The sequence below is a fragment of the Teleopsis dalmanni genome, chromosome 1 (genome assembly GCF_002237135.1).
Source record: "Teleopsis dalmanni isolate 2A chromosome 1, ASM223713v2, whole genome shotgun sequence".
NCBI lineage: Eukaryota > Metazoa > Arthropoda > Insecta > Diptera > Diopsidae > Teleopsis > Teleopsis dalmanni.
In genome coordinates, this window is record NC_051846.1 from 68,589,815 (window position 1) to 68,650,867 (window position 61,053).

Here is a 61,053-nt window from a genome sequence, read left to right on the forward strand (position 1 = left end):
TAATTTATACTATATCAGTTATAGTATAAATATATTTATTCTGCATTTAAATATACATTTTCATTATATTTTTTGTATTAAAGTTGAACTGTTAGAAATTTTCTGAATAAATTTAAGTTGAAATGTTTGGAAGTAAGTCTACTAATGAAATTAATCTCATCCAGCATTTCGATTTTACAAATACTACTGCGGCCATTATTAAATTAAAGCGCTATTAGCATTATTTCAAATTGAATAAATTACAAATTAATATTGAATATTTTTAAGATATATACTCAATACATGCATGTGTATATTGTGTTTAATGTAAGTGATTTTAATGTCTACTTAATTAATTAAAAAACATTTCTACCCTAATTAGTTAATTTATAAATGATTTATAATAATTTGATTTATTTAAATATATTCCGCGCTTCTACAATATTAGTATTAATAATATAATTACTCAGACGTATATATTAGCTTAAAAAAATGCTTTTTCCGACTTTTATTCAAAGTGAATGATTTTGTAATATGACTTATATGTATATAAAATTTTTTTTTGTAAAATTAACAGTAAATTTTAATTTTTTGTTATTTAATGTCAAAATTACTTTATCAATTAGAATAAAATGTAAAGTTAGTAACTTTTACAATTGAATTGTACGGTGTCTTAGCACTAATGTGCTCCCACTTATATTCTATCAAATATCAGACATCTATCATGTAAATAGCCCCTTTAAAGATGATCAAAATTCTTTTTGTTCTTAAGTTGGCAATAATAGTATTATATTATATTAGTGAAATAATAGTATTTTTTTTACTCACGTGAGATTTGAATATTACTTGTCATTGTTTGACTTTCACATTGCTAAGTTCTAGAGTGACAGCTGCTATAATTTCTTTGTCTAATGAATCAATGAATTCATCATTTTAAATGATTGTTTGGACATGAAACGTCAACTAGTTACGGAATACCTACATTTTTTTCAAAATCACGATCATGTGAAGTTCACTAAAGATGTGATATTCCAATCTTTCACTTATAAAACGCATTGTAATTGGTGATGAGACATGGGTGTACATGTTTAAATTATAAATCAGTCAAGAAACTTCGAAATGACGCCACCGAAACCGAAAATGAACTCCAAAATCTTTTAAAAGTAAAAATGATAAGGAAAGTCCCTCGGGTTCTTACTTTCCGGGGTGCCGGATCGTAGTCAGTGCGTAGGCATTCCCCTGCACGCAGCCAAAAAAAAGAAACAAAAAAAAAATCCTTGCCATAAGATAAGACAATAAATAAAAGATATTATTTGAGATATTAAATTTGTCGGAAAAATCCAGATTTTTGGAAATAATAAATGACGACTTACCACTAAGACAACGTATCAACTTATAATCATAATAAATGTTACCAAACAGCTATCGGACTCCTCTGATACGGCTCCGACTGACTTTTTTATCTAAAATTAAAATTACCACATTAAGACACCAATTTTCAGTTAATAAATGAAATAAAAGGGAATACACGACAAGTACTCAACTCTACTCAAAAAAATGCGTTTAAATGAAAATTTTGGTTATAGGATTATTCGTTTGAGAACGTGAATTATATTGGAAGTGTGATATTTTAAAGGCGAATACATTTTAGTGAGTAATACATATTTTGGGTTACATTTATTGATTGCCGATACTTTCTAGACATTGTAGTATGTGCTATAGTATATTAATTACAATGAGAAATTACATGTATTAAAGCTTATATATTTACAAATTTATCTGTCTGCTTACATATGTATTTATACATACAATGTATTTATGTTAATAATTAGTCGATGTAAATTAAAAGGACCACTATATGTTATAGAAGAATAGAGCAATATACTTGCGTGCATATACTTAAACTGAACGCACTGTCTAAAATTCGAGACTACGAATGGCTGTTTGAAGTAATTATTCATCTCAAGTAATGGTATTGGCAGCTGTGACCGTCTGTCGTCGCTCTCCAATGGTTTTATCGAACCTGGTGTGAAAGTGAGTGCGACTTATTATCGAGAAAATATTTTGGATGTAGATTTGGAGTCGTGGGCACGCAAATATTTCGATCATACACCATGGACGTGCCTACAAGATTCGGCACCGTTTTATAAAGCTCATGTGAACCAAGAATGGTTAAAACATTATGTTTCACACTTCATTTCGTCCACATAATGGCTTTTGAATTCGCTAGATGTAAATCCAATGAACTATTCCATTTGGGCCATTTTGGAGAGCAGGTTGAGGACTTAAAAATATGCCAATATGGATATGCTAAAGAAAGCTATCGTCCAGGAATGGGGCAAAATACCGGAAGATCACATTCGCGAAGCATGCAATTAATTTTTTTAACCGTTTCAAGGTCATATTCAAGGCAAAAAGGAGCTAATTTGGCCTAATTCATTTATTATTTCTACAAATTTTTGTGCTTTGAATCAATAAAAAATAATTTCACACAAAAAAGATATGGTCGCTTGAATAGGTAACACTTCAATCGCCTAAACCTGTATATGTATATTAATAGGTGGCTGAGTTTTTAAAACAATATCATTAATATAATTTACTTAATTAATATTTTCAATATTAAAAAATCTTATATGATCGCCAATACTAGTAGTCGATTTGGCAAATAAAGGAGCAGTATTATATTAGTTTACACATATAATTAAATTTGAATAAATTAAATTTAAATAAATATTCATTATATGAATAATTTAACAGTTTCTAATGTATGGTTAATTGAATAAAAATGCAACTATGTACCTAAGCAAATAAGGATGAAGAAGCACAACCGGCTTTCTTTTTTTTTTTTTTATTTGTAAAAGCCGTTATTGATTGCATTATTTTGACAAATCGAGCAGAATTTGAAGCTTTTATTGCGTTTCGTCATTAGTTTTGTGATCTTTGGCATCGTGTTTGCATTGCTAAAATTCTTGTGTAATTTTATGATTTATATTTAAAATAATTAATTTATTCATCATTTAATATAATAAATAAATTAAATAAATAGCAAATAAATGAGTCAATAAAATATAATTCTAATTAAAAAAATGGTTGAGATAAAGTTAAATAAATTGCAAAGTTTTTAACGTGTTTAGCAATTATGTTCTCCTATGTTGTGCTCTCACCAAGGGAGGTGAAGGGTGGTGCTTAATGAATAAAGTGTTTTGTTTTTAAGAGTTTTCAGAGTTGTTTTCATTGAATTGCTGGTTTTAATTAAATTTCAATATTTGCCTTAAAAAAGTATTAACAACATACATATGTGTCTATGTGCGTATATATAAATAGATATATAAATACATATAAATATGTTGTATATTTATATAAATATATATATTTATATATCAATTATACCAAATGTGTTTTTTTCTACTCTTATATTTTTATTATTTAATTTGTGTACTCATGCTCATATCAACAGAATATAATTTTCACATTGTGATTTAAGGAAAGTTCCATTGTAAAGGTAAGTTTTTTTTATTAAGTGTATTCGGCCGTTGCAAAGTGCGGCAAAAAACAACAAGTCTCTCGCTAAAGTCTTTTGCTAAAGTCTCTTGCTAAAGTCTCTTGCTAAAGTCTGTTGCTAAAGTCTCTTGCTAAAGTCTCTTGCTGAAGTCTCTTATTGAAATCTTTAGCTAAAGTTTCTTACTGACCTATTGACATCACTGTTGTAATCTGTTAATAATTTCATCTTCATAATTAACAAGTTTAAAGTATTTGAATACTTTATAGTAAATTTTAAAGAAATTTAAGTAATTATTAAAAAAAACATTAAAAATAAAAGCGAATTATAAGCAATGGAAACAATGTAGTAAATTTTAAAATTTCTGTTAATAACAAAACTGGTTATAGTTAAAAACATTTATACCTTAAAAAGCATAAACTGGTTTAAAAAAATTTTTATACATATAAAATAAATAAATGTTTATTTATTTTTCTTAATTTTTGCGTTTTTAAAAATATCTTTACCATAGTTTACTGATTTGGTACATTTTATCTGTAGCCTCTTAGATGATTTTATACATTCTAAATAGTCTCTTATAGCGTACAAATTAGAGACTTTAGCAAGAAACTTCTGGTTTTTTTGCCGCATTTCGAAATGACCGAAGGGACCTATTATCATATTTTTAAAATTGCTTTAATAAGTATATTGCAATATATTTAATTTTAAATATGTATGTTATATTAATTATTATGATTTATTAAATTTTGTCAATAATTATTTCTTGTTTTGGCCTTTGACATAATGTTTGTATTTCAAAAGTTATGCTTTTGTAATTTTATTACTTGTATTTAAAATAATAAATGATCAATAATTATAACAAATAAATTATTTATCATTAAACTAAACGATTTATTTATTTTCAATTTGAACAATTAAATCACTGATAATTTCTAAAAACAAATTAATTACATCTGATTTTTATATACGATGTTCTTATGTATTTAATCTATTAAAATTGCATATGCAATGCAATAAATTATATTTTTTGTTACATTATTTCGGTATTTCCAATTTCAATTTTTATTTAAATTTTCTGATTATTTATAGTTTAAATGTTTATAAAATCAGTTAAATAATTAATAAAAAAATTCCAATAAAAAGCATTAGTTTATTAGAGACAAGATGAATGGTTTTGTAAAAGTTTCTTGTCCGCATGAATTGATAAGAAGGTTTCTTCGGTTATCAATAAAAACGCGATAATTAGATTAACCAGCAATGTGTTCAGAGGTTAATTAGTTTGTTATATTACACATATATGTAAATGTATATTTTTAGTATAATTTAATGTATTAAAAATACACAAAAATTACAGATTTTTCGCTCTATTCTTAGCTACATTAAAACAAATTGTTTTTATATTTACATATAAATGTATAATGTATTTCCATTAATATAAACATTGGTTAATGAGACAATTGTTTCAAAACCGCTATGGGTATTTCAATAAAAATATATTTTATTTCATTAAGAAATCATATGTATATATATACGCATATATAAGAAAAATATTAAAATTTTTCTTTAACAAGTTTTTGATATTCGTTATATCTTAAGAAATTTTTTTTGCACGATCTAAGAATACATCTTATATTGCTTTTTATTTAAATCTTTTCCAGTCTACACTTTTGAAAAGTTAAATACATACTGTGGATTTAATTTTTATGTAACGTTTCACGATTTTTTTTTATAATAGGTTTTATGTTTAGCTACAGTAAAATATATACATATGGTACATACTATGGAAGATCCTCATGAACGAATCTGCAGGAATCTTATATGTGTTATACTAAACTTTACAGTTACTTATTCTTTTTTAAGTGAATTTTTTTTGGCTATTCTAATAAAGCTTAAAATAATAATCACCTAGTTGTTTAGTTACTAAACGAACTAAGTTTAAAATAGATTAGTCTTTTTGTTTATTGCTTATCTTTACATGGCTTTCCAGTAGTCAGTAGGGCTATTTTGCTTCAGTTCATTAATTTAGTTACTTTAAAAACTGTTGATAATTTCTCCAAATGGTTCAGAATCCATAAAAGGATCATTTTCAAATAAACACTTTTATTTCTGTTAGACCAGGAAATTTCATTAAAAGGTAAAAGTATTAAAAAAACTGTTTTCATAGCAGAATTCCATTTCTGAGCTATCCTGATTTGAAAATGAGTTCAAGTAAAGTCAATATCTCGCGAACTAAGCTAAACTTAAATTCCTTGTCAAATTAGGACGTCCCCGTGACATTTCATCAAAAATATTTTATGTGTTTTAAGTAAAATATTGGTTAATTGAATTAAAAATTTTAATAGACAACGGTTTGTACGGTGCATATAATTTTATCTCAAAAGTTTGTTTAAATGTTTTTCATTAAGAAATTAAAAATTATAATAGTATAAATTTTCTCAAACCAAGGGAAGTCTTTAAAGTTATTTACTTCTGGAAATACAGCTGATACTATTGGGATACCACTTCACATCCTCAACTATCACTGTTAAACTATCTTGATTTTCAACTATATGGGGCCGAATATATTTGAAATCTTTGAAAATTGAAAATAAATTTCCGATTATTAAGACGCGAGTATGACAGATCAAATAATATTTTGTATATAGTATATAGTAACAAAAAGATTGAGTCGTTTAATATCTTATTTGTGATAACAACAAGACATGTATCGATTTTTTTAATATTATATGAATTGTTTTTGTATAATTTCTTTTATATAAAAATATTTCTTATATAAAAAAAAATTAATTAAAAAAGGTATTAATTCTTCTCTATAGATATAAATTCGTATGAAGAAGGAGATTAAGGTACTAATTCCTTTATGAGAAGTGTGTTTGAACCAAGCTTAAGCAATTTGTGAGGTTACTCAAAATATTGAAACTTTCGAGGTATTGGAACATCTTGACGTATATTTATTACTTTATGTCTGAACTGTTGCCAGTTATGTGGCAACGATTTACCTTACCTTTAAAAGATTCCGTACTATGAAATGTCTCACGATCGCCATTTATTTTATTTTATTTTATATCTAATAGTAATATAGATTGAAACAAAAATTTTATCGAAATCTCAGTTACAAGTGCGATCGATTCATATTGACTTTAAGAACCACAAATTAGATATCCTTGTATTTATAAGTCTTTCCGCCGAGTTTAATATTAAAATTAATGTTTATTATGATGTTTGAACAACTTGGGTATATTTCAGTTCAAATCTTATCTTCTCGCAGTTTCATTTTATTTCCTTTTTGTTTTGTACAAATGTATATAAGAACGGATGCGCAAAGAGGTAATGATGTTCAAACATTTTCGATTTATTCTGTGTCTTCGAGTATACTTGAACATCGCAGTTTCAATCAGCTCGATTAATAATTAAGGATCTAATTTCATTATTTAATCGATTTATTTATCGATGATAAATCACCTATTAATACTTATTGATGATAATAAAATATGCAGTTTTTTAATTTTATGAAGGTAAAAGTAGTTCGTATTGTTGTTAATAATAAATTATTTTGGTTTTACCCAGTCTCAAATTTGAATAATTATAAAATTAAACTTACAGCTTAAAATACATTTTATTATAATTAACATTATTTTATTTTAATTTTTTTTATTAAATTACACTGCGCAGCAGATTTGACCAGTCATAAATTCGTGAGCAGCTGGTTTAGGTCATCTTAATTAAAATTATAAAAATATAAATTAACTTAATATAATAAGAAAACAAAGCAAATTACATCACGAATAAGATCACTGGTTTATTTTATTAACATATATAATGAAAATTATTTTAAAAAAATTTTTTACGTAATATTTCAAACGAAAGTTCATAAATAAAATAAATTTCAGTTAAAAAGACAAAAATTTTTTTCGAAATATTGCCAAAAAGTTGAATTTTTATGTGAATTATTCGAGAACATCAACTCGTCTGGGTGCTGCGAATTGAAGTGATAATACTTGAATAAAAATTTATGCAAGTACACATTATCAATATTTACACTAAGTGTAATACATACAGTCTACTCATATGTACTTAAATAAACATAGCCCAAGTACGAGGACAAAGTCTTGATTGCAAATAATGACAATTATATTATCCTGCGAATTTTCAATTCGATTTTAAGTTGCTTCTTATCGCTGTTTGCCAGTTCACTGAACTGAATTTCCGCACCAAAAATACACGAAAATCCACAAACGCATAGGTTGGCTCCGTTTTAGCTTACTTGCTCCATGTGCAGTACCCGCTTGTGCAAATCGAATCTTATACGTCGACATACAAATAAATACTCACTAATGTAGTGCACTAATATTCGAAGAAAGGTCAAGTGCGTGCCGGTTCATGGGAGAAATTCGGGGTTCTTACAAGCAGTGGTAGTATATACAAATCTCTCATAGAATATAAGAGACATAATCTTATTTCTGATAAATTAATTATTGATCGAGCAATTATTAGTTAATGTGTGTAATTTATAGTTGAATAAATGGAGGGATAGTGCGGGGAATAACAAATTTTAATTAAACAATAAATAAATTAAATAATCAATGAAATAATAATTAGATTAGATTAGGTTTAGATTAGATTAGATTTAGAAAAGGGGTGTGATCTGTGCCACTAAGTCACTGCATCTTTTAAGAATTATTGTGACAAAAATTAAATAAATAATTGTTCTTATTAATATTTTTCCATTACAAAATCAATTTTTAGTAAATTTTTGATACAGTTAAAAATATATATAAAGAGAATAGAAAGATATAGTATGTTATATATGTATATTCTATATAAATAGAATGATAAATAGTATATAGTGTGTGCTTATGATATAAAAACGATATTACCGTGTTAAATACATAAGAATAGATGTCATTATTTATTTTATTAATTGGAAATATACTCAAATATATGATTAGATAAATAAACATATGAAATGGACGAAAGTTTTTCACAGTCTGATGACTTAGATTTTTTCAACTAGTTTCTAGGGTCATCTCATGCTGCAGCTGTCGATATTTCACACCTACTGTACAAAAAAAAATGAAATATCAATCAAATATATGATTAGATAAATAAACATATAAAATGGACGAAAGTTTTTCACAGTCTGATGACTTAGATTTTCTCAACTAGTTTCTAGGGTCATCTCATACTGCAGCTGTCGATATTTCACACCTACTGTACAAAAAAAAATGAAATCGCTATTTTTAAAAAAAAAATACTTTTAAAGATATTCTATTACCCACTTTTATACTTTTATAATAGAATAATATCTATGAAAATAAAAATGCTATTGCTTCCATTCATATTCTTGAGGCGACGTAAGCACACTAACATATAATATAGAATTATTATAATATAAACATAAAATATAAATTTTATAGACTGTTCTACATTAAATATTAAATCTATGATATTGATTTAACAACAGATTTAGTAATTTTCAAAATTCTGAGCAATTTGTTCTATTACACTACATTACGGTATAGCCATGTTGCGTCTTCTTATAATTTGAAATATTCAGCCTAAAACTTGCTTATAATAGTTGCCCCTGGATGGCTTATGTAGTTCACATTAATGTAAGCAAAAAGTTCACACCTTTAAAATTCTATCTGAAAAATCAAGTTGCTTAGGTATATAGCATATAGTGTAGTGAAATATATTGCTCAGAATATTGAAATTTAATAAAATATTTTTATAGCCAAATCGTAGCTCTCTGGATATTGACATCTAAGTGGAAAATCCATTTAATCTCATCATAGAATAAAATTTTCATAGAATTGAACTTTTATTAAACAAACTTTAATTAATTTAAATATTTTCTTTTATATTGTGCACAACAGTTTATAAAAAAACATAATATTTAAATAATTTAATTATTATTTTATTTTAAAAGTATTTTCAGCTTAATTGTGGTTAGTCATATCCCGCTTTAGCTTTACTTACAAGTTAATTGTTGACTACATTGTGGTAATTGGAGTTATTTTTGTACTTTAAATAATATTTTATAATTAAATGAATGTACATGACATCAGCAACCTTTAGGTTATATTGTTGAAGTGGTTAGTGGTTGATAATGTAATTTCCCTTGTAACATTTGACGCATTAAAGATCTAACAGAAGTGTTTATGGTAGCTGACTGTATAATGTTAGATCTATTGGCAGTGTGTGGATTGTTCCTGTTTGATCTCAAATTTAAACAGTTATTTCGATATTTTTGAATAAATACTTTGATTTCCTTTAATAAATAGTTATTCTGAGCTACCTACTTGCTTGTACATATACAAGGTGAGATGAAAAAACTGCAACAAAGTAAAACGCCATAATTTTTTCATTTTTTTTAAATTTTATTGAATGAAAGCAAAAAATGTCGGAAATAACATCAAATTTGAGAATCGGTTTAGATTTGTTCGAATTGGCCACCTTTGGCACGAACTATGGCCTTCAAACGGCCAATGAAACCATCACACGCTGCCCGAAAGTGGCTCTGCGGTATTTTGTCCCATTCTCGGCGAAGCGCTTGCTTGAGATGATCGACACTTTGGTATTTTTTAGTGCCAACCTTGCTTTCCAAAATACCCCAGGCACAATAGTCCAACGGATTGGCATCCGGAGATTTTGGTGGCCATTGTGCGGTGGAAATGAAGCGAGGAACCTCATTTCTTAACCATTCTTGGATGGCGCGTGCTGAGTGCGATGGTGCTGAGTCCTGTTGGAATGTCCAAGGTCTGCGGCCGAAATGTTTGCGTGCCCAGGGCTTCAGAACTCCCTCCAAAATATTTTCGCGATAGATTTGCGCATTTAATTTGACACCACGGTCGATGAATACGAGCGGCGAGCGACCATCGGCTGTTATGGCGGCCCACACCATCACCATGGCCGGCTTTTGAGTTGTGATGGCCAACCGAAGTTGCAAATTTTCAGCTGACCTCTCTGGCAAGTAAACACGATCATTTTGTTTGTTTACAAACTGCTGGATAACGAATGGTTTCTCATCGGAGAAAACCAAATTCGGCAGTTCACCACTTTCGGCCAAGCGAAACAACTCTTTAGCTTTTTCGAGTCTAACTTTTTTTTGCGCATCAGTAAGATCTTGCACTTTTTGGAACTTGAATGGCTTTAGTCCAAGCTCATTTTTCAATATTTGCCGAATGGCATATTGCGATATGTTCAGCTCACGAGCCATTTTTCGTCCACTGCGACGCGGATTTCGTTCAATTCGCTTTTTCACTTTTCGAACCATTTCTGCCGATGTTGCTGTTTTTTTTCGTCCACTTCCTTGACGTCGGGCTACGCTACCAGTATCATGGTAACGAGCGATGGTACGAGACACAAAACATTTATTCACTTCTAAATGCTGGAGGGCTCTAACGATAGCCACTTGTGGTTTTCCAGCCAAATGCAAAGCAATCACACTATCACGCTTGAATTCCATCACAAATAACTTTTTTTTTGAAAAATTCCCACCAAAATGCTTTTGTGCGCTTGTAAACAATATAATGAGCTGTCACTAGAATAAATCTGACAGCTGTGGGACGAGCGGTTTAGAAATGACAGCAGTCTGAAGTTGGTTGCAGTTTTTTCATCTCACCTTGTATAAGCCAGCTTTTTCTTCCTATCTTAAAAACACCTCTTAAAAATCCATTTTTGTAGTATTTTTTCGCTTTTTTAGAGTGCTTCTTTGTATAAAAATCGTCATCTCCAAATGCTATTCAAATTTTAAAAATAAAGGCTTTAGAACATAAGAAACATTTAAAGAATGCTGTGTGTGTTTTTCTTGATTTAATTATGTAGTATCCTTGAACCGCCCTTTCATATATACAGTGTTTGGGGGCTAGAAGTAGAAGAAGCTAGAAATAGTCAAACTTTTAAATCATGTCAATTATTTCCTGCTACTGCTAATGGAAAAAATAAATAAGTTTTAAAGATATATTTGATTTGGGTAACCAGTGGTACTTTTAGCAGTATTACCATTAGTACTATTAGTGGTAGCAAGTAGATCTAATCCTATATAGAGATCTTATAATAAGCATTTCAGTAATTCTTAATGGTGATACATGATTCGTTCTCAGCTGAATACAAAAAATCAATACATAAAAAAGGTCTTATTTTTAATTATTTATATGTAAGCTGTCTAATCAGTAGCCAAGTCTTGATAGCAATGTATACTAGTTTTGTTTTATTTTTTTTTTTTTTGGATAGAATATTACCATGGATCTGACATATTACCGGGATAGTGCAATCATAAGTTTTTAAAATTATAAAAGCGTGTTTTTGGTACAGAAACTTAATCTCTGACCCTGTGTACCATAGTTCTAGTACACGTGCACCTCGTTATATCAATTAAAATACTGATTTCGGCTATTGTTTGAGTAAAGTGCTATGAATTCAAATATAAATAATATAAATAATAATAAATAATATAACTAAATCATTGCTTATCCGCGCTACTAATGCATGCGAAATAATTTTTAAGTACTCTCAATTCCATGTCGTTAAAATTCCGATACTTTTTGACTAGAGTATAATGGTTATATGTCAATTATTTTGGAATATCAATTTTTGTATGATATCCGTTTTTCAAAAGTATATGTGCATTAAATGAAAATCATCCCATTGTGTACAATCTCATCCAATTACCGTTAATTAATATCAAGCGCAGAGAAATTACTACTTTGTAATAATAAATCTCTTAATCGATAGTTCGTATGTTTCGTTTGGTATAACAATTATCGTAATATCATTGATATGTAAGCTTAAAGTTCATTAAATCACAAAGAGTATTAAATTTCTTTTATAAAGTGCATACATAATAAAGGGTTCTGCGGATTGAACAACCCAAAATATCTGAAGCCGAATTCACACATAATTCAAAAAGGAAGTGCAAGGCGCGTATGTGATTTCTACGTGAGGGAGTGCACACAGTTGAACACTGCAGTTGAGTTGACAATCTATTGCAGTTTTAAAATGAATTTCTCACATTTTTTACTGTTTAGTTAAAGTAAGATTCCACAATAAAGATTCTTTTTATTTGCACTCTATCTTCAAAGTGAAATAGCATTTCATCTTTATGTGCGAGTATCGTTGACATACTTTTAGAAAATTTTATTTAGTATGACAACTTCACACTTTATAAGATCTATATAAAGTTGAAAATAAAATATTGTTGACATTTTTATTTATTAAAATTCTTGACTAAATAAGTTAAAATATATAACTTATTTGTTTAAATTTATTCATACAGTTTTCTTCAAGATTAGTATCTATTTACTCTCTAAATTTAATTATTAGATACATTTATGGGATACAAATGATTTTTAAGAAACTTTAGTTTAAAGTATGACATTTTCTTGTATACAAAATATCTCTGATTTATGGATTTTATTCGTAAATTCCATTTCCTGTTTAAAAATGTACGGCTGAAGTTAGTCGGTTTCTGCCTACCGAAAATCCTTATTTTCTTTAAATTAGTTTACCCGCGCTGGTTTGTGGTTTCGCAGGCACATGAAGAAATTGGTTTTTATTATCTGCAAACAATAGTTTTCTTTATTGAATTCCAGAGCACTTCATTCCTATGGACTTTCTGTATTCCTGCTTTATTGACTTAAATTCTTGTACTTGTTGATAAAATTCTCGCTCGTACAATCTTTTTGAAATATTTTTAACAAGATGTCAACTTTAGAAATTGTTCCTTAAGTCTATTTGCTAAGGTAAAAAAATGTTAATATTGAGCAAATATCGAAGTAGAGAAGAATGCACATATTTTCTTGATGCACACAAAGCCAATAATAATCAAACGAAATAAGTTCTTCGTGTACAAATAATCAAAGTGAAATTTTTTATCTTTTTCAAATAATAGAATAAAATTGTATTTGTTAAAGTTTACTCCATTTTTTATTATAAATGATTGGTTATTATTATTCTCTTATAAACATTGATCTTCTATGGCAATAATAAATGCTACTTTTTACGTGACGGCAATATTTGCTTTAAATAAAGGAGTGATACGAATTTATTTTTATATAAATTTAAACACTTAATTATTTAAAAAAAGTGGAAAAAGAAACTACAAAATATGGGAATAGGGTACTGACTATTTTAGACTTCATCACAGTAAAATAGCAGTATGTTTCCATTGGTTACTTAGTAAGTGTAACTTACTTTGTAACCAATACAAAGCGCTTTTTAGCTAATTGAAAAATTAAGTAAGAAAAATTGGACTAAAAATGTGGAATGCAACCCTCATAAATAAATTTCCCATAAGGGAAATTACTGAAGCTTGAAATATTTGTCACATGTTTTATAAGTAAAATGCAAAGAAACAACAGTTGAGCTGTAAATAAATGAATACCCAATAAAATTATAAAATATATATGTATATATATAAATGAAGTAACATATCAATCATATATTTAGTTTTTTGTATGATATATTATTGAGTGAAATTTTTTTAAAAATACGGAAGCTCTCTCAAGACTTTTAAAGAACTTTCTGATACTTAAAAGTTCTTTCCCATGCAATAAGTAACTTATGTCAATAGAAACCACAAAATCTGAAAGTTACTTTAGTAACTTGCTAAGTAAGCAGTGGAAACCTGTTATAACACTGGTAGCTACTTAAATTGTACTGTGGAAACCTGTTATAAAACTGGTACCAACTTAAACTGTACTTAACTAATCTGATTTAAGTAATATTCTATTGAAAAAACGAAAATTAGTTTACTAACTAGGTAACTAACTAAATATTTGTATAAATATTTGTATAAATATTGTACCAGACTTATTCCTTTGACACCACTTGAAGTCAAAGGCATATATCAATGATCTAAGGATGTTAGATAAACTTAAGCCCAACATCCGACAGGAAATAGTTGATATAGTGGTCGGAATATTGGTAAATATAATCGAAAACTTCAAAAAATTGACAAACTATGCCATTCGAGCTAAGGGTGGTCAATTGCGACGTATAATTTTCAGAAGGTGATATAATCAAATATTTTTGAAGTAATTAAAATGATTTTTAATTTTAACAACATAAAATATGTTCTTTCAAATAGTTTTTGTAAAACAGATAAGTCCATCTAACATAGTCAATCCTGTATATTGGACAGTTTGAAAATAAGTAGTCTTTAAATAGTATTTAATATATCTATAGCCCAATTATCAAACTGATTATAATGAGTATAAGCTTTTTCATCATATTACGAACTTTTACTGTAAGAGAATGTGTTTTGAAAAGTCACATTGATAGTTTTGTTGAGCCTTTTCCGAGTTAGTACATCTGGGCATTTTTGCTCTACGATGGCTGAGGGGTTCTTGCAGAGTCCCATCTATCTCACTGACTAATTTGAGTATTCCTCATAATCTGCGTGATTATTCAATGATTGATCTAAGATCTGCGTACCGCCCCGTACGGTTAGTGATTACTCTGAGATACTACACACTTTATTCATCAGTAGAATTATCGCCCTTAAAACTCAGATCACTACGGTGGTCGTATTATTTTCTGACCCATATACATAAATAATATATCAAAGTCTTTTAATCTACTACTCAATTTGCACTCTAAATAGATCACGGAACTGCATATTACTTGTCAATTATATATTTTGCGCAAAAACTAAGTTTGGCTATTATTATATCTGATCCTTATAGTTTTTATAAACATTTTTCTATTATTTTTCTTTAGTCCAGTTTCTTATTCTTAGTTAACTTTAATATTAATTTTATTGTTAACTCCCAAATAAATAAACAAATAAATTTTATTTTTCTATTGAAATTTAAAAATTTTTTGGAACTCCTTCTAACTAAGAAGCAAAAAAAGTAAGAAGAAAATCTTACTAACCACTTAGGAGCCCAGTTTTCATTAATGTCAAGGATTAAAAACTGTTTCATTTATAATAAAAAAAAGTGTCCTCGGTGCTAGTAAAAATATTCAACAATTTAAACATTATTAAATAAATTTTATTTTATTTTAATTTATTTTATCACTTATCGAAATAGAAATGTCACAAATGTAAGGATAATTTTAAAACTAACGCGGAAGTGTTCGGAGTGTGCAGCAGTGTCATTTTCTTAAGTTAGGAGTATTTTCATTTAAAATCAAATCAATATGGACAACATTTGAAGACTCTCACTTGGAGTCAGAGTATTCGTTGCCCACATTTCATTTGTAGCGAAATTTTATTTTTAAGCGGTACGTCTTACGGCAGCTTTCAATTTGGCAGGACGTGCTGCACGTGCAACATTGGCCTGACGGTAGGCAAGCTGACGTTGACGTAAGTTCGCACGACGAGCAGCAACTAAACGTGCTTGCTGTGGATCAAGTGGTGCTGGGAAATCTTCAGCTGCTGGATCTGCAGCGGGCAGACCATTATCACTTACTTCAGGTGGTCCATAAACTTCATCGGGGGCATTGTAAGTTGTTTCTGGTGGACCGTAAACCTCATCTGGTGTTTGCACTGCAGGTGGAGCTGCAGCTTCATCGAAAGGTACATCAGGCTTCAGTTCATCTGCAGAAGGATATGGTGTCACAGCGGCGGCATCGGCAGCTGCTTCTTGTCGTGCAAGATACCGTGTGCGAGGACGTGTTATGCGACTTGAACGTGCACGTTGTGGCTCAGCTTCATTTAACGCTACCGCAAATACTAAGGCAACAAAAAGTATACACAGAATCTTTGCCATTTTGTATCTACGAATTTGAATTTTATGTTCGATTCGGAAAGTGCTTGTGCGACGGTGGAGTGGATGCGAGTACTGATGCTCGATTGTGGCAATGAAACGCCTTTTATACTGCTTCTGCTTAGTTGGACTGTTTAATGTGCAAGAAGTATGCCGGATTGTATCCTTATTTGGTGCAACCATTAATGGATAAAGCGAATTTTTTTAGAAACGACAAACAAAATTCGTGCTGATTTAATGACGTGCCGTAACGTGACGAGACGAAAATTATGGAACCAACCGACTGTAGTGTAATAAATTTTGCCATTGCTCGATAGTCAGACAATGCGATTGACATAAACTCTAGAATTGAAATAAATTGAAAATAAAATATGCAAAGTATTAAGCAATTGTCAGACTAGTCATTCAATGAATTTTATTAGTTCCAGTGGTTCGATAGGATTTTAATTGCCGCCGAAATTTCTTTACTAAGAAATCTAAAATGAGGAAGTATTCACGTCAAGTTGTTAGGGTATGCGATGATTTTTAAGATCTTTTAAAATTTTTATAATTGCTTTTCAAATATTTTAAGTACACATTTATATGTTCGATGGCTAATTGTGCGATTAAAATATGTATGGTTAAAATATATATATGAAGCTTTTTTCTACTCGACTACAACGATTACATTTGGGAGCTATTAAAATTCATAAGGCAAACACTTTTAATAACAAGGTAATATGAAAGTGAAATTGAAATAGACTTCACTGTGTGGATATATTTAACTTGTCTGTAATTATATATTCAAGAACAATAATAATTAAAATTTTTTTCGCTTTTAATTTTTATTAAATAATTTAATTTTAAATTTGATAGCACTATTGAAAATGAAAATTCTATCTTCAATTTAATTAAATACACATATTTTTAATTTATTAAAAGTAGCTCATTACAAAATAAAGATACATCCACAAAGAACACGGCATAAAGAATATATAGGTCACTTCACTGTCGAGAATATTATTGAAAAAATTAAAGAATGGAAGTGGTAACGAGGTTATGTTTCAGTTGAAGTAACTCATTGGTACGTTTCTTGTTGAGATCAAGTTGATTTTGGGATTTGACACCAGAGTTTATTTGCTAAATGTGTCTAAACATAATGACACATTCTATTTCAAAGTTGTCAATTTCTTAAAACATATAAGTTTGTCAATGGTGGCGCTATTATCTACCATCTTTCTTAATGAAAACAGTTATAACTATACTTATATTAGTGAAAACAAATTTTAAACAAACAAAAGCGAAGCTGTCTTAATATATCTTTAATGAGGATTGATCCCGTTTTATGGTAGATAATATTCAAAAATGTTACTTTGATAGTTGAGAGCTGAATAATTTGAAATCCTTATTGAATTTCTTAATATTCGTGATTACGAGCTTTAGGCATTGTTAAATATTAAAAATAAGTCCTCGATAGTTGCTATTCACATTAAAGGATGAACTGATTACGGAAATTTTGTTAAGACTCAATTATAACCTTTAATAATTATTATAATTACTTATTGTAATTTAAAAAAAAAAAAATTTTTTAATTCCTGTATTCTCTTCAAGTATTTATTTATTCACGTATCCTTTGAATTTCGTTGTAATTAACCAACGCAGACAAGAGCTTTACTTGTTTTATTAACAATAAGTACTGAAATAGCCAGCAAAAATTCATGAACGCCAAAGAGTATGCAATGAAAAATTAAAATAAACAAACAAAAAAATATACGCGACTTATAAGCATGCATGGCTATGAGTAAACAACAACAATACAAACACACAAAAGCCAACAAAAGACAACACATGAATAGTCCGAAAGGGGACAAGTGGACATCTATGACTTTGTAGTTTTGTTTACATATGCTGTGGCAGTTAAGCTGTGAACGTTGGTTAACGTCACAGCTGCTGCAGTTGCCACTGTTACGGCTGCTGGGCATATTGCATTGCTGCTGCTAAGGGGTATAATAGTAAGAACTACTATGTTGGGCTTACGCCCTCATTAAATAGACGGGACAATGGTTAAGCATTTAGCATTATGTTAACAATAGCAATGACAACAACTACTACTCCACCAACAGCAATAACTTCACAAAAACAACAACAACAACAGCAGCATAGCATAAAAATGCGAAGCAAACGTAGTCGCAATTTTACAAAGCTGCATGGTTAAATTGCATGTATATGTGTTGGTTGATTGTGTATGTAGATATATATATAAATATGTCTATACACTGATAAGTATTCATATTTGTCGCTATTTGCACTTGCACTCGTTTCACCGTAAAAAGTTCATTGTTTAACTTTTCGTTCATCACTGCTGTTGCTGCTGCTGCTGGCGTTGTTTTTACTATCGTTGTTGTTGTTGTTGTTGATGATGCCATTTTTCTGGTTATTGTTTTGCTTCGTATGGGTATTTCACGCATAATGCATGTGTGCATTGTTTTATGTTTATTTTTAGTCACTGCGTAAATTTGCACGTCACTGTAAACTTTATGGTCAGTGCGTGGAATGAAGCACATACGCAATTATAGCTTACGTCTGTGAATACAAAAAAGTGTGCGAGTATATGTTGGGAGGGTTCCGTGATAGGCTAGCGACGTGGCTAAAATGTCATTTGTCTACTTGTCATGCCTATTGACATTTTATGTGCATTGTTTGTGCATTGCTTTTTGTATGATTTTGTTGTTGTGCTGCTTCTGCTGCTGCTGTTGTTGTTGTTGTTTGTTTATTCCAGACAAATGTGAGTGACTTAATTAAAACAATCATCCGATATTGTTCTTGTTGCTGATTTTATTGTTTTTGTCAATGAGGTTGTTCCAACGAATTTATGTGTTTTGCTTTGTCTGTCAAAAATGTACAGCAACATTCATTGTCTGTTCACCAATGCTTCAAGTGGGCGGGGTGAATTACTACATTTCAACGACAAATTGAAGTTTAAGCTGTGAGTGTCTGTTGAATCAGCAGTGAAGTATAGCAATTAAGGAGTGTTTCTTTATTGACTGGAGGGTATTTTTAAAATGCCATTTGGAACTGAATGATACTGAGATCAATAAATGGGTACTTGATTATAATACATTGGCTAATAAGTCCATAGGAAAACTAATAATAGAAAAGCTCTTGACAAAATTTGACTTCTTTCATCAAAATAGACTCCTTCAAGAGTAATACAAGTATTCGAACGTTTCTTTAACAATTCCATACCTCTCTTCATTGTTCAAAGTAGAACCCTTTAAGAGTAATAGAAGTATTCCAACGCCTCTGTTGCAATTGCACATCTCTCTTGTATATTTGTTTACTTTTACCCCTAAATGTCCCATCAGTTTCGGTGATAATTTTTCTTTGAACCTAAATCTCTTTCCCTGGAAATTTTCGAAATTAATACTATTGCCCAAACCTGACAAACACGGTGGGTGCGGAGGCTATAGAAAGTGTGATTCGTACAGTTTGGCCAATAATTTGTGATATGGCTCGTTGGTTTGTTGAAAAATGACTTTTTTTTTGCTTCATAGGATGCCATTGGTTCGTGATTTTCTTCTTCTTACATACTAGTTTAGCTATGTAGGCATCACCTTTAGCGGTTTGATCTTTTTCAAGGTAGTTAATGAACAAAATTCAACACCGCGTCTTGATATATGGACCCCATAAACTTGCTACCTGATTGCTGCATTTTTGGCTATTTAGGGTGAAGTTCGTTTTCTGCTATCCACTCAGCCGACTGTTTGATTCTGGAGTGAAAAGGTGTTTCCAAGTCTTATACATTATAAAATACTGAAAAGCCCTTTTTGCCTTACCTGAACAGTTTCAAACAGAATCAAAGGCACATTTTTTTTTTTTTGGTTAATTGTCTTGAAATGAGCTTTCACATAGACAAATGTTGATGCAAAGCAAAACTGATGCGTTCCTTTGAAATCAGTTTCTTTTAAGGTATTAACTATTTCCTATAACTTTAGTTCAAGGTTATGCAATACGATTTTGTGAACTTTTTCATTTATATTATCGATTTTTGCGTCTATAGGCAAAAAACCACTTCACTAGCATTTATCTTGATAGAGCAGAGTCCGGGTAGCACTAACCAAGCTAAGTTTTTGCTGTCACGTTACCTTTTCTCATTAAAAAGCAATGATAAATCAAGACACGTAGTTACTTTGAATCCATTATTCCGAAGATATCAAAAGTTTTAGTGACACTAAAACAGCTATAACTAAATGAGTAATCGTTCAAATGTCATGAGGGTCTCATTTGAAAGTTGACACTTTTTAAAATTTACGATACATTAATTCTTCATTAGTGGCGTTGTTAGTCTGTCATTCTACAGGCTTAGCAGTCGATTTGTTATAGTTTCTGGTAAGCACAATATTCAATTTTCAGTGATCATTAATTTATTTATAATGGACAATTTTTGATCATTTTTTGACACCGTCATTAAAGACCCAACAATTTTTGTGTTATAGAATATATATACTAGTAGTGGTTTCCAAAACTCTTTAGAGGCTTCAGCGATGCTTTTACTTCATAGGATAAAATAACTGTTGTACCATACACAACATATGCAAGAAAATGAAGAAGAGTTTTAGAAATTTTTGATTATTTTCTGCATTTAGTTCCATGTCTATAAGCGACATACATTCTTCAGTCCATTCAGTACACTATCTTAACAATAATACATTGTGACCGAAAAGTTTCCGGTCATAAATAAATAAAACGCAAAATTCTTAATCTTCATCAATATTTATTTTATCTCCTTCAAAATATGCTCCATTAGAAGCGATACACAAATGCCAACGTTTCTTCCAATCATCAAAACATTTTTTATAGGCGCTTTCCGGTATGGCTTTGAGTTCCCTCTGCGAATTCTGTTTTACGTCTTCTATGGATTCAAAACGCGTTCCTCTGAGTGGTAATTTGAGGTTGGGAAACAGGAAAAAGTCACACGGTGCAAGATCAGGTGAATACGGTGGCTGTTCGATGGTATTTATTGAATGTTTGGCCTTAAAATCGTTGATAATGTTGAACAAATTGAGGTGAATCGGAACAAGCCGGGCGTTGACACGTCGCATACACAAATTGTCCACCAAAATCAAACGAGCCATCTCACGACCGATGCCTAGCTCTCGTGCTATCTCTCTAACACTCACATGAGGATTTTTGAACACGATTTCCTTTGCCTTTTCAATGTTTTCGTCGGTGGTAGAGGTCGAAGGTCGTCCAGAACGCGGCATGTCTTCGACGGTCGTACGACAGTCCTGAAAGGCTTTGTACCACTCATAAACTTGAGTTTTCGATAAAACTGATTCCCCATAAGCCTTTTGTAGCATTCGCAACGATTCTGCACACGAAATTTCGTTCGAAAAACAAAATTTGATGCAAACTCTTTGTTCAATATTTTTTTCCATTGTTTTTTTCGCAACGCACTACTGAGGTGAACTGGTTTCAACAGCTGCCGTAAACGAACTGTCCGACAGATCGCGCTCATTTTTGGCATAGTAATTGTCCTTAATTGCTGCCAAACTACATAAACTTAAAATATCGAAAAATATACAGCGCGCGAATTTTAAATGAGAACCTCCGAAAACCTTTCGGTCACAATGTATGTCATTAATTATCTAATAATAGTAGATTAGATATGTAATATAACTAATCTAACTAACTAAGCATTTTGGTATTTGAGTAATCTAACTCGTAATCTAACTCGTAATCTAACTCAAGTGCCAAAGTCCTTATAAAATTTATAAGTGTAAACAAATAGGAAATTCAATAGTTACTTGAAGGGAAAGATGGAGAGAGTGTTGGAGTAACTCAAAGTATCATCAAACCTCCTTAAGATTATCATTGGTAATTATACAATATAGTTTTATTAAATTTATAAAAAATAGTTAAGAAGTTGATCATAGTACATATAGTCATATATCCCACTATATGTTTTTATATTTGAATTTTACGAAAGAAATTTTGAAACTTTTATCGAACTTGTTATTCTAAGATTTTTGTTAATTTGTGTTGTTTTCATTTGAATACATTAATTCTCCCATGGTATAAGTTAGCATAGATTTTTAATGCTATGTTCTAATGAATAAGTGGCTTGGTTAACCCATAGACTAGATTTTGAACTGCTCATTAATGACCATTTAAATGCAGTAATTAGTGAGAGTGTTGACCGAATTGCATGGAATGAATTGAATTACATTTAATAAATTGAACTGAAATAAATTAATTTGTAAAGTGATAAATTGTTTAAATATCGCACACTTCAACATTTGTGCATTGACGATAAATAGGTATTTGAAATCAAATGAATTTATATGGATATATATGAAAATATAATTCATTCTACAGATACATATCACATGCTTTACGAAAGTCATTTGTATGCGAATAATACGGTTAGTATCTGAGAGCTGCATTCCACATTTGGAATTGTACATAAGTATCTAAGCTTACGTGTTCGCAACGAAGCAGAAGAATTCTAAATTGTAAATAAAAATAAATTGTAAAGCAATTTGGAAAAATAATTAATTTTCAGACCACGTATAATAAATTTATTTCATATTGAATTGCACGACAATAAAGGAGTCGTTCGTTGGAGCAAATGCTTTGGATGTGCTGGAGACAATCGAGAACCGAATATCGAGAACCGAGAATAGCGATAAATAATATTGAACAAAATTAATAAAAATTAAATCGCCGTCATATGGCATTAAATTCGAATATTTGAATATTGCTGTGCTTAGTTTGGGTGACTTTCATTTTCATTGAAGAGTATTTGAGATTTTGTTGGAAATCATTTAGAAAAACTTTACATATGAGGAGAGAAAAATATTTAATAAAAATTTTTGTGATATAAAAATGTTCGCACGTCTCTGCAACGCAAACAGTCGGAATTGATAATTTGTGGTAACTGGAATCGATTGTTTGTTACGAAGATAAATTGGCAGGATTAAAATATTTCCATTCTCGAATTACATGTAAATAATTGAATTACGAAATGACTGGCGGTGTAAATAAATTAATAGCTATGCTATTAATTGCATTTATTTGTGGCGGGCATGCAAGACAAATACGCATAAATCGATATGAAACGCAAGTAGAAGATGATAATCCGATTACAGTGAATGCAACTGTACGCGAAATTAAGCCAACACCATATCCAGCAGCTGGTTATCGTCCAGGCCGTGCATTCGATTTACCCGGTGAAAATGCTGACTCTGCGGGAATAACAACAACAACTGCTGATGGCTTAGCAGATGATGATGGTTCTGGTTTAGCCACAACAACTACTGAAACAGCAATTGATCTGAGTACCACCACTTCTACTGTTGATTTGGAAACAGTAACTCTTTACAATGGAGTGCCACTGGAATTGAATAATGATGATGATAATGAAGTTATAGTTGCCAAAAAGGCACCTTATCCAGCTGCTGGTTTTAAACCAAAAATTGCCTTTAATTTACCAACAGAAAATCAAGTAGTTGAAGAAGAGGTTGTGATACCTGCTGAATTGCCTATACCTAAAAAAGCGCCTTATCCAGCTGCAGGTTATAGGCCAAGTCGTGCTTTTCTGCTACCCACAGAAGTAACAGCTGAGAGTCAAGTTGATGCAAGTAATAAGGGACATCCAGTATGTGGTGTTAGTACTAATCCTTTAGCACCAAAACCTGCTGAGGGAACTGAAGAGAATCCCGATTCAGAAACTGTTGTCGTAACAGCAGATGTGGGTCCTGTGGTAATAACTGCACCAGTTCCGCGTATTATACCAGTTAATGTTAATAATGCAGTGCAGATACGTTCACAACCAATAATGGCTCAACCATTGGTCATAGGTCGTCCTTTCGCCTACTCTGCACAATGGCAGACTTGGTAGTTTAATGGAGATATTAGTTGTGTTTAGAATTAAGTTTTTGGAAAACTATTTGTAATACAAATATATATGGTGATGTATGTGAAAAGTATTGATTGTTGTAATGTAAAAATATATATAATTTTATATATGAGGGTGTATTAATATATAATATAAATAAAATTTATGTAACGAAATAAATTTTCATACTAAATGTTTCTATTAACTATATACATATATATACATATATACATATGTATCGACATTTATAATACCATATTCATATTTCAATCTTATTCTTTTCCTGATCGAAAAAATTAGAAAAAAACGTTATTCAGATATGTGAGGACTTGTAAGTTTACTATATAGATAAATTCAAACTTGAAGCTGGTAATACTGTGACAGTCATACCAGGACAATCTTTCCTAAAAGCGTTGAGCAAACACTATGAGCAAATATATAACTATGTTTAAACCAGACAGAGTACTATTTCAAGAAGGTAGGCATTACAGAAAGCAGTTTTTCGCGCTTATGTGAAATAGATATTGATATGTCAAAACATATTCATTGTAAATGCTCTTTAATGAGGAGCAGAAGACTTTCTTAACAATAGACTTGCTCAAGTGTACTTCCGTTACAACTTTTGAAACGATCGAAAATCATTCAAGATTTCATTAATAATGAAGAATGATAATATAGAAACCATATGGTACATAAATTAAAATATATATTTTTGTAATGACATGTATACAGGGTGGTCTGAGGGTGGCCTCAGAAATTGTTTACTTGGTCAAGGGAAATGGAAATAAATTATTAAACTGAAAATGAATGAAATGTCTAAAGAAATAAGTTAAGTGATTTTGTACTACTACAAAAAAAATTAGAATTAGAATTGCTGCGAATATATTTGAGAGGTTTACTGTTGGGGTGATATGAGTGACCCATAGACCCGTTAGTGGTTTGCTCGAATTTATTCCGGAAAACTCAATGTCAAAAATGCACCCGATTTGGCTGTATAGGCATTAAAAAATTGATAAAATTTTGAAACTGGTGGTTATTGTTAGGAGTTGTCATGATGTTTGGTACTACATAAAGTAACTTACAGAAATTTGAATGATATGGCGAAACGCAACGAAATAAAAAACGAATTAAATTCATGAATATATAATGCAAGCAATCGTAGGCAAAGGTCGGTGAGTCTTAAAAATCGACTTTAAAACCACGATGAAAAGAAAAAAGATTAAGTTGAATGTTTTGTGGAATTGGAAGAGTATTGTTTATTACGCTGACTACCTAAGTATAACTCGAACACATGATTGAATGAAAAGTGACTGGAATTGGCCAACAGAAAAATAATTGTGTTCCATCATGATAAGTTGGAACAAATTGATGGAACTTGTATGATAAGTTTTGATGTATCCACCATATTCTTTGGATCTAACACCATCTGACTGTTATTAGTTTAGTTCTCTACAAAACTGTCTTATTGGTATAAAATTAGCTGGCCAAAGAGCCATTTAGAATAACTTGGGAAAGTTTTTTACTGATAAACCACAGACGTTGTACGCCGATGGAATTATGTAGTTCCACTAGAAAAATTGCTGAAGGTCATAGGTAATAATGACTAATATAAGCTTTATTAAAATTTATTTCCATTAAACAAAATGGATGCAAAATGGATCAGTGGGGTCACTTGTTGGACGGTGCGCTGTCCAAACGTCCTACCATATATATAACATTGATCCAGATGTGGTGAGCAGTTTTGGAAATATTACAACTTATATTTTTTAAAATTGCTTCTGAATGCCCAACTCTTTGACACTATATATCGCGATAAATATGTAGTATGTACCAACACCCTGTATTACCTACATATTTATTTTCATTTACATATATATGTTAGTTTTGTATATATGTGTTTACATATAACAAAATACCAGTTTCAAGAATATCTCTCTACATTATATTTGCCAAGAATTCTCTATAAACGCAGTATTTCAACAGAATTTTTAAGAATTACTTTAAAATTTTCAAATAGAAAACTTTTTTTTTTGTTAATTAAATCTTCTTTCAACTAAAATTGCACATGCAAGTCATTAGAAAAAACTTCTTGCTTCTTCTTCTTCTCTATGTTGTTGTTGTTATTGCATGAGTACATCAAAGTTTATAAATACTTTATTATGCGAAAATGTAGACTGAGATAACCACACACACGTATAGGCAAGTGGGCGATGAGGCAGTGAGGCAGTGAGACAAACATATTTCATACAAGGGCCTATGTGGATCTTTTTGTACTCTACTGGCTTCTTTAGTTGCAATTCAAGTTGATTATTCACTGGAAAACTTTTCCATGACAAAAGTTTGTGAGAAAATTCGAAACTCTTTCGATGAAGTGTAATAGTGTTGAATATGTGAACGAATGAGCAATATTTTTTACAATTTACTAAGTAAAATTGCAAACGACACTACATACACACACCCACTTACCCATACATAAGCACAAACAATCGCCCAGCGGGACTTTCAGCGCTGAGGGAATCGATTCCCTCAGCGCTGAATGGTAATGCCTAGCGCTGATTATTCAAATGAAACTCCTAATTACTTTAACACGTGCATGTCATTGCGGGCAAGCGCTGAATCGTTCGATTACCTTTTCAAATTTGTAATGCAACATTTCAGCGCTGACATGCTCGCTTACCTTTTCGAATTTGTAATGCAACATATCAGCGCTGACATGTTCGCTTACTTTTTCGAATTTGTAATGCAACATATCAGCGCTGACATGTTAGCTTACCTTTTCGAATTTGTAATGCAACATATCAGCGCTGACATGTTCGCTTACTTTTCAAATTTTACCTATGCTATTGATTTTTAAATAAAATACTATAAATTTTTTTGGATAAATTATATTTTATATTTATGTTTTATACAATTAAAATATTAATATTTACATAAAAAAATATAACATACTTATATAGATGAATATTTTTCTGGAAATTGTTACTAACACCTTGAAGAGATTTCCAGACTCGACTCGATCACTTGTTCCGGCTTACCATCTGTACTTAAAGCATCTGTAAATACAAAAGTATGTTATTGTATACGCTAAAGTTAATTATGTACAATATACCATACCAAAAAGTGCTGCTGTCACATTCTCTAACGCTCTTAAGGACTTCTTGCCTTGGGTACCATTCTCCAAAATTCCAGGAAATTTTTCGCGTAATTGGTTGTTTTTTAATAACGCGTCTCATTGATGCAGTCTATAAATAACGTAATAGATGAAAAGAAATGTATGAATTAGTAAAATTGTTACATGTGAATATATTAATAAGTTGAAATTGAAAGTAAGAAACATATATAATTTAACTTACAACTACTTCAACGGCAGTGATTTCTTCATTAAATTGAATTAAATCCTCCTCAGTTTGAATTGTAAAATTTTCCAATTGAAACAGCTGACTACATGACTACAGCTGATTACCCCTTGCTTTAGAATGACTGCATTCGCAGCACATTGGTCAATTAATCGTTCTTGACGCAGTAGCTTCTACATAATACAAAACAAAAATTACAATTATCATTTTAAATATATTTACTTAATTTTCCATATACTTACAGTGAGTTTATGTGAAATTACAAATTATATTTTATTTAAATTTTTGTTTTTTATTTGATTTTAAAAATTAAAAATTGTTCACTGTTCGCACTTCACTAAAATCAAAAGCAGACTAAATGTATACAATGTAGGCAAAACAAGAAATTCTTAACTCATATGCTTTTCTTCTTCATTCTTTTATAATTTCAACCCCGAAATTGCCTATGTCAAACACAAATGTCGAAAACAAAGAAAAATAAAAACGAAGAGCTATTACCTCCTCGCTTACTTTTTCAGCGCTGGCATAATGGTGCCGCTGGGCGCTTGCCAAGTTGCAACCATTACAGCAAGTGATGATGTTAACTTTTGCGGATTACGCAGCATCTTTGTATGATTTACCAAAACATTTTTCTTGGCTTCCAGTTTAGTTCCTGGTTCGGCATTTTTGGTTAAATGCCATTTTTTTGCCTTGTCATCACTTACATTACGACTCCAACTTTTGCATATGGATATACACATGCATACATGTACATTTACATATATAAGGTTTTTCTGCATATGTATGGGGTGTTTATGCTTACACCCCTTACGGATATGTTCAAGTATGTTTTCCGCTTCATTTTCCTGTCTGAAAATCTTCCACAAGCAATTTTACTTGGACAATTGCACTTTTGATGACTCCGTCGTCGTCGTCGTTGTCGTTCTCGTTGTACTCCTCGTCATCATATTCGTCGTCATAGTAGTTGTCAGCATTTGCACACTTCACCTCAACTCACTTTAGTTTACTTCACATTATTTTCAATTCATTTGTGGGTGGGGAGGGATATAGTATAGTAGGTTCATCAGATGTATGCAGGAGAGTGTTTGGGAGCTTTTCGCTAGTTTCATTTACACACTGTTTGTCAAAAATATGCAAATTGTGTTTTATTTGCGGAAATCATCACTTTCCAGATGACTTGGATTTTCATATATGTGAAGGTACCCAAATTTATTATAAATAGAAAACTTCTCTCTAAATTGTTTCCATAAATTGCTGTAGTTTTAATACAGATATGTGTGATAATAAAAGGTAGAGATAAGTTGCGAAATAAGTAATTAATTTTTAATGGAGATTTGTCCATTACTCATACGTATGGATCAGTAATATGTTATATGTAATATATGTATTATTTGTAATTATTTATATATAATTACTAGATAACCTGACAAACGTTGTTTTGCCTTATAAATTATTTCTATTTTCTAGATAAATTCTAGTGTAGACAAAAAGTAACTTACTTATTATAAGTGTGTAAGTACGTGGTATATGCATGAAATAGGCATGGAGCGCTATGAACAAAAAGGAAAATAAAAATAACAAACGCCAAACAATATTATTTTTAAGTTATTATAGTTTATTTATTAAATTATTAATTTAAAATCAATAGATTTGTATGATTTAAATTGTCTTGGATTGACTGTAAATAATAATAATGATAATGGGCCAGTAACATTAACCAACCACAGTCGAAGATAAAAACACTCAGTGTGTCTTGGATTAACTGTAAATAAGCACTCGATTTAAATAAATTGAGACATGCATCAACTGGTGAAACTTGCTTGCGGGGCATCCAACTTTTTGTTTGAGCCCATGTGAAATAGCGTGGTACTTGTGAATAGAGTAATGTTCTTGCAAAGGCACCAAAATCATCCGTACTATTACACAATTCAAAAAATGCAATGAGTGTAGATTTAGGTGGATTTGTACCACGATCAATCACTGTCTCGTTCGTGAAAAATACACGCTGACCGTTTTCAAGATGGACGGCTACCTGAACAGCTGCTGGATCCCGTTCATGAATTAGAAAACCGAAGATACGCCAAGCAGCTTCATTGGAGCTGATGTACCGACCAATTTGGTAGAGCGTAATTTCACCGTTTTTGTTCATTGGAGGAGCATTTACATTAGTATTTTCTACTCTAAACACAGCCATATCACTGCCTTTATGGACATACTTATATATTTGATGCTCTTCACAGAACTGCAAAACTCAACATTAATATGAGCATTGTATGTCTTGCTTAGCAGAGGCGAATACGGCACCACCCGCTATTGTCCCCCATTATCGGGATTTCTTCTACGATATATTGGATATCCGTCGGTATTTGTTATCGTATCATTAGTGAAATCTTTAGAAAAATTTTTAGTACATTTTCCATCTGCCATGCAAGGCGAAGACGAAGAACGAAGTGGATGTAAATGCTCGATGTACTTGTTGGCGTAGTTACCTAAAATATTAAGAAAAAAATTTTTCTTTTTCAAAAATTTAAACAAAATTTATGTCAAAAAAATAAAAAATTTTTTGTTAAAGCAATAAGGATATTTTTGCTGGATAGGGACTCCCTAATCACTTTAGCGGTATGAAAAATAGATAGTAGCCGATTCTCAGACCTACTGAATAAGCATATAAAATTTGGTAAAAATCGGTAAAACCGTTTCGGAGGAGTACGGTAACTAACATTTTGACAATGTTAATTTTATATATAAGATGAATTATAAATTTATTTATACTATAGTTTTCGATTTAATCGAGCCATACTAAACATAAGATTGATTTTAAACGTCCATTTTGACAAAAAACTCTGAATTCTTAATGTAAACTGTTGCTTTTTATAGAGAGGCATTTTAAACAGCAGTAAATTACAACAATAAAATATTGTTATTTATTATTTAATTAAATTTTTGGCTGACCATACAACTGTTTCAAGTATGGCCAAATACCCATTATCAGTGGTGTTGAAATTATTTTTTATATTTAATTATTCATAAATAATTTTTTTATAACTGGATGTACCAAGAGTTTAACTCGAGCCCTGCCAAATTTGAAGCTCAGAGTCAGTGTTCATTAGCCAAAGCCGTACTTGGCTTGTATGTTTAAAATTCGAGCTTTGTTAATTTGCGTTGAAAGTTCATTTAAAAATCAACTTACTGTTTGATATTAGAACAAAATCATAAATCAACTGTAGAATAATTGAATTAATTAATTATATTTATATTTTTTATTTTTAAATTTCAATTTTATTCTTTTATAAAGGCATAATGCATGATTTTGTTACTCTTTCTTGTGTGTAGAACCTAATCTAGGAACCTTATATGGAGAAAGTCATGCTATTGTTAATCTACTATACACTCAGATAAGATTTGTGTCCAATAAATTAAAAATAGCATAAATTTATTATAAAGCCAATTAGCCTCAAAAGTGGAATACTTGATATGATAATAATGGCTTTAATAATAATAATGGCTATTTTGGCTTTTTAAATTATTTCCTATATTTTCAATAAATCACATCTCTAGTATTCACTTTAAATGTCTATGCCCTTATAAATATAGTGTACCCTATATATTTTCGGTGTTGGGTTAGTATTATTTATATAATGACTGTTAAGCATATCTAAATGAAGAGATCCAAGAACATGGAGTCAAGATATAAATATGAATTTGATTATGGAAAAAAAACAATTTAAAATAGAACCAATTTTTTGATGCGCTTTTCTACACAATAAGGAATAGTAAAAAAGGAGATAAGTAATAGCACAATTTGAAAGAGTAGGGTAGAGAACAGAACTATGTTATGTTTTTAGCAAGATTATATTTTATTTAAGGTATATTTACTATATCAATATCAATGGTATTTCATATTTATCAGATAATAAATTTCAATGAAATCAGATGACTTAAAATTATTAAGGGTGGTGCTATTCTCAGAACAAAATCGGCATACTCCCTACGTCACAAACCTTTTGTAGAGAAAATTATTAACATATTGTATAAGAGAGCAAAAAAGAATATTTGATTTATGGCGTTTGTCTTGGATGGTTACTTTGAAATAAAAAAAAAAATTGCTGAAATTGTAAATTATGTGTTCTATAATGGATGAAGATGCGGCATATCCTTTAGGTTACAGACATCACTTTTTGTAAGATTAACCATTGGTTCTATTTATGCTTTAATAATCTTATTTTTAATTGTATACCAATCATCAAAGTAAGCATTCTATAAATAGGGTAACTATTTTTAATTACTTAGACTGCTTTTTTTATTATGTATAGTTATCGATTTCTAAATCTGTTTCTGAAACTTGAGGTGTTTTGTTTTGTTTGTTTATTTATTTACTTGTTTGTTCATCTGGGTTTTAGGTATCATATATGTTTTTAGATTTTTGTTCTGTGACACAATAGAGAATCATTTTGTGGTCGGACATCTGCTATATTTTGGCATTAAAGCAAATCTTAAAGTTGTCATCTTCCAGCTTCCGTGAGCGATATATTTTCAAAAGTATATTCCATTCAAAAATTTGGAAAGCTCCGTTTTGAGCGTCGAGTGTATTTGGGGTCTCTTGTTATATGTATATACATATATATATACATATATATGTCCATATATATATATTGGACATATATATATATGTCCAATAAGTGGCCCCACTGAAGTAAAGGATTAGTCGAAGTAGACCACGAAACGACTTGGGTCCTTTTTCGTCCTTCGATTCTCGAATGTTGTTATTGAGTTAAAGCTGGAGTGGCTTCCGTTCGCATAACTACATCTTTTGTTAATGCAAGCAGCTCATTTAGCTTGAAGTTTCCTGCTAAGTCGTCACCAATCCAATGGTGTCCCAAGTCAGTCTTCCTCCTACTTGCCAGAGCTGGACATTGGCACAATATATGCACCGCATCTTCTTTTCTGGGGTCTCTTGTTAATTCCTTCAATTTAAATACTTTTGTGCGGTTTGCCGTAATTAAAAATTATTCTTTGGGCTTAAAATGTTAATTAATTAATTAGTTGAAATATTTATAAGGGCAAGAGTATGATCAATGTTAATGCTGGAGACATCGCTGAGTGTGTTAAAGAATAATTAATAATTATTAATAAAATAATAATAATAAATTAGTAATTAATAATTATAATTAATTAATTGGTAATTTAAAATTGTTTTTGTTAATTAAAAAAATCACTTTACAAATCATCGTAATCACTTTACAAATTTGCATTGTCTTCTTATATTTTATTTAAATCGTTTTTTATCATATATGATTATTTAATATATCATAATATTGAAAAATATTTAATTTTAAAATAATTAAAATTTTCGTAAAATTTAAAAGTGCTTTCAGGAAACTAAATTTAAATAGAGTTATTTATAAAGGTTTGTTTTAATTAAAAATATTTATAGTAAGTACTTTACAAATTTGCATTGTCTCATATTTTATTTAAATCCATTATTATGATTTATGATTAACAATTTGTTAATGAAATACAAGCTTACGTTCATATAATTTTTTTTTCATATTATATACCATATTTTAAAAAAATTTTACAATAATATAAAAAATTCTCTGAAAATAAACCCGTACGTATATGAAAAACTCGATTTGGAAATGGATGTTATGTTTTTTTTTAAATTTCAATTTCAAATAAAAATATTTACACTGTGACTCTATCGAATGTATTGAATATAAATTGCCAATAAAAAATATATAAACAGAAATAAAGCAAGAATAATAATTGAGTCGTTTCTAGGTCAGTAGCAAAATGATATCATCAAAAAAATAAAAATTCAAATTTTTTCGACTAGCAAAATTTTGTGTTTATACCCCGAAATTCTATAGAACGGAAGTCGGAAATTGTAAAAAGTACGTGTACGTGTACATGTACGTTTGTTGCATACGATTGTGTACTTAGTTAAAATTGAATTTAATTGAAAATAAAAGTTGAAAACAATTTTAATAACAAAAACGAAATTCGTAACCCAAAACACAAATCGAACGCAAGAAAATGAAATCCGAAAAAAACTCACAAATTTGGATGTGTTGATGGGCCCATCAGGTCCGTGCGCAACGAATACATTTGGAATATGCAAATCGATCAAAGGCCGATTTGACCACAAACTCATCAATACACATTGGCCGACACTGGGAACGTGCCCAGCATTTCCAAGAGCCTTAAACTGAAAATTTATGCTGGCACTCTGAGTAATTCAAATTAAATTACGAGAACGTTGAACTATGGAAATATTCAAGTTTAAATCGTTCGATTTGAAGTTCAAACTCGTACCTGTTGCACATATTAAACAACTTCATTACAACCAACGTTAGACGTTAGTAAACAATTTAAAAGTTTGCCTAACTCAATATTCATGTAAAACGATTAAAGATTCTGGGATGATTTTGGCAAGATTTTTAAAGTAATTCAATTTTCGACGAGTTTCAAGTTTTAATCTGACACAAATTTACAAACTTTTGCCAAATTAGTGTGAATTAAAAATAATAATTTTCGTATAAAAGTTAATACCTTCGAGAAAAATATATAGTTTGATTTTGTGAGATTCAAGAGAAATGTTTAAAATTATTTATTTATTTGCTGTTATAACAGTTATAGTGGCTGATAGCACAGATCCAACTGATTATACTCATTATGAGACAGGATATTTTCAACCACATTCCGACATAAGTTCACAGGACTATATAACTTATGATGAGGAATTTAGTTCACATTTCCATAATGATGACTATTCTGACAACGTGCATAATCCTACAGCTGGAAGTAGTATCACAACTGCAGCGAATACTGACAGATTCAGAGTACCTTTTGCACTATTGAAACTACCAATGAGATTTTGGCCAAATTTTAACAGAAATTAAATTATTTTGAGAATGAATAATGGATATTAAAATAAAATTAAAAATTAAATAAATTATTTAAAAAAATAGTCAAAAAATATGAAAATATACTGATATATAAATCAGTATATACTGAAATCAGAATTTGCTGATTTTTTTTTCATTATTATATATTATATACATCATATAAAAAAAAATCAGTCTTCTATTGAAACAGCATTAAATGGATACATTAGGATCTGCTTATGTGAATTTAAAATATTTTTATTTGATGATGATAAATAATATGTGTAATTTGACTTACTTGTTGCTTGATATAAGTTACCCGGGTTATCTGGCACAAAATCGGATAAAGATGCACGATGATTGTATTGATGATTGTATTTGAACCAACTGTATATTCTACGCTTTATGTAGCAAATGTTACAAATCTTATTAGAAAACAGTTGAAGCTTTTTGCTAGGCATTTTCAATAAATGTTTAAAAGGTCCTCTTGAAACTACCGCTGAAGGCGAAGTATTCAATTTTAACAACATCGTGCCAAATTAAACTTCCAATTTATTATATTTCGTTTGCAAAAGGTGAACCTAATTTTAAAATTTCACGATAGGAAACCTCGTAATTAATTTAATGGATTTATAACTATAACGCTATCAAACTGACGACATTAGGTCATAGCTTTAAGTAAATAATGTATAAAATATGGATTATTATTGTATGTTTTAAAATGATTAATGAAGAAGAATACTAATATTTATTATTAAAAAATAGAATATGAATGCACCCCGACCTAAAAGATCTATTGTGCGCCTAAAGGCCTAACTAAGACAATTCTAGACTATTTATAAATCTTGTAATTGCTGTGGGCTTAATTTTACCTATTTGTTTTGGGACTAAGATCCCGCTTACAAGGTAGTCGAGTCTATGTCTTGCCGCGCTGCGCAGTTGCATAGTATATGTTCTGATGTTTGCTTCTCCGCATGACAGAGTTAACAGGAGTCACTTTCTACCGCACCTATAATTTTCATGTGGTAATTAAATCTACAACTTTGATGTGTTCAGGATCAATGAATCTTTTTGACTGTCGCATGCCTGTTTGGGCTCTCCAGTGTTCAAGTAGATGTTATTTCTTCCGTTCACATAATAAGTTATTTGGGAAGCAATTTGTTACTCCGCAGAAGGGTTCTGGACCAATGAAAGGAGTGCATGCACTGTTTTTTTCTAGGGAGTCTGCTATTTCATTGCCCTCATGTCCTTCGTGTCCCGGTACCCACATAAAAGTAACATAGTTCTTCTATGCTGGGGTATTGAGAAGTTAAAAGCATTCCCAAACCAACTTTGATTGGAATGAGGATTTTGCTAAAGATTTTAGAGCTGCTTGGTTGTCTGAAAGAATGCATATTTTGGTACCTCGGGTGCCTCTACGTAGGCATTCTCTCTCACATAGCTCTAAGATATGGACCCCTGCCTAAAAAATGGTAGCAGTTTTTTCCATTGCGATTGCTTTGAGAAATTTCGATCCCATAGTTCCTGCTCCTGCACTACGTTCTCATTGCTCCCGTTACGCTTAGACAGGCTGTTTGATGAATCTTATTGAGGGTCATCTTAGCCTTCATATGATTTACCTTTGGTCACCATGCCAATAGAGTATAGGTGATCATTGATACTATTACGGTCTTGTACGAATAAGCCATCATTTTTGGTCGCAGACCTCATGTTTTCCATACAGTCTTTGGCACGGATAAGTTGTTCTTAGGGCTTTGCCAGTTATATATGATTAATGGTTTTTCCAAGTAAGAGTTTTATCTAGAATTATTCCTAGATATTTTATTTCCTCAAATAATATTAAATCAGTATCCCTTAACTTTAGGGTCCCTAGATTCATCTACCTTCTCTGTTGAAGGGTACCACGTTTGTTTTATTCGGATTAATCGAGAGTCCTTTTTCATCTTGAGTGATGTTAAGAGCTAGTTGCATACGATCGGATATGGAGGACTCAAACTTGCCTCTAACAATGATAACCAGATCATCTGCAAAGCCCTGTACTTCATATCGAGGTCAGGAATACTAATAAGAAGAATACTATAAGACTTTCACTAAACTGTTTGAAACTGTTATAATGCTAATGGGAAACTACTACTTAAGTCAACAGAAATGTACGAAAATAATCATTATACTAAGTAAAATAAGGCAGGAAATAGCTTTTCTTCATATTGGCAAATGAGTTTATTGCTAATACTCGAGTTCTTCAAAAAATTTGAAAATATACTCTTACCGATTTTGAATAAACTTGTAATTATCGCAAAAGATCAGATTTTATGTACAACTTTAAAGTAAATTGTTCATTCTTTATCGCATCAATTGCGGAGTTTCATAAGAAAGTGTGTTTGGGTCGGTGTCGTATACTACTATAGTAGTATATCGTATACTACTGTCTTGTCTAGTACAAAAATTGTAATAACTAATGAGATTTCTGCTACAGCTCCAGCCTAGATAGTTCGATAAATGATTACAAAATCGAAAATTATGGACAACACGGTAAAACTAGAAGTTACTTTCACTTCCAGAAATGAAACCTGTTCAGAAGTTGATACTTACAATGCCACAATGTAAGTCTAGGAAATATCTGGGTATACATTTGGACCACAAGCTTACCACTAGCTTACCACAAGAAACCGTATAAAAACCAAGCAACTTTAGCTCCTCCTAAAATCCAAAAAAATGTACTGTATTGTAATACTCAATTAAATTTGGAGTACAAGATTTTGTTACACAGAGTTGTTTCAAAGTTGGCTTGAACATTATCTAATCCACTTTAGGATACTGGCCCTTCTTATAGAAATACATATTACATAAAAACATTATAAAGAAATCAATCAAAAACACTATGAAATATAATCAAAGCTCCATGGTATAAATTAAATTACTTTATTCATCAAGACCTAAAAATTCCTTTTGTAAAAGATGAAATTTGAAAATCCAACAATAGATAAATAGAATAGCTAAGCCGATTCTCCAATGAGTTAGCTCTGAACCATATAAAAACAGCCAGTTTGCGATAAAGTTAAAGAGGTCTTAGTTTTTCAACTGATGTTGCATAGTGTTATGACTACAGTGGTCTGGACACACGTTTGGAGCAATCAAAGAACTTTCAGTATGAAAAAACTACAAAGGAAGGAACTATAAAGAAATTTAGTTAAAACTGCATGAATATATACCATACAATATTCATTAGAATCTGATAATTCCATTAGTAAAAAGTTAAATTTGAATATTCAGCTACATAAATACATACTATGGCTATGACTACAATGATCAAGTTCTAAATCTTTCCTCCTAGCGCCAGTCATTAAGAGACACACAAGTCTCTGAAACTTCATGTAAACAACAATAGATCCAGTCTGTATGACTTTTTACTATGAAACCACACAGCAATATATCATGATAGAATGTACTGCTGTTAAAATAAAATTTTTCGGTTGAGGTATCAAGTTTTGCCAGTATAGAACAGTCTTGTCTATAAAGTCCTTGTCGGTTTTGTATACACTTTATTTAAGTACGTATTCCAGGTGAGTTTACCATTATGGACGACTCCCAGTTAATTTATTTTACTAGAAAGAGGAATAGTAGTGCTTCCCAAACGTATACGACCTATATCCAATTTACTTTTAAGCGCAAACGGAACCACAACAGTTTTTTGGGGGTTGAGGTGTGTGTGGCTTAAAAACAGTTTTTAATTGAACCAAGAAAGCAATACTAATTTATTAATATTAATATGCATTACTATTTAAAATAACAAAAAGGTAATATTTTCATTTGTGTGTATAAAAATTTTTTTATTTATTTATTAATTTATTTAGAAACAATTTGTTGCAATATATAGGAAACATTTGTAAGGTACATTTTATTTAAGGCATATAGTAGCCCTTAATCCATTATTATAATTTTACCAATTTCTGAGCTGTGCGGTGTAGAAGAATACTGGTTGTGCTACAAATTGTGGTTGAACTTGTTGTTGTAATGGTTGTTGTTGGAGACGTGCTGATTTGGCTTTCGGAGCAGCGCGCAATTTAGCTGGACGTGCACTTTTGCGTGAATTAATACGACGACCACGAGTCAAGCGCTCCGATTGTTGTTCATCAACAGCAACTTCTTCAGCTGGCTCATCTTCTGGCGCTACATCAGCCACAGCTTCTTCAGCTGGTAAAACATCTTGTTCTTCTTCTTCATCGACAGGAATGTCATCGGTTTCAGCTTCTGGTGGTCCGTAGGTCAAATCAGGTTGACGATTATCAATAACTTCGGGTACATTAATATTATCTTCAGGTGCCAAAGCTGCTGGTTCTGAGTTATCTGCTTCATTAAATGGCAGTTCTGGTTTCAATTCGGCTGCTGAAGGATATGGAGTGACAGCTTCTTCAGCTACTTCTTGACGTGCTAAGACACGACTGCGGCGTTGATTTTGAAAGCGTATGGACCGTACTCGTGGTGCTTCTGCGGTGCAGAGTGCAAGCACAAAGCAGCTCACTAAAAGGATTTGGAATAATTTTGCCATTATTTAAAAGTTGTTGGTTTGAAGCCTAATATTCTTAGCAGTTGCTAGTGTTTTGTGCAGTTGTTGACTGTTGTCTATTTCTGATCGGAACAGACATTTTATACAAATTTTTTCCCTTTTCTGTACATGTCGAAGAATTTTTTATTGAAGCGCTACAAAAACAATACAAATTTTGTAATAAACTTCATAAATATTAAACAATTTTGTCTATTTTTCTAAATATTTCGCTTTGAGGGACATGCTTCGCATATTTCTTACACAATTAGTTGTGTAGATTAGTGCATTACCGCCAAAGGCACGCCACACAAAGACTATGCACTGCTCACTGTAATTATAATGCCACTTGAGCGCCATTATTAAATAAACTGAAATTCGCTTCCTTCCTTCCGCTCGCTCACTCGCTCGCTCGCTCGTTTGCAGCTGTCATTGCTACTAGTCGCGTTGTAGTTGTTGCTGTTGTTGTTGTTGTTTCTTTGTTATGACTATTCTATGGTTAGCGTACAAACGCGTTTGTCGTCTATGTACGTGACATTTCAAAGCCTGGGTCTAAGCGTAATTCCAATTAATGTTTACGTATTTACGTCCGTCGGCATATTGCGAACTTCATTATTGGCATTTATGTTATTGAAAGTGTTAATTTAGCACCAAACGTGTATGTCATCGAGATATTAGCAGAAAAGGTACTATAGCGCTGAAAACTATTAAAATGACGGCTAAAATACTCGAAAATAATGCAAAACGAAGGAAAATACACAAAGGAAAATTGCTGTGAAGGGAAAAGCAAGGGTTTTATCTGACGTATAAGTAACATTTTTTTTAAAGATATAGACTATGTGATAGACTAGAGTTTTAGAATTGGTAGAGTTCTAAAAAAAATAGAGTAGTGATTATCAAAAATTAGTGAAGTAAATCAAATAAGATATATATAAGTTAACACTCGCGGCGTCTTAAATCCGCCCCTGCGCTTGGTTTCATTAACGGCAGAATCGTGTGATATTTTTCGATCGTTTGATTGCTACCAAACGGGACATCAACTTGTTTGTCTGGAAAAGTTTCGTTTGGCTTTTGTAGCTCTCAACTCGACAATTTCTTTATTTTGGGCTGTTAAAGTAACGATTCCTATCTAAAATGTTTTATTAAAATAATCATTAACTTGTACGAGTAAATATCATATTTTTTCTTATTTTTATTATATTTTTAGTATTTTCATAAATGTTGTTAGGCCCATTTTATGCAGTGAGTCACGGGCACATCAAAAATGAAATTGTTGTTGCTTCTAAAGCAAATTGAGGAATTGAGAGTAAGAGAAGAAGGAAAATGTCGGTTTGAATTTGATCATAGTAATGAGGCTTTGGGTACCTCGTCACGTAGGAAGGAGTATCTTGATTGAAAAAATACCACAGATTTACTGATAGAAAACACCTTAAGTTACTTAATTTTCTTTTTTTTGTCGTTACAGTAATTGTTAAGTTTCAAATTAATGGAGCATTCCATATTATTTATATACCATTGCTATATTTTTTATAATAGCATTCTCTTAAATCTTTGCGTCTATATTATAACTGGTCATAAAACTAGTAATTTTTTTGAAGGTTTCTTATTCTCGAATATATCGAAACTCAAATGTTATTGTTTTTTGTTAAATTTTTGATACATTTTATGACTTTAATGACACCTTATTCTAAGCAAAGGCCATTTTCGGGTACTATAACTTTGCTATATTTTGAGACCAGGACATACCAATTCATTGACAAAATTTTTTTGTTGAGCCACTAAGTCCATCATGTCTTGACTTAAATGGAAATGCATTTAACCACCACATAAATATTCAAATTTCAAGAACTGAATGAGAAAGCTACTATATAAACTTTCGTTTCTAAACTGAAAAATAAAGTGTATTTAAGTTTTACCAAAATCAATATTTTATTTAATAGAAAACTTTTAAGAAATCAGAAGTGTATTTAAACTATATTAAAGCTAGCATTTTACTTCCTTCCGAATTAACAACTTCTATTAAAATCATTTATATATATAATTTAAATATATTTTAAAACTTTTACCAATATGTGACAAAAAAGTTTTTTTTTATTATTTCATGTATTTTTCACACCTTCCACTTGCCCCGACCACTGAAAGTTCAAAAAGTTTGAATAATTTTCAACTGGTCGGTTCTTGTAGTTTCAGTATTAACCATTCATTTCAATTATAATCTCACTTGCAATAATCACTACGGTCATTTTCTCACCCAGGACCGACATTTGCAATACATCAACATAATCTAAGGTGAGTAATCCGGTCAACTTATTTCCTGCCATGCTAACTTTAATGGAACACATACGCACGTAGCTCGTAAAAAAGTTGTGTCATTGAGTTAAAGTGCAAATACACTTACGCTAAAACGTGGGGCAAGTTCACATTAAAATGGAAACGGAAATAAAAAATAATAAAGCACAAAAAAAGACAAGAGTGGTAATCTGCCATGTGGCACCTGCTTTCTACCAGCGGCAGTAGCCTTACACCTGTGCATATTTTAAATAAGCCAAAGAACCACCTCTCCTACACGTCCAACCTTCTACCCAACATTATCCGCTGCCACAATCATTGCTGGCATCCTGCATCTGATAAACGATCACATGCATCACATGGACGTACTCATACTTTACAGGCAGATAGTCCGTTACATCCATTTTTTCCAGTGTTAAAATCCTTGTTTGTGTAACTAACTCTGCAGGCATAAGCTCGTTTAGCTGGGTTCATGTCTATGTGTCAGTGGCTGCAGTATAATGTGCGTTAGTGTGCGTTGTCTTTGTGTATATGTATAGGTATTTTAGTCCGTTTCGCAATATTATCAAAAGTGGGAGTGTTAAATGCAAATGCACTTTGGAACGTTAATTGAATTGAGGATGGCATTCTTGTAAAATATTCAAAAACTAGAAAAAGCTATTTTTTCTGTCCTTACTTCCGGCTGGGGTTCTTCCTTTTTCACTCTTTTTATTTTCGTATTATTTTAATAAGTATTAGTACTCGTAAGTTCTGTGTAAGCTGTGTTTAATGTAAATTGACCGCGAAAAGGTTTAAAGTGCTTTTTAGATTTCGCTGGGAATCCGAGTGAATAATGAATGGATGCCCTCTTCAGTGGCAATAGTTGTTCTTTTCTGTTTTCATTGCATAAAAGATTTTATAAAAACGGAATTTAAATTTACCACCGATGTTAAGAAAATTTATATACAAGTATTTCTTGTAGCGCAATTAATAGCAGAAATTTTAATTAAAGCTTCTGGTATTTTAAATTAAGTAACATTTGTGTACGTTACATGGTCTGTCCATACTTCGTAATTAACCTAAAATTACTTAATTTAAATTAGCTTAAAATTCTTTAGCTTTAAATAATTTGAGTTCGTACATAAACTAACAAATAAATAATTATGAAAATTAAATAAATTGGAAAGTTGACTATTAATATAAATGTTGTTAAAAAAAATTTATTTAGAATTTATAAGTAGAATTTTGTAGAAATTTAACTACATATATTCACACAGGTTTCTATAATTCCAAAATATCCTCCGTAAGTTACAAAATGGTTTAAGATAGAGATCAGTCCTGCCTTAACTCAACAGCATGTAGATGGCAGCACTGAATATCGAAAGACAGCTTCCCTTACAAACTACAAAAATATACTGGCCAATAGGCAGCTTTTCCACACTGCCACCATGCTACGAACTTCTTGTTTACACAGTAGTTTCCAAACCGCTATAGTTTGTTGGTAATTATAGGTTCAGTCATTTAATATTGCGAGAACTCAATTTCTTCAGTCAAAATCAAATAATGGAACATAACTTCTGGTTGAAGTGGCAGCCTTGTCGCCGAAGCCTATTTAAGTTTAGATATTAGTTCGTTGTGATATATAAACTACCATTAACAGCAATTTAAGGAGATAATTGGTTTTAACAATACCTGTCATCAAGTTCTGATATCCTGGAAATCGTAATTTTTCATTAATTTCATGGAAATTTCTCAAATTGAACTTTAGAACAATTTGAAAGAAATCGAATACTTTTTAAAATCATCTTTAGTTATAAAGCCAAATGGGTTTATTTATTTTCCGATTGATTGTTTTCTTAACTATTATTTTTTTTTAAATATTTTCAAGCAATAACGAGATTAATATTATTATTTTATTTTGAATAAGGGACAGTGCACTCTCTCCTAGCCTTAATTCCCTATATTCCATGAAATACCCTCTTAAGCTTTTCTACCGCTTATGCATCAGTGCCGGGAATTTCCTTAGTATATGGCATGTGGTTTTTTTCTCTTCCCTTTAGTATTTGCAGCCCAAGTTCAATTGGATTTCTAACATTGTTAGGTGATTTTACAATCTATAATGACAGTTTAGTATTTCTGTTATAATTCTTAAGTTATTCTTTGTTAGTTCTATGCAATCCTTAAATTCTTTTAGGTTGTTAGTCCCTCAAAGCATTTTAGATTGTGTTAGTCTTGATAATCCTTCACAAAATAGTTCTCTTTTCTTTTGCTCTGCGCCGTTTATAGAGGGAAAGAGTTCCTTTACCTGAGCCGCAGAAAGATTCAGCAATTAACGTGATTATAACGTTTAATAAAATCAGTAAAAACTATTACTCTTACTTATTTTTTAGTTGTAAAATAAATATGTTTTCACAATTTCGGTTAACAATGAGATCGTGTGGTCTCTGTGCTTGGGTAGGGTATAAGTAATACAGAATGTTTCTGGCTTGCTTGTTTACATGCCGCATGATGATTCCATAATTAAATAAAATTTTTGCTTCGGGATTGAAGAAAATTAATATATTGTGTATGAGTATTTTTACATTTACAAAAACGAACAGATTGGAGTGGTTCATAGTCTTCAGATATAATTGAACATATATTTTTTTTTAAATTAATATGACATTGTGGTTACAAATAAAGCAGAATAAAACAGAAACAGGACGTATGCAGATCTGTGATTAATTATTGCTTAGTCTGATAAAGTGATAAACAATAATCCAGTCAAGGCGTAAAGAGGGCTTTTGAAAATACCTCGAGTTAAGAAAGTGCTCAAGTGCACTGACTCAAATAGTTTCAACATAATAATAGCAGAATCATGATTCATATTTTTTTTCACGGTGAATGAGACTATTTTGACATATGGTTTCAAGAAGATGCTATATATATTGAGGCATAACCAATTTATTTAGAGATATATTCAAAAGAAGAAGATATATATTTAAGAAGATGCTATATACATTGAGGCATAACCAATTTATTTAGAGATATATTCAAAATATTCGTTTATAGCTTTTAATCCATACACTTGGAGAGTAACTTGTACGTTTTTAAAGTCATCTTTAAATTTCTCTATATATATATATACGGAGGAAATCTTAAAGAGACTTCCATCAATATGAAATTCCACCAATTAATTTACTACAATATTTTTTTTTCGCAAATTCTACATTATCCTTGACATCAAAGGAAAAATATTCTTAAGAATGTCCAAAATTGTTGGCAAACTAATTGAAAATAAAGTTTTAATAATTCTTTTTTTTTTATAAATTGGCAGACTTAATTTTGTTTTGAAAGTTGAAATTATATAAGGATAATAGTAGGAAAATGTGTCATAAGAACTATAAAAATTATTTCTGAAAGGAATGTTTCAAGTAAGAAAGGAAGTAAAAAGGAAAATTTGCTGTCATGCTTATTGCAATGCTAATGGCAGCGCTGCCGTTGCAGTCGGAGGGATATGCCAGGACGAGAGCACTGTAAGCAGGAGTGTGTATTGTATTTTTAAATAAGTGTTAGTTTCAGTTGCAGATTTTTATCAGTGCTTCTGTGTGTGTGTGTGTGAGTGTATGTGAGTGTGTGTGTGTTGGTGAGAAAGGGCGATTTAAAATGAATATCATTGGCAAGAATCCAATTATAATGGTATAATGTCCAAAGGGAATAAATTTGTATAACATAGCAGACCATGACAGTGCAATCATGACAGTGTGTTGCACTCGTTCGTACTTAGTCGTTTGTTATCTTTCTTGGTGATTATGGCTAAGAAGTTTAAAATTGAAAGGACAAAAGGACAACAGAATGCTGAGCTAAGCTGAGCGCAGCTAAGTAACACTGGTCTACAGCACTGGTGTGCAGTGGTGAAGTAATAGTGGGTGACACAACATGGCAAATGATGGTGCATGTTAAGTGCACTCCTGGCAAACACGTACTGTGCAGCGCATAAAATGTTATTATTAAAGCACAATACTATATATCGCCTTGGGTGTGGAATAGATGCTGTTCTATATATGAATGACGAAATGAATGGAACGAAATTATTAGTTGTTATGATATTTTCACTTCAGGCTTCCTCAAATATAAAAAAAAAACACAAATTTTTGACTTGTTTGTTTGACTGATTATTATTGTTATTTTTAGTAGTGGATTTGTAGGTTTCCTTTGTATTCTGAAATGCAAATGTGTAGGTAAACTCGGTGATATGTTGGTAGTCAAGTATGTGTACTTGACATGTAAATTTATTTAAGAAATAAAAATAGCATCAACTTAAAAATAAATTTCAACAATTGGTGGAACGAGTAATTTTAATTGCCGCCTCACACATACTTAGAAATGTTAACGCGCTTGTTCGTTGATAGCGTTTTATTAACACGCCGGATACGGAAATACGGCAGCGGTTACAAATGTCAAATGACAGTGTTGCTAGCATGTGCAATACTTTCAGGCAAGTGAGCAGGTCGTTGAGTGCCTAACGAGTGAGCTGGGAATTTGCCTTTGACATTAATGCCTTCATTTGTGCTTGAATTCTTTTATTGTCTCAGGCTGCCTCCAGTTGAACCCACGAAATCGTGGCACAGAATTATAAAGTTTTTATTTCGCGTTGTTTGTGTTAAGTTGGTTAAACGAAATAGTATCTTATCCGTCTCGCTGGGTTTGGGGAGTTGCTAATTCTTTTAAACGAAAGTATTGCGCGCTTGTGGGTATCAAAGTTAAGGCGCTGGGGGCAAGAAATTTAGCACAAGAAATGTGAGTAATGGTGTAAAATATTGTCGAAATAACAGTGTAGCAGAAATTTACTTTACTGGAATTTTCTGTTAAATTTATGGAGTTGCCACTTGTTGATTGAATTTATACTACCTCGTAGTTTATGGAAATGTTCTGCCATTGTGAAACAGATTAACATATTAATGTAGCTGAAAACCTATGTAGATTCTTTTAATGTTCATTACTTTTCTTTCAGCCAGCTTTCATATGTGCTGAATGGCATATCTTTATTGTCCTTAAGCCACACTCTGAATTTATTGCATTTGATGCGCAAGTATTGAGCTTTAATTAAATTCTATTATTTGTTTGCAATCACTTCGAGCTTCATCGTTCCTTAATTGCAAGTGTTATTGTTGTGCTAAATACCACGGAAACATGCTGGAACACATTTTCATTTCACAGCTAAGAATTATTTCCTCATGAAAATTCAATTATGCTCGTTACGCCTTTTCCTCTTTGAACATCAACCAAGTGCTCATTCAGGCAAACATTCCCGAAAAGTATGATGTAGGAAAAAAAAATTTTCATATTGAATTTTAAGTCCTGTTGAAACCACGTACTCCATTTTCTTTACCACTGCCATTTCAGAGACTTTTTTCTATTGAGCTTTCCTCACATTTTCACTACTTTCGCGGATTTGCACATGCAATGAAGCTTGGCAGTGAACATTTAAATAGCATCAGCAAGTTTGCTTAGGCAAATTTGGCTAAGGAAGGTGAATGCAAAGTCCACATAAAAAACTCTACTCATATAACCCATTTAGTCGTACTTTTGGACTTAGTATGTCCTCTTTTTTTTTTGCAGGTATTTCTCTCTAAGCCTGCTGGCTATATTTTTACGCTTTTCCTCTTCTCGTTTTTTATTGCATTCGGAGTTTTGTTGGCAGGTGCAGAGTTGTCAAAGTGTTTGCATTTCAAATGGATTTCCCCAACGGAGAAAGGGAAGTGATTTAAGATTTGGCGTATTCTGACAGCAAAGAGTTCGAACTTTCAGCATTTTCAATAATGTGCAGCAATGGAAATTTATTGACTATTACTTGACTCAGTAATATTGCACATCGGATTACTGGTAAACAATTGCAAAGTAATAAATTTTACTTAGTAAGTTTGAAATGTAAGCCAAACATAAAAGACAAACCAAAAAATGAATCTTATTTTTTCTTCAAGAAGGTAAGTTACTAAAAGGATTTTTTCCAATCCGAGAAGAAAAAACTTGAAAAAAATATAAATAAATTGAAACTGTAATAAGTAAAGAAGAGCATATTTTAAAAGTGTATTTGCGTTTTCTATTGACTCTTATATGACTCGTTTCAAAATAAAAGTCCATAAACCAACTATCATTTCAATATCTACTACGGTATCAAAATCAAGTACAAGTATTATTATATATGTACTAGGTAATATTTAACCAGTATGTATTATGAAAAAATTTATGGAAACTATTTGAAAAGTTTTGAATTTTAATTTATGAAAATAAATATGAAAAGGCTATCATTTTGAAGTGACTACGTAACTAATTTCGTTTTCGATTGGTAAGACTAAATTCAATCTAGATTTACTTTCGATCTGTCAAATTTTGTTGCCTAATCGAACATTTCTATAGTCATCTAACATGTTAGTATTAGCAGAAATGTATAGTTTTTATAAATGCATATACTAAATCAAATCACACCTTATCTGTCAAATTACACTTTATCTGTCAAATCATATAAAACAGCTGTTAATTTTAGGGTCATCTAACTATTCTGACAAAATATCTAGAGTATTATTAGTATTATTAGTACTTCGCTCTAGATTTATTAATCGAAAATTAAAACGAAGTGAAAGCGAGTGTCGATTAAAAAAGTTTCTCCAGATTTATCAATTGAAAATGGCATAGGACGATATTCACTAAAGAGTTTATTGTTTGGACCGTTCTAAACAGAAGATATCAGAATAAAGGCTCGAAGTAAGAAGAGAAATAATGTCACGATTTCACTGGAATACAATGATATATTTTAACATTTGATTGTTAAAACAGTTAGAATTAAAACAGTTAAACACAAAAAAATCAATAACTTTTCTTCAAAAATCATTCATTCAGAGTATTTTTGAAGAATCTTTTAAGTATTGTTTTTTTTTATTAAAAGGAAATAGATTTACATTAAAATTACAATTAGTATAAAACAACATAACATACACTAAGTACCAATTTTTTCTGATTACATATATGATTACATATATATAAATATGTACAAATCCATAATGTCTATATTAATCTAGGAAAATATTTAACAGCGACGGCATATTTGAACAAATATTGAAGAGGTGCTCAAATGGGCCAACAGATTCATATACGCTGTTCTGGTTTAACATTTCCCTGAAGTAATAATAACATTACATGGTAGTCATTGTTAGACTATTGTTAGAATGGAATATTTAGACCATATTAGAGGTAATATGGAACATTAATTATCAGTCGTAAGGCTTTGTTTTAGTAGTGCTGGATTTTCGCAATACTATTTTTACTAGCATATGTCTAAAGTTGTGTGGCTTATATCCTTATAGTATGTAATCAGGATTATAATCAATAGGTATTTATTTACACAACATAAGTTTTTTTTAAAGTGACATAGTTCTGTGCTTGCACTTGAAAAATTACAATATATAGTGTTGAATCTATATCGTATCAACCTTAAACCAAAATACGAAATATATGCTATATATATATATATATCGATGGCCGCATATTAAAATCGATGGCCGCAGCTTTTTTTGAATATATCATATTGCTAAGATTAGCTAATCACAGTGGTCTAGTGGCTAGCAATCCTACTATTGCTACTAAGGTTCAGGTTTAAGTCTCGATGAAAACGAATGATGTTTGTGAATTGAAAAAATTCACTTTCATAATGAATATAAGAAAAATCATGACCATAACTAAAAATTACTAATAAAGGTGTTCAATATAATTGATAACAGTTTTTATACATTTGAGAAACTCTTAGCTGTATTTCACAATTAGGATTCAAAAAACTCTGTACTTGGTTGTTCGATCAAATTTTAAAGTTCTTTAGTGAATGGTAAATGTTAATCCATCGAATCATAAAGAGAAAAAGTGCAACATCTATTATATTATTTCGGATAAGCATAGCTTGATGATCTGTGTAACATGCAGAATTATTTCTTCCAAAACCGTATGAACACTACAGTTTCTTTCAATTTAAAAAAGAAATAAATAAAAACAAATAAAAAATTAAATTGATATATCGCTTTTATTCGTGGGTAACAAACTTAATGAGTTATCGTATAAAAATAAAAAATACTGCATTCCAACAAAACTTATCCATAAAAACCTTTAATGAATGGAAGAAACAACGTTTGGTTTATCACCAACTATGGACGTAACTAATAATTAAGGGATCATCAACGCTTGTGGGAACGATTTCCACTGACTGCACAATTGGCTGCAAATGCAAGTCGCTGTCAACATGCGCGAATGTGCCAAATTCCTCGAAATCGGAATCAACAAGCACATAATCGGATTCAGTTTCAATTAACACAGCTGATGCAGCATTACTGTTTTTTGGTTCAGCAGGTTGAACCGCTGGTATGACAGGTGTATCATCCACCTTTTTGGCAACTGCTGGATTTTCAACATTTTTAGCTTCTGTTTGATTTGGTGATGTTTCGTTGATTGCATGTAATTTTGTCACTGGTACAACTGTCGTCACTTCTTCAGCTGCAATGGTGCTAGTGGTAGTTTCGGTTGTTGTTTCCGTTGTGGCATCAGCTATGATTTCTTCGGATTCTTCTACATTTTCTTCTTCTTCTTCTTTTGGTTGCTCATGTAGTTTGGGTGCACTAAGAAGTAATAATTTTTCCGATTTCCTTAGTTTAGAATTGTCTTCATTTTCTTCTTCAATCTCATCGAATAATTCTATTTCAATGCCTTCCACAGTACCTGGTGCTGGGTCTAATTCAGCAGCTGTAATTTTAATACTGGCATCTTCATCTCTACTTAACGCTGTAATTGTGGTTTCCTCAGCGTTTTCTGGTGCCTTTGTTGTGAAATCTTCTTGTTCGATATCTGTTGATATTGTGGTGGCTTCTAATGTTGTTATTGATTGTGATTTTTGCACAGATACATTAGAGCCAGCATCGATACGTAATACGCGTGCCTGAGTATAAGAAAATAACAGGCAGGATAATAAAACTTTGGTTATTAAACCTTTTGTTGTCATATTTTATGATTTTTGATAGATTTTTATTTTTACTATCCACACTATTTGCTACTTAACGTTTTATATATTTAACTCGAACTGATTTAATTGAATTTTTATCGTCTTATTTATATTGTTTGCTGCTTGCATTATGTCAGCTCATCATAATATTTTGTCACAAATTGACCCTGATAGTATGTAGAAGCTTCTACATAATTTTGGTTTCGCTTTATTTACGTACATTTTCCGTGTTTGTGAGCAGCATCGATATCCGGAAATGTAAAACTGCCAAGTAAGCCGAACAGAAGTCTATGTACATCCACATACACTCGTGCGGGTTTATGGATGTATTGCTATTAAAATAGTTGCCAAGGGGATGTACCTAATCGCATAATACAAGTACATTACACATCGTCATCACAGCATTAAATTGGTTTACGACCAACGAAAAAGCTGCTTCTCTACGATGGTCACCTTAAAAACGCGGTCGTTTACACTGTGCAGCACGTGCTGATCTTTTTTGGTCACATAAACTTTGGGAAGTGCGATTTCATATTTGAGTCACGTTTCCAATAATTTCACTGTGTTTATTTTTTGTGTGCTACGTTTCGTAATTGATATTATTATTATGATTAAATTTGCTTCGCAATGTGGGCTAATGACATCTGAAATGAACCAAAAATGCTTGAGAAACTTTACAAAATAGATTATCTTCTAATGTTTATGGATTGTTAATGAATGAAATGTAATCTGCGTGTTTTTGCAACTGACACCGAAGCAATCAGCAAGCATTTAATACCCTTTGACAGGAGATTAAATCCTTGCATTATTGAGATATGTGATATAAACGTAGATTTGTAGTTGTCTTAGAGCATGTAAAATAATAATTAAATTTCATATGTAAATGGATAGAGCCTCACTTTAATTAAATTGCTTCGCAAAATAAAGACACTGACTGAAAGAATCTTAACTTTGTTTTTCAATTAAATTAAGCTCTTAAGCTTTATTGAAAAATAATTGATTCCAATTTTCACAATATGTTCAAATAATTAGAATTTAATTGCTTCAAAATTAGTTTGATACAAGTTTAAAATACAAGTATTTTAAATATCAAATTAATGAAAACTTGTTTAAGGAAATAATTATTGTCTTAATTGCCAAACTTAAAAAAGTTTGCTTTAGTTTTGATTCAACTTTAATATCCTTCACAGAAACAGGTATGTTATAAATGAGTTAATTACTATTTACTTACAATAGGCAGTGGTTATATGAAATATTTTGGACGATATCGGTTAGTAACTACTGTTTTTCTAAACATTTTTGAACAAAAATATTCTTCGAATATTTCCTGAGACCACTGGTGATAAGTACTTGACAATACTCGATACAGCGTTGTATGGTCAGTTTAATTTCAATAAATTAAATAAATTTTTGTTCTTGTCTTTTCTTTGCTATTCGAATTTGTCTAACTTTTAAATAATATAGTAATTATCTGACCACACAATATCGTTTCTTTCTTTGATCCGCAATAGCATCTTTCCCTTTAGCTATTATTCAAGGCAATCAAAAATTTCTTAAAAAAATCTTTTAAAAACCGGGGTTCTACTTTACTGTTATCGTGTCTTCTGCTTTAATAAATATAAAATCATTGATGACAAATTTAATACCCTTATAAACCTGAAAACAAGTTATACCTAATCATCAATTTATATTCAAAAAAATAAAAATAATTGGAGTAGTTCAAAGAGTTGTTAAAGAAATATGTGCTGCAATTGAAGACAAAACACACAGCTTCACTCTATTCTTGAATGAAGCTCAAGGTTTTGATAAAGTCTGACAAAAGTTCTTCATGTATAAAATGAGACAATCCCTTTATAAAAATATTCATAATCTTTTCCATTCCTATAAGGCTACTAGAAAATGAAATTAAAATTGAATACCATTATTTCATTATAAATTGATACTCATATAACAGCTGAAAGTCTTCATGGGTCATTGCTCTACTTAATCTATACATCGATTTTTCATTATTCTTAAATCATGTGGTTTTCACTTAGGCGGATAATACTTAAGCTCTCTGTAAACAGTGCGACTACCAGAGCGCATCCTGATTTCAATTCCATTAAGACTTTTAGAAAATTGACTTTAAATATTGCCCATAAAAGCTAATGAAACGAAAAGTGTTCACACTTATCTTAGTTAATTGTTGCGAAATATCTGGGCATTCATCTTGACAGAACTCTGACTTAAACCAAACACGAAAAGAGTTAAAAAATATAAATAAAATTGATATCATACGAATTAATATGGATTATTTATAGAAATTGATTGCTTTAATATCGACAAAATATTGAAAGTTTTAAATAAATAAAACTCCATGGTACTCCAAGGTAGCTCAAAAAGTTATAGAAGTAATAGCTGCAACTGTTAAAAATACAAAAAATTTCAATTTAACAAAAAAAAATTTATTTTTAATTGTAATTAATTTACTGTTGTCATAGGGACATATACTCCAAACAAATTTTTATATTAAATCCATAATTACTTTATGTAATATTAAGGTCCAGTGAATCGCTTGCAATGCATATTTGGCATTATTACTAAACCACTTAAAACCATCGATGTTGTTGTACATTTGTTTTTTTATTGTATATAATTATTATTATATAATTATTAACCTCACAATGTTGATTAATATTTTATCTGATTCATATCAGAAAAATATCAGCTCCTGGCCCAAAATATATAATACAATAATAATACGCGGTAAAAAAGAAAAAAAAATTTATATATACGAGAATTAGAAAAAAGTAGCGGCTTAAAAAATTGTTTGAATAATCCGTATAAACATTTTCAGAAAAAAATCTACTTCTTCTTCTTGAGTTAGTGCTAAAAAAAAAACCATATCATTTATTTGTCTTTTAGTTGATGACGGACCTTAAATCAGCATATCTTCCTGAGAGTCCAGAAGTGGACTTGAGGATTGTTAGGGCGGGGTTAATTAGCGTAGCAACTTTAGTGAATAATTTTAGAGCTCAGAATTTATTATATTTAAATAAAAACATAGTTAGCATTGCTTTTGATATGTGAACATGAAGCAAGAAAAATAAATTTTCATTTCATATCTCAAAATTTTCTAGTACAAACCCTTTTACTTAAAATTTTAAGAAAAATGCAGGAGATTGTCTCAATTTACATTGGTAAAGCCGGTATACTTTTAGGTGAGGCGGTATGGGAGTTGTATTGCATGGAACATGGCATTCTTATTAACGGAAATATGCCATCATATGAATCTGAAACTGATTTCAAGTTCACGAATTTTTTTCAACAAGTACGTCCAGCAAAATTTGTGCCCCGTGCTCTCTTCTTCGATCTAGAACCAACATACACAAATAAGCTTCGTAATGGAAAACACAGATTTTTATTCAACTCTGAACAATTCCTAACAGGAGACGATGATGCAGCTAATAATTTTATAACCGATAGGTATAACAGCGGCTCAGAAATCATAGATTCAATGATTGAAACTGTTAGAAATTTTACTAACAATTGTGAGAATGTTGAAGGGTTTATAATTTACCATTCGGCTGGTGGTGGTACAGGTTATTGTCTAACCGCATTGTTAATGGAACGTCTACGTAATGATTATCCGAAAAAAATGTTTACCGAATTTTCCATTTATCCAACACCTATTATATCGCCTATCACGACAGAACCCTTCAATGCGGTATTAAGCACATTAACTAGCTCTGAATATTCCGATTGCTGTTTCATTGTGGATAACGAGGCTATGTATCAAATGTGTTGTAGTAATTTATTGATGAAGAATCCCAATTACACAAACTTGAATCGTTTGATAGCACAAACAGTCTCTTCAGCAACTATAAGTTTACGCCTGGAAAGCGCACTAAATAGTAATTTAAAAGAATTGCAAAAGAATTTAGTGCCACTGCCACGTTTGAACTTTCCATATGCTACTTACGCACCTGTAGTGCCTGGCGATAAGATTTATGACATTACAGTGGAACAACTAACGAAGTCGTGCTTTAGCAAAGAAAATCAAATGGTTAAGTGTAATCCAGAGTATGGTAAATATCTTGGCTGTTGCTTGCAGTTTCGTGGAAATGTCGAACCGACTGAGATTAATTTAGCTATTAAAGCTATGCGAGAAGAAAATTCTTTTGAACTTGTGGATTGGTGTCCGTCGGCTTTCAAAGTTGGTGTTAACTTACGAAAGCCAAGTTTTTTGCCTAATTCAGATTTGGCAGAACTGGAGCGTACAGCTTGTGTTCTGTCCAATAATACTAATATTGGGGATTATCTTACTCGTCTGAATCAAAAATACAATATATTGGAATCAAAGAATGATTTCGTGTGTTGGTTCAAAATGCAGAACATAGAGTTTGCAGAATACAAGGAGGCTTATGATTTTTTAAATCAACTAATCAGTGATTACGAAGAAGTGGACTTGGATATATATCAAGTGGATTAGAATTATGATGTATAAGTTCTTCAGAAATAGTTGAATATTTGTATTAGTTATATTTAAAACTATTGTGAAGCATCATGCAAGGAAGAACAAATCAAATAATAAATTTTAGTTATGAAATTACAAATTATTGCGATGTTTTTATATTTGCACACTTCGGTTCAAGTCTTAAGTCTGTATGATTTTCATGTAATCATTTTGAATATTAAGCATTCATTATGTTATCAGAACTTTCGGTTCTTATCATTATAATGTTAGGAGATCTTGCATTGCGACCTTGAAGATTAATTGTGCTTCTGCGATGGTTTCAAAATATTTGTTAAAGTGTAATTCTCTCAATGAATAGTAGTATCGAGATTAAACAGATCATATTTCCACTGCTATTGGATGGATGCCCAAGTATTTTAGCGCAAGGGAATTTCTCTGCACGTGTTTAGCGATGTTATTGTTTATATCTATATTTCAATTACCTGTAATTTCAGATAACAACTACCTGTAATTTCACATTACAATTATTTGTAATTAGTAATGAAGTGGTAATTTAATTACAGAGTAATAGATTCGTGTACAACCAATAAATTTCATTTTAGTAGTGATCAGTTTTGTTAGTTAATAAATAACTTTCCACGTTATTCTTATTCTTCTATAAATTCATCACTAAGTTTTCTATATACAATATGTGGCCATGCAAAGGAGCTAAAATTTTATCTCTCAGTTTTCAGCCATTCTACACTTACTTACTTGTTTCCTGAATAGTTTTCAGTATCCCCACGATATTTGATTATTTCAATTGTATGTATTTAAAATTATATATTTCTTAAAGTCATGTAAGTTAAACGACCCTAGTTTTCTTCTATGCTTGTTTTTTTCTTCCTAAATGACTGAGAAGAACGACATTTTCCGAAATCATAAATTTGTTGGTGGTTAAAAGTAGTGAAACTTTTCGTATTCAGGCAAATTCATCTGCTATTATGTCAGTCTAAAATGATCTAGATGTTTAGGTTACTCAGATACTGCATTTTGTTGATCTAAAGTGACATGGATTCACATTCAGCGAAATATTTGCGATAATATTAATAGCTTTGAAATTAGCATAGTCCATTATATCATCCAATTTCATTATGTACGTATATATGTTTATATTTCTTTATAAATGTATCGAGCGGAGAAGATTATTTTAAGAAGATGAGATTGGGGGATGCTTATGTGTTTCACATAAAGTTAGATTAACGAGTTTTCCTTGGACCGAAAAGGTTCTATCATATATTGACTTTTCATCCGAATTGAGTACAAACTTACATTTACTTGTGACATTGTAAATATGTAGTAATCGTACCTATTTTGCATTCCTTACTATTTAAACCCATATTTAATAATATTTTCTGTTATTTACCATATTATAATTGATTTAATTTGATTTTAGTAGATATTCTCAATGTTCAACTGTTAGATCGAGCTTATAATTGAAGAATTATTGAGATCATCATATCAATTTAATCAAGTTGACAATAAATATATTTTTTCTCTTTATAAAATCCCATGAATTACGAGAAAATTTTATTTTTCGCCATGTAAACAATGAAGAATTTTATTTTTTCTGATTTGATACTAAAACTTTCTTTATTGCAATTCAAATACTTTTGGATTTATTTTTGCATTCGAACTTTACGTGCTTTTTTGCTGCGATTTTTGTCCACAGCACTCCAAACAGTCTTTGGACTCTGGAACTTATCGTATATCTGTGTGATTCCATTGGTCACATTAATGCCATTTGACCGATTCGTTGCTGTTGCCACTTTATAACATTTGTTGTTTGCATTGAAAGTTTTAAGCTTCCTCCAACTCATATCCAACCAACTGTAGTCATCTCATCCTTCCATGTTTTACTGCTGTCTTCTATGCGTTACAGGCTGCAATCGAGCGAAAAAGTTTCCACTTTATTCATACTTTCTATTCATTTACGTGTATTGGAAAAATGCATTAGAGTTCGATATAAAGTTTTGTCTTTCGACTTTTTCCATGAATTATTTTCTATAAAAAATCGTTTTATTATTCAAAGTTTAATACTCTTCCATATCCTTTTTATGTTGCCATTTTAATGGCGAAGTAATGGTTTTTTTTTTGAAATTGTTTTTTTTTTTCTTTTTGAAAAAAAGTAGTAAACAGTAGTTATAAATTTTAGTTAACGACATAATGATTCTTTAATGAACTGGAAGGAAATCTGGATTCTTTAAATTGAAACAAAACCAATAATTATTCAATGAAATTTTAAAACAGCAAATAAAGTTTATCATTGATATTGGCAAAGAATGTGTAATGATAATTTGAAGATTATTGCTTTGTTTGGTATTAAATATACCTCAATGTTAGGGCAATTGGTTTTATTAGTTTTTGTGATCGCTTAATAATATGCATTGATGTGTTCTATCAGGTTTTCAATCTTCTTGAACAACATCGAAGAATAATTTGTAATAAACTAAATAGCATTCAATCTCGTCACCTAATTCTCTCACACTAATTTGGTTCGTACTGTAAGCACCATACATCGAGTGCATAGGATCAGATTAGTCCTAAGAAAATCATTAGTGGAAAAACATTTATGGAGCAAAACGGATATTCTGAAGTTTTTTTGGATGTTACATATGTATTCGAGTAAGTATAGTAAAAAGTTATACAGAATTCAATACCATTTTTGTGTAAGATAAAAATATGTGTGATCCTATCTAGGAATAATAAAAATTAAGGTCCTACAAAGAACGGCCCTTTTATATAAATCCAGTACAAAAAGGGAAACTGTACTTCCCGCTTAATTACAACAGTGAAAATGTACAAAATATGTTGCAACATTTTGGATAATTGCAACATTATTTTCATTAGATGTCTATTTGAAGGATATTTGGTATTCGAATATCAGTCAAAAGATGTTTGCATAATTACTATAGCATAAAAATATATCTATTAATTAAAAATAGATTTTGTGTTTAAATTTTATATCAGTTTTTTTTGACTGTTACTAAAAAGTCTGGTATTTCGGGTGTAGAACAAAATAGTGCAAGTTCAATGAGATTATAATACATCAACAAATATGAGTATAGAACGTTGTATTATGTTATTACTTAGATTGACTAGTAAAGTGAATGATAACGCTGCATCACCCAAAGCAATATTAACAAAATTTAACGAAATTAAGTTAAAATTAAGTTCTGAGAATTGTCAGTTATGCATGGTACTGTTTGGATGTCGATATTCATTTTAACACTTTGGGTAATAACTTCATAGAACAACAAATAAAACAATAACTTTTTGAAAAAATTGGACTTCATTCATTAACGTTGTTTTCTTCAAACGTAGTACAATCATTTAAGCGCTTTTCTTAAATTTTCAATATCTCTCTTTTAGAATGATTGAACTTTGGATTTATATACCTTACATAGCGTATATACCTTAAATATACCTTAGTTTTGTCGATGAGTTTTTGAACAGGTAGTAATCACTGAGTGCCAAAGGTGGCGATTACGGTAGGTGCAAAAGCAATTCGAAGCGTGATTCTTGTGATTTGGGCATAATAGACAACGACTTGTGACAAGGTGTATTGTCTTTGGGAAGAAAATCCACCCTAATTCCAAAATACGAACTCCGTAACCTTAGTAAATGTTGCATCTAATGCGCTACTAGCCATTAGATTCCCAACTGTTGTTCATACAGCTGAATATCGATTTCACTCTGAAGTGAAGTAGTACCATATATCGAAGCTTCTCATAGACTTGCAAAATATTTGTTAATTTTCATGTTCACGTAATAGGACTCCCTTTAAACATACCTTTGAAAACTTTTCACAATTTTAGATGTACGAAATGGAGAAGCTATGGATGCTACGAAACTACTTTGATGACTTAATCGAAAGAAGCTACATGATATTATAGTTACATATAAGATAGAATAGAATAAAATGGGATTTAGAAAATCTCAATATGAGGAATATTTTTGGCATCAAAGTGTGATTACTCAGAAACTCTTTTTTAACTAGTTGTAGAGTTAATGTTTAATACATCGGCTAAAAGGTTTTGAGGTCAAGTTATAAAAACACATTGTTTTATTATATTAATTTTTTATTGCCATGACTGACGCGTCTTTATGACGAAAATAAACTATTTAAAAGTTGGACGGATTCAAATAGTAAAGAAAAGACAAGAACAAATATTTTATTTAATTTATTGAAATTTGGCTGACCATACAACACTGTTTTGAGTATTGCCAAGTACTCTACATCAATGGTCTTAGGAAATATTTGAGTTTCGTAATTAGTTTATAGTCCGTATATAATTTGTTTGGACAAGTGCTAGGTTTGGACTGCAAATGCCACGTTTCCACTGCAAGTGCCAGGTTTGGACTGCTAGCGTTGCATGGTCAGCCAAATTTCAATAAATTAAATTAAATTTTGTCCTACACTTTTCTTTGCTATTCGAATCCGTCAAACTTTTACATTGTTTTATATATGCGTAAATATGTATGTTTTCAAATATTTTTGATAAAAAAAACCAAAAAAAAAACTCGGAGCCGAAAAGATCTATTTTTATTTAAAATAAATTTCATTACGTAAATAATCGACTCATTTTTATGAAGTTCCTAATGTGTAAAAGTAACGCCCTAAGCAGAATATATACATATAGAAGTGTTTAATAATAATATTTTTAATTTATTTGCTATGTTAAAATAATTCTTATGTTGCCGTATTGTACACACTTCAGACGAAAACCTTATGTTTCTTACATCGTCTCACTCTTAACATGAGTACACGCACATCCGACAATTTATAAGTTTTATAAGACAAACACAACCCCGCATTCATGTTTAAATTGCTGAATGCTGTTTTGAAGTGGAAAGAAAGAAAACAACAAAAAATATTTTATATACTTCACTCTCGCTTTTTTACAAATAGCTTTAAAATTGCTGTAAATAGCAGGCCAACAGCAAAAACAGAAAGCGGCAGCAACAACACAAACAAAGTTAACATCGAAACTTTTTTAAACTTCGACTTTGGTCAGAATTCAGCAACAAATTATTTAAAAGTTCAGCAACGAAACAAACCAAAAGTTAAAAAGCAAAACAAACAACAACAACAACGATGCCAACAACAGCAAGCAACACAATATTCTTTTGTCACTGATCGTAGAGACAAAAGTTAAAACTTCAAACAGCAGCGTAAACAAAAACAATAAAAAGCATTAACAGCATTTACTGCAAATAAATCAAAATAAAAACAACAAAAACAACAACGACAACAACAACAGAACTTACAAGAAAAATTATTGAAATAATTTGAACCCACACGAGCTCAACCACAAGACACACTCAAGCGCACAAGCAAGTAAAAAAGTTAACATACATGAAAACACATAATAACACATGAAAATGAAATGGAAACAACAACAACAATAAAAACAACAGCAACAACGATAGCAGCAGCAGCAACAAAATATGAAAATTAAACTTTTTGACTTTGTTGTTGTTGTCGTAAAAGTTTCGTAGATAAAATTTCACGTACAATGTTTACGTATGCACATACCATATACGACGTAATCTTTAAATTTTAAGTGTATCGCATGCGTGTATGAGTGTGTATGAGTGTATATATATTGACCAGCATGACATACTTACTCTCTTACGCCAGCCATCTCCCTTAAAGAAATTTCTTATCAAAAATGTTTTTGGTTTTACTTTTGCTCAGCAAAGAAATTTATTGGCATTTTGTTTACTGCACACTTGGACATTTGCTACATTTTTCTGCTTGCCTGGTCAAATAAATTTATAATTTAATTTATTTAAAAAGTTTTTAAGAGTATTCGATTTTTTAAATAAAAAGCAAAAAATTAAAGCAATTTTATTTAAAATTAATTTTATTACAAAAAGAAAAATTAATTTAAAAGAGTACAAATTAAGCAAGTAAAACACATTTGCATAATTAGTTGGAATATATTACTTCAGTCATTATCAGTTTAATTTTAATTAATTTAAAAATAAAAATATTATTTTAAAATAAATTTAATTTTATTAAAAATTATTTAAATAAACTGTAATTTTATTATTCAGATGTTTTGAAAAGTCAATGTAATGTTCTATGTTATTTGCATTGGTGCAATTCTGTTACAATAACATTACAGTTTTAGTAGTAGGCTTCCGTTAACTTGTAGGAACGATTGTAATAATATTAGTTTAACATTTTCTTAATTAGAGACTGACTTTTACATTTACCAAAAATTTGTTAACACGTCTAACTCTTTGAAAAAAACCTTTGAAAAAAACTAATGGCTCATAATGTTAGCTATGCCTGAGTGTTAGGGGCTAAAAGTTTTCTGTTATAGTGCGTTAGACACACTGTTAATATTTTTTTATTTAAATACGAGTAAAATATCTATGTAAAAAATTATCATTTATTATTAAG

The 61,053-nt window shown here is 30.8% G+C and overlaps 5 protein-coding genes across 5 annotated transcripts; 2 read left to right on the top strand and 3 right to left on the bottom strand.

Annotated features, from left to right (window-relative positions):
• Window positions 1-15,452: 15,452 nt before the first annotated feature.
• Window positions 15,453-16,256, bottom strand: LOC119672141. The gene has a single exon (XM_038083117.1). The coding sequence runs from the start codon at window positions 16,192-16,194 to the stop codon at window positions 15,700-15,702; it is 495 nt and encodes a 164-aa protein (XP_037939045.1). The 5' UTR covers window positions 16,195-16,256; the 3' UTR covers window positions 15,453-15,699.
• Window positions 16,257-23,070: 6,814 nt separating this feature from the next.
• On the top strand, window positions 23,071-24,223 carry LOC119669258. Its single transcript, XM_038079086.1, has one exon. The coding sequence runs from the start codon at window positions 23,198-23,200 to the stop codon at window positions 24,071-24,073; it is 876 nt and encodes a 291-aa protein (XP_037935014.1). The 5' UTR covers window positions 23,071-23,197; the 3' UTR covers window positions 24,074-24,223.
• A 13,920-nt stretch (window positions 24,224-38,143) lies between these two features.
• On the bottom strand, window positions 38,144-38,862 carry LOC119673153. Its single transcript, XM_038084389.1, has one exon. It carries the CDS (start codon window positions 38,860-38,862, stop codon window positions 38,254-38,256), a length of 609 nt encoding a protein of 202 aa, XP_037940317.1. The 3' UTR covers window positions 38,144-38,253.
• A 10,313-nt stretch (window positions 38,863-49,175) lies between these two features.
• LOC119671213 lies at window positions 49,176-51,092 on the bottom strand. Its single transcript, XM_038081749.1, has 2 exons — window positions 51,043-51,092; window positions 49,176-50,787 (listed from the first exon to the last, which is right to left on the bottom strand). Exon 2 carries the CDS (start codon window positions 50,141-50,143, stop codon window positions 49,289-49,291), a length of 855 nt encoding a protein of 284 aa, XP_037937677.1. The 5' UTR covers window positions 50,144-50,787; window positions 51,043-51,092; the 3' UTR covers window positions 49,176-49,288.
• A 2,144-nt stretch (window positions 51,093-53,236) lies between these two features.
• LOC119673339 (tubulin alpha-4A chain-like) lies at window positions 53,237-54,734 on the top strand. The gene has a single exon (XM_038084604.1). It carries the CDS (start codon window positions 53,295-53,297, stop codon window positions 54,612-54,614), a length of 1,320 nt encoding a protein of 439 aa, XP_037940532.1. The 5' UTR covers window positions 53,237-53,294; the 3' UTR covers window positions 54,615-54,734.
• Window positions 54,735-61,053: the final 6,319 nt, after the last annotated feature.

Excerpts from the sequence above, each read along its gene's own strand:
- LOC119672141 (XM_038083117.1), bottom strand. The coding sequence starts at position 16,194 with ATGGCAAAGATTCTGTGTATACTTTTTGTTGCCTTAGTATTTGCGGTA.
- LOC119669258 (XM_038079086.1), top strand. The coding sequence starts at position 23,198 with ATGACTGGCGGTGTAAATAAATTAATAGCTATGCTATTAATTGCATTT.
- LOC119673153 (XM_038084389.1), bottom strand. The coding sequence starts at position 38,862 with ATGGCAAAATTATTCCAAATCCTTTTAGTGAGCTGCTTTGTGCTTGCA.
- LOC119671213 (XM_038081749.1), bottom strand. The coding sequence starts at position 50,143 with ATGACAACAAAAGGTTTAATAACCAAAGTTTTATTATCCTGCCTGTTA.
- LOC119673339 (XM_038084604.1), top strand. The coding sequence starts at position 53,295 with ATGCAGGAGATTGTCTCAATTTACATTGGTAAAGCCGGTATACTTTTA.